The following is a 72089-nucleotide window of genomic DNA, read 5'->3' on the forward strand; positions in this document are numbered from 1 at the left end:
CTAGCAGCAATTCCATGATTCCATCCATTTTCTTGGATTGATCTTGAATCTGAGTTGATTGATCATCAACCCTTTGAGCTTATGCAATCAATCTAACCTCCAACTGTTTAAGATGATCATCCATGGCTTTCCTAGTGGCTGGCGCCAGATTGCTATTACTTATGGATCAAGTCACACAGTTTCGATTGAGTTTGAAGCTCACTTTAATTTTCAATTGAAATTCCAGAATTGTGAAAACTCCCAAATCGATTTCAATTGATGAATTCGAGTTCGCTCTGATACCACTGATGCAGGAAGGTTATCTCCTTCACTGCTTACTAACCTTCGAGGTGAAGATCAGCTTAAAGAATAGACAGAATAGAAGAATAGAAGACAGAATAGAGATCAGAATTAGAAGGAAGGAAGAAGGAAGAAGAAGAAGAAGACTTAGAATTAGAATCAGTTTTAGGAATTAGAGGGATAAGAGATATTTCATTATGTAATTCGATGATTAATACAAATGATCCAATTCCCCTATTTATACAACTGTTAAAAGGTAACTAAAAACAGCAAATAATAACCAAGTGCCACATCAGCAGAAGTAGTTACAACAACCTGTAACAAACTATCTATTTGGCGCCAAAAGTCAACTTCCAAATGTGTTGACTAAAACTTCCTTAACAAGCTGAGTTCGAGCGACAATTTAGGATAAAGATTATATTTATAGTAGAGATTCTAAATGAATTGGTAGAATTAGATTGAATTTCCTTTTCGGATTTTAATTTCTCTTCGTTTTTGGTCTCTTATTTTTCCTTCAATTTTGTCTTGATGCTGAATTGTTCTGTTCGAGTTTAGCAACAGCAGCGTGGAGATTAGAAGATTAGTAGCAACATTCAGGCTAGATTAGGACAACTAGTACTCGAATTCATGGTTTATAATTTCGGATTTTAGGAATCAAACTCGAATTTCAGATTATTTTCTCTCTTTTTTTTGGTTTATTTTGTTCTTCCTTTTATGTTTTTGTGTTCTTCTTTTTGGGCTTCAATTTCAAGTCAACTCATGGTATATTTCTCTCAACTCTTTCTTACTTTCTATAATTGTTTTTGTTCTCTTTGTTTAATTAGTTTATGCTTGGTTTTGGTGATTGAATTTTGTTGGATTTTGGCTTTGAATTCTCATGTTTGATTTAGTTGATTGAATTAGTTCGATTTTCTTAATTAGTTTCATGATTAGAATTCGTTTTAGTTCAATCGTAGTTTTAATCATGCTATTTGAATAGTCATAATTTAGAGAATAGGGGTGAAGCTTGGGATTAATTAGGGATTTTTGAAGGAAATTCATGATGATGTTGTGATTAAACTTTGATTTGATGATTAGGATTCCCATGTCTAGTTAGATTAGTAGTTGCAAATGCTAATCCTAGTTAGTTAATTGGAATGCTTTGTTAGGTTATGATACATATGACAATACATAAATCATGCGGAAACAACCATTAAGCCAGGAATACATATTATTTACACATAATCATATAGCATAATTTAGATGCATACTCTTTGTTGCGTGCCTTCCCTAGCTGCGCCCGAACCGAACAAGAACAAGTCTTTAGGACTCCAAGTGTCGTCCCTCCGTAGATAGTCCACAGCACGTCCGGATTCGCCTTAAGATTGACCAACTAGAATCGCCCTTAAGGTACTAGAATTTTCGGCACTCTTAGGTAAGAAATATGGCTGAATTTTTCTCTCAAAACTCACTTTTAATACTTGAATTAATCTCTGAAAATATGTGACCCTAGGCACGTATTTATAGAGTTATGGAAAGGGAATTGGAATCCTAGTAGGATACGAATTAATTAAACTTAGAATCCTATAAGAACTCTAATTAATTAATTTATCCTTTTAGGAATAGGAATTTAATCATATACTAATTCTAATAGTTTTAGGAATCGTGCATGAACACAAACTCACACACACACACGGCAGCCACGAGGGCCGCCCATGCGTGCGTGCGAGCAGCAGCCCACGCAGCGAGGCCCATGGCCTTAGGCGCGCGCTGGGCCTGCCTTGCGGTGGGTCTGGGCGCTGCCTTGGCTGGGCGCGCGTTTGGCTTGCTGGGCGATGGCCCGACTTCGTGCTGGGCCTTCGTCCGGCAGGCCTCGTCCGATGCTAATTCGTACGATACGCTTCCGATTAAATTCCCGGTTCCGGAATTCATTTCCGATACGAACAATATTTAATATTTCCGATTCCGGAATCAATTTCCGTTTCGATCAAATATTTAATATTTCCGTTTCCGGAATTATTTTCCGATTCCGATAATATTTCCGATTCTGACAATATTTCCGTTTCCGGTAATATTTCCGATTCTGGTAATATTTCCATTTCCGATAATATTTTCCGATACGTACCATGTTTCCGTTTCCGGCAACATCTACGACTTGGATAATATTTATATTTCCGATACGATCCATATTTCCGTTTCCGGCAATATCATCGTTTCCGGAGTATTCATTTCTTGCCTGTGACGATATCAGCTCCCACTGAAACCAAGATCCGTCGATTCCGAATATCCATAGATGGAGTATCTAATGCCATTAAATACTTGATCCGTTTACGTACTATTTGTGTGACCCTACGGGTTCAGTCAAGAGTAAGCTGTGGATTAATATTATTAATTCCACTTGAACTGAAGCGGCCTCTAGCTAGGCATTCAGCTCACTTGATCTCACTGAATTATTAACTTGTTAATTAATACTGAACCGCATTTATTAGACTTAACATAGAATGCATACTTGGACCAAGGGCATTATTTCCTTCATGCTTCATGTTAGTTTGGCAAGAAAATTGTGAATTAGTATGAGCATGTGGTTGAACTAGTTCTAATTGTTAGTTATCTAGTCTAGGGATCATGCGAAAGCTCTCCCTCGGATTAGGCAACTTAATGCATTCTATCCGAGAGGTGGTGAATGCAACATTTTCCGGTTTTCCCCCCTAATTGTCATGTCTTTGCAATATCAAAGTGGTTGAACCTTCGTCTTTCCCTAATGAAACCAAGACTATCCCCAATTCCCTAGTTTATTTCATTTACATTTTGATTTCAATACATAGATACATACTCACATTTCCGTTTGAACTAGCTTGTGAATGCAATTAGTTTGAAAAGTCAAATATATCCATTCTCTTGGGACGATCCCGAACTTGCCACTATAATCAATATAGTTGGTTAGTTAGGTGTTCTTATAAATCTTGTTTGATTAGGTGGTTTTCGTATAACGACGCGAAAATCGTTTGTCAGCATCCAATCTTCTTCACCTTGTTAGCTTGGCATCGTCTTGAACTTCATTCAATATGCTAACTTAAATTTCTAAACTAGAAATACTTGAAATAATTAAAAATTACATAAAAATTTCATTGGTACGCACACCATATTTAAAATTTTACATTCAAAGATAAAACAGTTCGCAGACCGTATTTTACTATCCTAGATCGGCCATACTAGTCACTTGAGTACCTGCATTAAATAAAATATACATTCTATGCATTCATCTATTCGTAACCTAAAACGAATGGCCCAAATAAATATGCAAGTATTTACGTGATTTATTTAAAAATCACGTTCACATAAAACGCGTCCTAAAAGATTAATCAATTCCAAATTATTAATCCTTAACATTTATTCTAATCAAAACTTAATTTAATTAAAATAATAGTTCCCTACGAAAATAATTAAAATAATTATTTCATTTTAATTTCATTAAGCGGCTCCCACTCAAACCAATATTTTATTTCGGATAATTTAATTTTAAATATTTAATTAAACTCACGGCCCGGCCCAAGTTAAAGAAAATAATTAAATAATTATCCACCGTTAGCAATTTCATGCAAATATAAAATTTAAAGCCCAAACGAACAAAATGCCATTTTTTGTCCAATACGGGCTAGGCTTGCGCCCAACCCAACATTTCCAAGTACGTTGTGGCCGTACGAGGCTACGAGGAGAAAATCCCTTCCCTCGCAAGCCCATCGCACACGCACCGCAGCCCACTCGTTGATGCTGGCTTGCTCGGTGTGCTCGTCGCTGCTCGCAAGCCAAGGCATCGATGCCCCTTGCTTGCTCGCTGCTCGCAAGCCAAGGCAGCATCACTGCCTTGCTCTCTGTTGTGGCCAGCGCGCGCTGGCACGCCCAGCTCGCTGATGGCCGCCTCGCGTTGCTGCACCATGCTGCGGGGAGGCAGCGCGCATGTGCTACGACGAGCCACTCGCACCGCACACCCCTCGTCTCGTGCCTTTGGCTCGTGCCATACGAGCCAACTAATTAAAAAAAAATATTAATTTCACGAACCCATATTTGCATGAGTTATTTTTCTGGAAATTAACAAAATTAATCGTTTTTATTTTCAAAAAATAACAAAGTGGGTGATTTAATTAATTTTTACATCAATCCAATTTTGAAAAATTTATTAAATCTTGGCTAACAATATTCAATTTTACGAAAGAACAATGTTAACAAAAATTTGATAATTTTTTATAATCTAATCCAAAATTTTTAAATCGTTCTAAACATTTAAATTTCTGATTTTTACCAATTTGGTTTAAGTGACGATTAAAATTAACGAATGTAATCAAAATTTTAATCCAATAATTTTAAAAAAACTGCCATTTTATATGAAATTATATTATCTTTCCCAATTAACCAAATTTCCAGATCTAAATTATTTTATAAATTCAATTTGCGATCTAAAAATTACAAATTTAGGGAAAATAAAATTAGGGTTTATACTTAACATTTATGGCCAAAAATTTTACCATAATTTTAAATATACCCAAGAACAGTAGGGAAAAATTTCAATCAATTCCGAGTAGTTGAGGTCGTGCAATTAATTGAAATACTTTTCGAAATTGTTAATTTAATTCGTTAATTAACAAAAATGCCCAAAAACTCAAACGTCCAGGCCTATTTTTGCAATTCTGTTCTCATGATTTGATCTTAGAAAATCGTTTTCAATCAGATTAGGGTCTGAAAAATTTGATCAATGGCAAAACTCCAATTCACGTAATTTCACAATATCTAACAAAATTGAATCCATACACTTCAAGAAAACCTCTTAAATTCGACTTAAGATCAAAGAAAACACAGAATTCATGGTCAATTACGATTGTGAGATCATAATACCTTTGAATTGAGATTAATTGACAATTACATTCAATTGAATCCATATTTTTCATTCAACTAAGAGTAAATCACATACCTCTATATAGAATAGTATTCCAAACCGCCTCCAATAAGATCTTCGATACCAGAAAATTAGGGTTGATGTTCTTCCCCAATTTATGCGTCGAAAATCCAAATCAGAATTAATCCCATTTTGAAGTTATTTCATGGATTGTCGGAATTATAATAGAGAATCGGTTGATGGAGAGCGGGAAATTGAGCTCGGTATGAAGTACGCAACAATGGAGTTTTTGGAGCTTGAAGAACACGGTGAAGAAAATGAGGGAAATTGGAGAAAAGATGGGGAAAATCACGTTGTATTGCTATTGTATTCCTGATGTATTCCTAATGATGTACGTATTCTATTTGCCATGTCATGTATAGTCACCTCACTCTTTCTCTTGCCCAGTCATATACTATTGCCTAATAAAAAATTAATTTATTATTATTTTTTAATAAAATAATATTATTATACGGAGTATGCTATATTGGCTACTGTAGCCCAATATGGTATATGGACTAATACTTCCTCCATTTACTCATTTAGTACCTCCCTTAAGTATTTATGCACAATCATAACGTTGGGACCCTTTCCATCCTAATCCTCCCAAAAAACAAATTCTCATGATGTTGAGCTACCTACAGTACCCAAAATTTAGAGAAGACAATCATAATTATGTTCCTTATATTAATATTTAATAATAATAATTAAAATCAAACCTTTTCTTTTTATTTCTTTCCAACACAATTTGGAGGAAAATACTTGGGAAATTGGGGCAAAAAACAGGAATCAAACTTTGTGATTCATTCATTCAAATTCAAAAAACATTTCCCAAATGTCATGGCTTGCTCGCTCCATCGCCAATTCCCTACGCATCGACGATGACGACGAAACTATTCTACAACCTCAATCTCCGCCACACCGCCGTCGTGGAAATCCGCCGGTGTCGGAAAATAATGTGGAGGAGAGAGAACATGGAGAATTAGATAGAGATCTGCGTGGTGTCAAAGATGATCTCAGCGAATTTAAAGAAACCCTAACTCGTCAATTATGGGGTGTCGCGAATTTTCTCGCTCCTCCTCCTAATACGGGTTGTTCTGCTTCTTCACAATCGCATGATCAACGAGTTTTCCCCGTGTTAAATCGGTCGGAATCGACTGATTCTTCGGTTTCGGGTAACGAAGATGATGACGAAGAATCGTCGGTCAATGCTCCTATTTCAAACACAGATAGAAATTATTCAGAATTCGGAAATAAACGAATTGTTATAGAGAATTGTGAATCGTCTTCGAGTTTGCATCGGTTGGGATTGCAAAAGGTTGAGGAGGAGGATGATGATTGGGTTAACGAAGCTGTTGGATTAACTGATGAGGTTTTGACATTTTCTGGGAATATTGCACATCATCCTGAGACTTGGTTAGATTTTCCTGTCGAAGATGATGAAGATTGTGAAGGTAAACTTCGCTTGGCCTTTTGTTAGTTCGTAATTATTGGAGATTTTAAATTGGTTTTGCATTGGTGTAGTTGCAAGGGCATAGTTTAGTACGTAGTATGAGATTTGGTCATAGTTTGTCTATAAACTATTGCATTTGTTTGGTTTTGGAAACATTCTATAGGCTATTGGAATTGCAATGTTTGATTTATTGTAAAATTGGCACCAAGGATTGAAGACTGCCGTTTTTTATTTAAGTTAAAGTATACATTTTGAAGATGAGTATTGACAGGAACTACCATTTTAGAGTATAGTTTATATGGAAAACATTAATTATGGTATAATTGTCATTGAGGAGGAGCGTCTTTCGTACTTGTTCTAAAATTTTGTTAAGAAATTGTGATGCTAGACTGTACTGTGTCTTAGTGAAGGTTTATGAGTGCAACAAGCTATCGCCAAGTAAATGTGAAACGATCTCGCATTCAATTTCATGTACGTTTCTGTTTAAGTGGAGATTGGGGGTGTATTTGGTGTTGTTTCTTGGGCTAATTGCCGTTAAATGTTTTACCATTTCATTAGGACATACTCAATAGTGACTTCTACTGCCTTAGGTTATCATTGATGAGTGGAATATTGGAGTTATTATACTCCTATAGACAATGCTAATGTTTTGTACCATGGGCCGTGGATGTACGCATCTTCTTTGAGCTAATTGCCTTATTCGGTTAAAATGTGTATGTTCTGTGCTATTCCTTATCACTTATGAGTACAAAAACATAAAAGATGTTCACTTCTTATTTTACAGCTTACTAACTTGTGCAGCTGTTTGTCTTGCAGATTTTCCTATGTCAGAGGCTCAGAAGAGGCATGCTCAAGCCATTGAATACCTCACACCAAGGCTTGCAGCACTTAGAATTGAACTTTGTCCTGCCCATATGAGTGTAGGGTTTTTCTGGAAAGTTTATTTTGTTCTTTTGCACTCAAGGCTCAATAAACAGGATGCTGAGCTATTGTCAACGCCTGAGGTAAGTCTTTATGATACTTTTTCTTTTTATTGATGTGCAGCATCATGTTGATATATATATATAATTTTTTTAATGTTTGCCATTAGAGGTGAATTGTCAAACATCAGCAATAGAATAAGTTTATCTTGAATATTGCTTGCGTGTATCAAAATAGCTCTTAGTGCAGTCTTGAATAAAAATAAATTGAAAAGAGAATCTGGACTAAGAGAAATATTGGAGTATGTAAACTTAGTGCCGTTTGACAAGTAAGGGGGGACTAAGCAGGTATAAATTATAAATTTTTGTTGTACACTTATACACTGTCCACAAGATTAGGGAAGCGCCTTTGTTCTCTCTTCAGAGCATTTATCTTAACTGGGAACTCCTGTGTGAGGTTTGGATGAAAGTTCAAGAGGGTTTCTGGGTTGTTCGAAATGTGAACTTTCACCGGTTTCTTTTTATTCTTGGGTAAAATCAGTTTCTGATCCAAGATCTCTTTCAATCTTTGAAAAAAGTCAAACTTCTAAGTTTGGAACTTTGTGACCATCACAACCAATTTGATTATACATTGCATTAATGTACACAGTTCTATATTGACCAGGAGATTCCTTTCCTTGCAGTAGGTGTGTAGGGGTTCAAGACGTTTGGTTGACTGATGGTGCAATATAAGCATTTAGATAGTTATCTGAGTGTAACAAAAATGGTTTTGATATTCCATCCAACTTTGTGAAATTAAGATGTTTGGCCCTTGGTCAGAACTGTTTAGGTGCAGACAGAAGAGAAAGTAGCTTTCCTACCCCAAGCAATACCATTTAATTCAAGAATGTATAGTATATAATTTACAAGTGTTAGCCCAAGTAGAACTAAAAACCTAAGTGGGATGAATTACTGTCATTGTAAATAGAAAAAGAAGGATATAATTTATGAAACAGACACACTAAAGACAAGTCAAAAACCATGTAATTCATTTGAAGGACGACATAATAGACAAAAGAGCAATACAGAAAAATTGCTGATGTACACTTTACCAACTATTAGAAGTCAATAATCTAAATCACCTTTCAAAAACATGGCATTTGGAAAATAGCGTATAACCTGAAGACTTTTTAAAAAAAAAAATTTAATAGCTCTTTCTTGTGGATCATCATGTTTGGTTGGATCAAATCATATTACACAATTTTTCGGAATAGAACCGTAAGTCCATTCAGATATCAGAAAGCCATATGACCATGTAATATCACATCAGATCATCTTATTTCGGACAGGCTGAATGAACCTAGTTTCGAGATACGCAGAGCTTTCAACTTTTTGTGGTGAAAGAGGCCTCAGCTCGTCTCTTAACCTCAGTTGACGTTAAATCTGGGTTTCAGTGTTCATCTGTAAATAGACTGGAATTGTGGGCCTTCATCGCTACATTGAGCTTAAGCCCTCTAAGCTCATGTATGGATGCATTCGGCTCCTTTGTTTGATTTCCAGCACCGTGTCTCCATTCTGAAAAATAATTTCAGTAGAAAATTTCCAATTCCATGTAAGTAATTTCACTGAGTTTCAGCATTGTCTTCCCTGTTATGACTTAAAGTGACCGGAAAAAATATCTTAGTCAACAGACTCAACACTGCAAGGAGAGCACCTCGTCTAGCTTCCAAACAATTCCGTTGTAATATGCTCAGAGTTTATTTGGAATTTGAAGAGGTTTTGGATTGGAATATTTCAAATCAAGCGAATATTGATGTGCCAGCTGTTTTAGGGTATTATCTGTTCCTGTATGAAAGTTGTCATTCTAAGTGGTCTTTACAATGTCTTAACACAAACTGGGATGTTATAATAAGCTCACCTTTCTCCTCAGTTTTTCTTTTTAAGTTGGGCCCCTAATATCTGCATCTTAGAGGTTTGCTACCGTGTATTTGGTCATCGTTCTTAGCGGTGACATCATGAAGAAAAACCCATCCTGAGAATTTTAACTACTTGTCCATCCGCTCTATCGACTGAATCACTTACCTAGTTCCTGCGAAACATGTTGGCCTACGTTGTTTCAAAGATGCTTTTTCTTAGCACATGATTGGTTCTCATATCTTTGTTTTTTGGTGGATTGGCCTCAGTTTCTTCCCTGTCCCAAGTTTTGTAGAGTAGGGTATTTAGGCATATTTATATAAATAAAATTCCTGTGATTTACTTGTCCTTGTTTCCAGTTATAACTTGTAACTTTCCATCTCATTTAATGCATTACCATTTACTGGATTTTCAACTGATCTGAATATTTCGAAGAAATTTTTCAGTGTCAGACTTGGTTACATGGTTTTCAATGGCCACCGTATCCCTATATAGTGGTGTCATTGTTGCTTGAGATTTGCTCTTCGTTTTGGATGGTCCTAGGCAATAACCTATTTTTCTTATGCATGTTGTTTTTATTTTTACCATTTTCATGTTTGCTGCAAGCCTGCAATGGTTTTGCATGTTACCAGCTTAGTTGTAGTTGTGCCAGGTCCTTCACTTTTGGTTGAGACTTCCTTTGCTTTTTGGATCTTGTCTACTATTTTTTTTATAAGTTCTAAAATGTATTATCGACGACTCAACATGATTCCTTTTTTCTATTTTCCTTTGCAAACTTCTCTGTTTTGTTTGTTTTTTTAATACGTTTTAACATCTTTGTGCTTTTTCTTTGGTCCGACCTTGTTTTCGTGTTCCCTTTTTTCTGTGTCTCATTATCCTCACATTCACTTCCACAATAAGCCGACCCCAAATCCTTTTGGGACTAAGGCTTTGTTGCTGTTGTTTAAAATATATTACCAGTCATCAATAAGCAATTTAGGATTCTCAATATGGACATCAAACATACCCGCTAGTCTTTTTGCTGAACTTAGATGAGATGTTAAGTATAACAAAAGGTGTTAGCTTATCATTGTATTGCTTGTTTAATCAGTGGAAATTAATTGTTCAACTGCAAATGAGGAGGTTCTAGTATAAATGATAAAGAAGGTGCTCATTTGTTATAATTTGCTCGGTCATGTGAAATTAGATGTATTGTTCTTAGAAAACACTTTTCCGCTAGCTTCTTTTTAAAATCCAAATTCTGATATCATACTGAATGGATAGTAATAATGCTTTTTAGGTTGTAGAAGCCAGAGCAAAGTGGATGCAGGAGCAACAAAAGCGGACCAAAAAAGATTCAGAATGGTATCACGCTGGGTTGTATTCTAGGTTAAGTGCTGACTTTGATGATGACTGTACTCCAAGATCCGTGCAGAATGAGCATTCAGAGACCTTTTCATCCTGGACGTTTGCTTCTGAGCCTGCCACTTCTTCCACAGTTGATTCGGATGTGGAGAAACATGTAAGCAATGAACTGCAGTTTATGGATAAGTCAATTATTAATGAGAAACAATTGGAAGAGACAGATGATAAGAATATACTTGCTGGACCAATGTCAAAGAGACCTGTTTTGAGGTTTATTATTAATGATGATGATGATGATAGTGATGAGTGGCCTGAAGAAGATTGCTTAGGAATGAGTGGAAGATTTATACCTGTTGGAATCTCAGATGAGGTATCTTTTAGCGATCTTGAGGATGATGATTGCTGTATACCTGTCATATCAAAATCTTAGTATAAGGTGTAATTCAATATGAAAACAAATGTATCATCAGACTGGCTGCCAGATCTTATTGATTGCTGGAAATTCCAATACATGGGATTTCATGGCCGAGGTTGAAGCATATGGTGTCTGTGGCCTTTCCTAGCATGAAAATTCGCCGCCATGTCCCATTGGTGAAGTTCTGTTTGTATGTAACCATTGCGTTAGCACCTGGTGAAAAGGTGCCAGCTTAACCAAACTGGCGGTTCCAGCCTTCTATATCTTATGTTCTTGAGTGTACAGATTTTGTATCTTTTTTTGTACAAGATTGATGGGTCCCTTTATTTGTTGAAATCTGTACATTACCACAAATATCCCAAATTAAGCCATGAAGCGGTTTGTAAGTGTATGCATTACATGCTTCCATTTTTTTCGGTTATGTTTGGAAGATAGAAGTGAAATTGTAAAGTTGTCCGGTCTTTTTCATATAATATACTACCTCCGTTTCAGAAAGTTCTTTACGCTTTGGAAAATGTGTCCAAAGTATGAAAACTTTGACCGTAAATTCCCACTATTATATACATCAAAATGTTACATGTAAGATCATGTTAGATTGGTCTCGTTATTCATTTTGAGAATATTAACTTTTTATAATTTTTTTCCATACAAAATTGGATATATTAACGGTCAAACATTGCACCGGAGTCCGTGCAAATAGTAAGTGTAAAGATCTTTTTGAAACGGAGGAAGTATATGATATTTTTTTTTTCTTTTTCTTTGTCATACAGGAAAGATACATCTCTTTTTCATCTCTTGTTTCGTACTTTTTACTTTTTAGCAACTCTAATCGCAACGTCGTACATTCTTGGATTATCTTTTATCACTATGATTTAGGATGGAATCCAGTTAGGATTAAGATCTCCATTCAACGTTGGGTTCGACTTGGCCTGAAATTTATCATACTTTTTCCGTTTCTTTTTATGATTTGTTTTTCAAACTATTCACATATTAGACTTTGTTTGTTTTTATGATCTATACTTAAAGAAAAATATTTCCATTTGGGATCTTGTTAGATTCGTCTTAATGTATATTGTTCGAATATTAATTAAAAAAAAATTATAATTTTTACTCATTGGTATTTAAAGATATTAATTGTTCAAGTTATTAATTGTTCAAGTTATTAATTGTTCAAGTTACATTGGCAAATATGAATAAAAAAGTTTTGCAAATACAAAGAAACCAGGAATTATTAGTTAGTTTTGACAATTTTTCCTTTATTAAATTAAATTAAAATTATTAAAAGAGGAGGTTAGGTTAATATGCATTACCACTCTCATATTAATTCAGAAAAGTTCAGCAAAATTACTAATCGGTATCAGTTGAATAAACTCCAAAAAAAAAAAAAAAAATACTCCCCCCTTCTCATGATATAGTGCTTGTTTTCCTAATTGGATGTCACAAAATAATGTGCCTGCTTTGACACTTTCCTTTATAATCTGTTAATATTTTGCCCATATAATACCCTCTTCAAGAATTTGTAATACCGCAATTGTCCTAAAAAATTCATATATTTGTGCCATTTTTTGATTTTTTAATCATTGAAATCTTACTTTCTTTTTCATATTCAACGCATGAAGAAAATTCACGAGGCCCATTTATTGTGTTCACACGGAATAAATCATATCTTTCTCCATAACCCCCCCCACCAACCTCTATTCTCTTCCTCTCAAAAAAAAACCTAGTTTTTTCGCTCTCTCTCTCTCTCTCTCTTCAATTCTTAGCGCCTCTTTGGATTTTACGCTCTCTCTCTCTCTCTCTCTCTCTCTCTCTCTTCAATTCTCAGCGCCTTTTGGATTTTGCTTGATCTTTTTTGCGAAATCTTATATGTATCTCTTGTTTTTTGAGGAAAATCTTTATCTCTAAAATAAACAGATCCCAATTTATTTTGAAGAAATTCACTCCAAAAATATTTGTTCATCGTTATTTGTTCATCTTTTCTGGGTTTGAAAATGAGTACGAGTTTCATGGTTTAACTTGTATTGGGGATGATAAAACAAAAATTGGGCCTTATAACAGCTCGGATTTTGGTCATTGTGATGATGTTGATCTATGTGAAGGATACACATTTATAGTTGTGACTATATTCGCTTCAAATGGGGTTGAAATGAATCGTCTGGATCTTCAGAAAAGTCATAACTAGTTGTCGAGGGTAAGCCGCCACCGTCGCCTCCTAAAATCCTAATTGAAGATCATGAAGTTTACCAGTTCTCCGTGTCCCTTTTGTCCCTTGTGTTACTGGAGATCAAGAAGTTCCTTATCTTGGTGCTCCCCTTTGTAATCCCCTGTAAACTTATAAACGTTATTTATATACTTTAACGTATATTCAATATATTTAAATAAGAATTTACGAATTTTAGAAATAAATATAAAATTAACGTATATTTATTTTATTACATTTTAAATATTTCAACGATTTAGGAAATCAAAAATAATTTTAGAATTTGATGTTGAAAAGAATTTGAATTACGAAAACACGATTGAATTTAGAAAACAATCCTAAGCGGTGTTGAATTCAAATACCAAACTTAATCCTACTCCTAGTCCAATTTGGTGAAGCCCAACATAATAAACCCAAATTTCCTTCCTCCCTTCTCTAATCCTATTTCACGTAAAACAAAAGAAACAAAGCCAAAACCTTTCCCTTTTCAATTTCACGTGAAAAATCAAGAAGCAAACCCTCCTCTTGCTCACAACGTTGCTGCCGCTATCACGCCGCCGTGCATTCTGCCGCCACCAACCCTTCACGTCACCCGTTTCACTCACTCTCCGCCGTCGGTAACTCCCTCTCTCTTCCCTCGTGTTTCTCTCTTCTTCTTTCGGTCTTCTTACCTTTCTCCTCCTCACCTTATTTCGGTTTCTCACATAAACCACAGCAACCTCCGTGAGCTTCCCTCGCCGCCAGAGCAACCGCCAGCGCAGACCCTGACCGCCGGCCCGTGCACGATAGTCATCTTTGTTTTCTCTTTCGTTTTAAATTTTCTCTCTCGTTCGTTCTTGTTTTTAGATCTCTTATTGAACGACTCTTTTTGTTCCACAGCCACCGAGCCGCGCAGCCACCTCCGTCGTCCTTGCGCCGCCGTCCAACCACCTTGTTCTTGAAGGAAATAGTCCCCTTGGTCCAAGTATGCATATAATATTAAGTCTAATAAATGCAGTTCAGTATTAATTAACAAGTTAATAATTCAGTGAGATCAAGTGAGCTGAATGCCTAGCTAGAGGCCGCTTCAGTTCAAGTGGAATTAATTATATTAATCCACAACTTACTCTTGACTGAACCCGTAGGGTCACACAAATAGTACGTAAACGGATCAAGTATTTAATGGCATTAAATACTCCATCTATGGATATTCAGAATCGACGGATCTTTGTTTCAGTGGGAGCTGAGATCGTCACAAGCAAAAAATGAATACTCCGGAAACGATGATATTACCGGAAACGGAAATATGGATCGTATCGGAAATATAAATATTATCCAAGTCGTAAATGTTGCCGGAAACGGAAACATGGTACGTATCGGAAAATATTAATGGAAATGGAAATATTGCCGGAATCGGAAATATTGCCGGAAACGAAAATATTGTCAGAATCGGAAATATTATCGGAATCGGAAAATAATTCCGGAAACGGAAATATTAAATATTTGTTCGAAACGGAAATTAATTCCGGAATCGGAAATATTAAATATTGTTCGTATCGGAAATGATTTCCGGAATCGGAAATTTAATCGGAAGCGTATCGTACGAATTAGCATCGGACGAGGCTCGCTAGACGAAGGCCCAGCACGAAGCCAGGCCATCGCCCAGCAAGCCACACGCATCACCAACACACGCCAAGCCTCGACCAGGCCCAGCGCAAGGCCAGGCCCAGCCAAGGCCTTGGGCGCGCGCGCGGACACAGGCAACAGCATGGGCCGAGCGCTGTGCGCTCAGCGTGGGCCGCAAGGCTTGCGCGAGTGTGCGGTGCTCGTGCGATGCTCGTGTACGTGCTATACGAATCCTAGAGCTATCAAGATTCGATATATGATTAAATTCCTAATCCTAAAAGGATAAAATTAATTAGATAAGAGTTCTACTAGGATTCTAATTTAATTAATTCGTATCCTAGTAGGATTCCAATTCTCTTTCCATACCCCTACAAATATGTGGCTTGAGTTCACAATTTAGAACGAGTTTTGAAGTATTCAAAGTGATTTTTGAGAGGAAAAGTTCAGTCACATTCTTGCCCATAATTGCCAAAAATTGTAGCACCTTAAGGGCGATTCTAGTTGGTCAATCTTAAGGCGGATCCGGACTTGCTGTGGACTATCTACGGAGGGACGACACTTGGAGTCCTAAAGACTTGCTCTTGTTCGGTTCGGGCGCAGGTAGGGAGGACACGCTACAAAGTGTATGCACCTAAATTATGCTATATGATTATGTGTAAATAATTTGTTTCCTGGCTTTATGGTTTTTCCGCATGATTTATGTTTTGCCATATGTATCATAACCTAACAGTGGTATCAGAGCCTCTTATTATTTTCATAATCTAAGTTGCATAAACATGGTTAAATGTTACAAATTTGCAAAGAATTAAAAGGGGTGATTAATTTTCGTAATTGTTAATTAATTGCAAATTGCGTTTATTTAATTATATGTACGCAGTTTTTCGGCAGTTTCTTCGTTACTCATCCAAATCGAGTGATTTTTGTGTCAATTCCGCATGTAAAAGGCATTCTAACATTTTGAAAAAAATAGTAGTTTTAGGCCGAACCCATAATTCCCAAATTCGAAGCCTAACTGTGACTTTTCGGAGGTTTTAGTTTTTCGAACGCAAAAGTTTGTAAATTTAATATGTTAAATTAAGTATTTGCGATTCTTGTTGATAAATCTTGAGTTTTTGATTGACCTACTGTATATGTTTAACAATTATGAATGCCTAGACTTGTTAATTATACAACCTAATTTGTAATTATGATTAATTTGTTGAAATTCGAATAATTTAGAATTGATTTGATTTTCATGATTAATTAATAATTTAATTAGGTAACCATGATTAAAATCCACCATAAAAATTGTTAATTTATGTTAAATTTTTAATTTTTATGACCTAGATTTGAATCCATGTTAATCGGAGATTAATTGATTAATAAATGTTCGATTTTTCGCCCAAAAATTATGAAATTAATATGTTTTATTAATTTGTCATTAATTTTGAATTAAAAATTTTAAATTTTTATGAAAACGCTCATTAATGTTGCACGCACAAAGAAATGGAAGCTATGTGTTACCCTTAAGGGGTGTTGTATAGTGCGGGCACGCGACGACGAGCAAGGGAGCTCGTCGCCCGTGCGGTACGAATGCAGCGAGCAACCTAGCGCATGGCGCGCGCACGAGGCAAGGGAGCCTGTGTGTGTGTGCGTGTGTGCTGTGGCGATGGGCGAAGGGCGAAGGGCGAAGGCGTGGCACGAGGAGAGGCAGGCGCGCGCGCGAGGGCGAGAGCTGGTCGCCCAGCGATCGCTGCTCCGCGCACCAACACGCGTGGCCTCGAGGGCTTGCTTGCGCGCGAGCGAGCGATCGCTCCCATCGTAGCTGCTGCGATGCATGCGGGCAAGCAGGCTGCGCGCAAGTGTGGCTTGGCTTGCTGCGTTTGCGCGTGGCTGCTGCTGCGATGAGCCATGGGCCAGCGATAGGTCGTGCACACGACGGGGCTTGGGCGCAAGCCCAAGTGCTCGTCATGTTACGATTGTCGAGTTTTAAATTTTAATTTGAGATTTTCAGTTCATATAATTTTAATTAATTTCAAAATTAATAATTTAAATTGTTTTCTTGGATCTTAATTTTGAATATTATAATTATTATAAATTTTAATTTATTCTAATTATTTTACTAAAATTAAAAACCTTGAATTAATTTAAGTTCGACTGAAAATAAATTAAATAAGTGGATTCAATTATAAATTTATATGAGCTTTAAATTTAAATTAAATTTGTATGTTTCCGGTTAGACTAGAAATACATTTTTATGTTTAAAATTAGTAAAGCATATGAATTTATTGGTTTAAGTGGGAGCATTTTTAGTCATAAACTCTTGATTAGGTCTACAAATCCTTTAAGGTTAAACAACTTGATTAGAATTAATAAGGACTGAATAATTGGTAGATTATTGGTGCCCTTAATTAATTGATGCAAATATTTATGTGATGTATAACGTGTTTTACTAACCAGCTATGTGGGCCATTCATGATAATGAATGGGTGAATGGTATATATTGTATATGTACTATTTTGCAGGTTATGAAGTGACTAGTATGGCCCAAATAGGATAGAAAATATGGTCTGCGTACCATTAATTTGAATGTAATTGGTCTAAAGTACCAAAATTGTTTTTCAATTCAAATATGGTCTGCGTACCATCAAATAGTTGTAATTAGTTTAATTATAGCTTATCCTATTTGAAGAAAATGGCGCCTCCCACGGAGATTTTCAAGACGGACTTTGAAGTTGAAGCTTCAAGATGAAGTCGGGCCATACTACACTAGAGGAAAAACCCTTATAAGTTGCTCATCAAAAGTTGCCCTTATACAACAAGAGCAACTTATAATGGTTACATTAAAAAAAAAAATTAAAAGCTGCCCTTATTTAACAAGAGCATCTTTTAATTGACAAAAAGTAAAAAAAATAAATAAAAAGTAAATGTTTTGTACTCCCCTTCTCTTCTCGCTGCTCCCCTTTTCTTCTCGTTGCTTTGCTGCTTGCCCACACTCAAAATTCTCCCCCCGAACTCTATATCTGCAGAAGCCGTTTATGGCGACGACTGTATCATCCTCAACAAATTTTCTCCAGACCTTCATCTCCACATCAAACCTCGTACCGCCGACGTCGATTCTCAATAGGTCTATTTCCATCTATTTTTGTATTTTAATTCTTTAATATCGTGGATTTAATTTCTCAATTCGCCAATTTATTAGCTAATTCTACACCTTTTGGACGGCTTTTGCTGATGGGGCTGGCGGTGGTGGTGGTTTGTTCAAGGATTTTGGACGAATTTCGCTGATGGGGCTGGCGGTGGTGGTGGTTTTTGTTAGGTTATGATACATATGACAATTCATAAATCATGCGGAAAAACCATAAAGCCAGGAAAACATATTATTTACACATAATCATTTAGCATAGTTTAGATGCATACTCTTTGTTGCGTGCCTTCCCTAGCTACGCCCGAACCGAACAAGAACAAGTCTTTAGGACTCCAAGTGTCGTCCCTCCGTAGATAGTCCACAGCACGTCCGGATCCGCCTTAAGATTGACCAACTAGAATCGCCCTTAAGGTACTATTATTTTCGGCACTTTATAGGCAAATGTGTGACTGAATTTTTCTCTCAAAAACTCACTTTGAATACTTGAATTAACTATGTAAATATGTGACCCTAGGCACCTATTTATAGAGTTATGGAAAAGGATTTTGAATCCTATTAGGATACTAATTTATTTAATTATAACCCTACTAGGACTCTAATTAAATAATCATTATCTAATAGTTTTAGGATTTAATCATATTTCGAATCCCGATTGCTTTAGGATTCCCGCACAAGCATTGCACGAGCACCGTACACCCGCGCAAGCCTTGCGGCCCACGCTAGGCGCACAGCGCTCGGCCCACTGCTGCTGTGCTCTCGCGCGCGCGCCCCAGGCCTTGGCTGGGCCTGGCCTTGCGCTGGGCCTGGTCGAGGCTTGGCACGCGATGGTGCGTGTTGGATCGCTGGGCGATGGCCTGGCTTCGTGTTGGGCCTTCGTCTAGCGGGCCTCGTCCGATGCTAATTCGTACGATACGCTTCCGATTAAATTCCCGATTCCGGAATTCATTTCCGATACGAACAATATTTAATATTTCCGATTCCGGAATCAATTTCCGTTTCGAACAAATATTTAATATTTCCGTTTCCGGAATTATTTTCCGATTCCGATAATATTTCCGATTCTGACAATATTTCCGTTTCCGGCAATATTTCCGATTCCGGCAATATTTCCATTTCCGATAATATCTTCCGATACGTACCATGTTTCCGTTTCCGGCAACATCTACGACTTGGATAATATTTATATTTCCGATACGATCCATATTTCCGTTTCCGGCAATATCATCGTTTCCGGAGTATTCATTTCTTGCCTGTGACGATCTCAGCTCCCACTGAAACCAAGATCCGTCGATTCCGAATATCCATAGATGGAGTATTTAATGCCATTAAATACTTGATCCGTTTACGTACTATTTGTGTGACCCTACGGGTTCAGTCAAGAGTAAGCTGTGGATTAATATCATTAATTCCACTTGAACTGAAGCGGCCTCTAGCTAGGCATTCAGCTCACTTGATCTCACTAAATTATTAACTTGTTAATTAATACTGAACCGCATTTATTAGACTTAACATTGAATGCATACTTGGACCAAGGGCATTATTTCCTTCAGTCTCCCACTTGTCCTTAGGGACAAGTGTGCATTTCCTAATTCCTTTGTCGCTCGATGCTTGCTCTTGAACATAAGGTAAGAGTTGTCATCCTTATTATGTCCAGAGGTGTTCCTCGGTTTCAGAGTTCAACTGATCAAATAAACAGATAATCATAGCCTATGATTCATCCGAGCACGGCCATGCATTTCACAGTTTCTAGCTCTCCGAGTGGCCTTGTACAACTTTTAAGCATCTCATCCCGATTTATGGGAGGACAATCCCAATCTTGCGATCTTGAGATTAGACTTCGTTTGATAGGTGATTACCTGAGCGTTGCCTTTATAGCCTCCTTTTAAGGTGCGACGGTTGGTCAACGTCAAAGCAACCAGTTCTCAAACAAGTAATCTCAAATCACTCAGGTATTGAGGATTTAGTGTCTAATAATATTAATGAAATTTACTTATGACAGATTTTCATCTCTTACAGTAAAGTTTCATATGTCTTGTCCGATACTAGTCTTCCCAAAGTAAGTATCTATGCAAATGATTATGACATTGCCATGTCCACATAGTTCAAGAAACAGAACTACTAGTCATCTTGCATTCTAATCGTCTAATGTTTTCTATGCGTCCAATTTTATAGAAAACTCCGACTAGGGACCATTTTCAACCTTTGACATTCAAGTTCACTTGATAGACATTTCTTAGTCACAGGACTGGTCCTGACAGTCTATCTTGAATATATTGTCAAATTGAAGGGACTCATCATTTAATAAACCACAAATTAAATGGAAAAATGAATTCTTTTCATTTATTGTGAATGATTAACCAATAATGTTTTACAAAGATTTAAACTCTAAAACTTTAAAACATTAAACAGGGTCATCAAAGCCATTCTCCAATATGCTTGATTCCCATAGCTGCAGTGTGCGAGTTGTGCTTCGCCTGCGGCAGAGGTTTAGTCAATGGATCTGATATGTTGTCATCAGTTCCAATTTTTCTTATCTCGACTTCTTTTCTTTCAACGAACTCTCGTAGAAGGTGAAATCTACGAAGTACATGCTTGACTCTCTGGTGGTGTCTAGGCTCCTTTGCCTGTGCAATAGCTCCGTTATTATCACAATACAGGGCTATTGGTCCTTTAATGGAGGGGACTACACCAAGTTCACCTATGAACTTCCTTAGCCATATAGCTTCCTTTGCTGCTTCATGTGCAGCAATGTACTCCGCTTCAGTTGTAGAATCCGCAATGGTGCTTTGCTTAGCACTTTTCCAGCTTACTGCTCCTCCGTTGAGGCAGAAGACAAACCCATACTGTGATCTGAAATCATCTTTGTCGGTTTGGAAACTTGCGTCCGTATAGCCTTTAACAATTAATTCATCATCTCCACCATAGACCAGGAAGTCATCTTTGTGCCTTTTCAGGTACTTCAGAATATTCTTGGCAGCAGTCCAATGCGCCTCTCCTGGGTCTGACTGGTATCTGCTCGTAGCACTGAGTGCATACGCAACATCCGGGCGTGTACATATCATAGCATACATTATTGAACCAATCAATGATGCATATGGAATCCCATTCATTCGTCTACGCTCATCAAGTGTTTTTGGGCAGTGATTCTTGCTTAGAGTCATTCCATGAGACATGGGTAGGTAGCCTCGCTTGGAGTCTGCCATCTTGAACCTATCAAGCACCTTATTGATATAAGTGCTTTGACTAAGTCCAATCATCCTTTTAGATCTATCTCTGTAAATCTTGATGCCCAATATGTACTGTCAGTTTCTGATCTGTTCAACTGCTGATCTTCTGCTGCTGATCTGCAGCTCAACAGATCAGAAACTGATCTGTTCAGCAGCTGATCTGCTGCCAGGCTGACTTCAACAACCATCCCACCCCTTATTTAAAGCTCCAAGCATACCACCCCTTATTTAAAGCTCCAAACATACAACCCCTTATTTAAACCACAAAAATGGCTAACAAACCCCAATTCACCAGTCCTAAAATAGTATTAAAGATTAAAACTAAGCGATTGAGAAACCAGAAACAGATCTACGACACCTCAAGGAGTAGTTCATCACATCTTGATGAACCCAACTGACGTTTTTACACCAGATTATCATTACTCAATAATTTGTTGGACATCAATTCCAACAGATCTTTTCTCAATTACAGTTTAAAGGAAGAAAAGAAAAACAAACACACAACATTTGAAGAAACCCCAGCAAAATTAAACTTGAAATCAACCTAAATGAACCATAGACGTGCATAACGAACTTGAAATGAGTCTTATAATCATATAACTAATCATATGAATCATGAAAAACGTTTAGAATATGGAAATAGGTTCGTTTGTTGGTATTTGGGATCGAAAATGCCATTTTTGGCCATAAATGACCTATATCGACCTAAATGAACCATAGACGTGCATAACGAACTTGAAATGAGTCATATAATCATATAACAAATCATATGAATCATGAAAAACGTTTAGAATATGGAAATAGGTTCGTTTGTTGGTATTTGGGATCGAAAATGCCATTTTTGGCCATAAATGACCTATATCGTCCCAAATGAGCCTTATGTGTGCATAAAGAACTTGAAATGAGTCTTATAAACATATAACTAATCATATGAATCATTAAAAAGATTTAGAAAGTGTCCTTAGGTTCATTTGTTAGTTGTTGGGATCGAAAATGCCATTTTTAACCAAAAATGACCTATATCGACCCAAATGACCCATAGACGTTCATAAATATCATGAAATGAGTCTTATAATAATATAACTAATCATATGAATAATGAAAAACATTTAGAATATCGAAATAGGTTCTTCTGTTGGTAGTTGGGATCGAAAATGTCATTTTTGGCCAAAAATTACATATATCGACCTAAATGAACCATAGACGTGCATAACGAACTTGAAATGAGTCTTATAATCATATAACTAATCATATGAATCATGAAAAACGTTTAGAATATGGAAATAGGTTCGTTTGTTGGTATTTGGGATCGAAAATGCCATTTTTGGCCATAAATGACCTATATCGACCTAAATGAACCATAGACGTGCATAACGAACTTGAAATGAGTCTTATAATCATATAACTAATAATATGAATCATGAAAAACGTTTAGAATATGGAAATAGGTTCGTTTGTTGGTATTTGGGATCGAAAATGCCATTTTTGGCCATAAATGACCTATATCGTCCCAAATGAGCCTTATGTGTGCATAAAGACTTGAAATGAGTCTTATAAACATATAACTAATCATATGAATCATTAAAAAGATTTAGAAAGTATTCTTAGGTTCATTTGTTAGTTGTTGGGATCGAAAATGCCATTTTTAACCAAAAATGACCTATATCGACCCAAATGACCCATAGACGTTCATAAATATAATGAAATGAGTCTTATAATAATATAACTAATCATATGAATAATGAAAAACGTTTAGAATATCGAAATAGGTTCGTTTGTTGGTAGTTGGGATCGAAAATGTCATTTTTGGCCAAAAATTACATATATCGACCTAAATGAACCATAGACGTGCATAACGAACTTGAAATGAGTCTTATAATCATATAACTAATCATATGAATCATGAAAAACGTTTAGAATATGGAAATAGGTTCGTTTGTTGGTATTTGGGATCGAAAATGCCATTTTTGGCCATAAATGACCTATATCGTCCCAAATGAGCCTTATGTGTGCATAAAGAACTTGAAATGAGTCTTATAAACATATAACTAATCATATGAATCATGAAAAAGATTTAGAAAGTGTCCTTAGGTTCATTTGTTAGTTGTTAGGATCGAAAATGCCATTTTTAACCAAAAATGACCTATATCGACCCAAATGACCCATAGACGTTCATAAATATCATGAAATGAGTCTTATAATAATATAACTAATCATATGAATAATGAAAAACGTTTAGAATATCGAAATAGGTTCGTTTGTTGGTAGTTGGGATCGAAAATGTCATTTTTGGCCAAAATTTACATATATCGACCCAAATGAACCATAGACGTGCATAACGAAGTTGAAATGAGTCTTATAATCATATAACTAATCATATGAATCATGAAAAACGTTTAAAATATGGAAATAGGTTCGTTTGTTGGTATTTGGGATCGAAAATGCCATTTTTGGCCATAAATGACCTATATCGTCCCAAATGAGCCTTATGTGTGCATAAAGAACTTGAAATGAGTCTTATAATAATATAATTAATCATAAGAATCATGAAAAACATTTAGAATATGGATATAGGTTTGTTTGTTGGTAATTAGGATCGAAAATGCCATTTTTTACCATAAATGACCTATATCGACCCAAATGAACCATAGACGTGCATAACGAACTTGAAATGAGTCTTATAATCATATAACTAATCATATGTATCATGAAAAACGTTTAGAATATGGAAATAGGTTCGTTTGTTGGTAGTTGGCTTCAAAAATGTCATTTTTGTCCAATATAATTGTTTTCGCAACCAATCTAATTTTTGTTTTCGCATATGAAACTTAATTTAATTTATTGGTTTGCATGTACGGTGTTCTTTTAAAGGTTTTCAAAACTCCAAGGGAGGAGCCCTTTACCAAAAAGGAGTTGGATGAGGTTCGAGACAAGTGGGCTATTTACTTCAACGATTGTGAACTACCCTTAGTGTAATAAATAGAGCAGATTTGTAGTTATTCGTGACTCTTACATTATTTTGTTATTTATCGATTTAATTAATTACATTTGAATTAATTCGGTAATATTATTGGAAATTTGAAATTTATTTCATTTTTGAGAATGTCAAGCTGGTGTTTGATGAAACAGAAATTATATTGCAGAATATTAGGAATTATATTGCAGATTTTTTATTTTTTATTTTTTTTTTAAAAAAAAACTCAAAAGTTGCCCTTGTTTGCAACAAGAGCAACTTATGTGCAGCTTATAAGGTGCCCTTGTTTGCAACAAGGGCACCTTATGTGCAGCTTATAAGGTGTCCTTGTTGCAGCAAGGGAACCTTATAAGTTTCACATAAGGTGCCCTTGTTGCGACAAGGGCACCTTATAAGTTTCACATAAGGTGCCCTTGTTGCAAACAAGGGCACCTTATAAGATTATAAGTTGCCCTTATTAAGGGCAACTTTTGATAATTTTACATAAGTGACCCCCCCATTGGTGGCACTTACGAAGGGCACCTTATAAGCCACTTTTAAGAGCAACTTATAAGGTTTTTTCCTCTAGTGCTAGATCACATTTATCTTATGCATGTTTTAAGTTATTTATTGCTTTTAAATATGTCTTAAATATGCATGAGATCAAAGCTTGATTATGTTGCATGATTAAGGATTTTAGTTCACTTAAAATCTAACCAACATAGTAAGAGCCTTAAGTTCCAAACTTAAAAATTGAGTTAAAAGGTGCCATGCCAAAATAACACTTACTTGGATATCCTTTTTCCATCGATCTTAGTAATAGTTTTCCTCCATAGCGAGGTGTTACTTATCGATACTAAAGGGGTAAGGTACACAAATAATTGTGAGTACATGTTAGTTTTGGTGAAACTCAACGATATAAGTAAGGAGTCCTTTTATGTCGTGGCAAAATCGATAGGTTTACCTAATAAGTTCTTAGACGTACCTATCAACTAAGAGTAGTTTCTAGACTATTAGCAAAAGGCTTTTGCTTACCTAAAAGATTTTAGAATTAAGTCTAAAAACATAATGTGCTTAATTCTTCAATGGTTTTTAGGATCTTGGAATCATTTTATTCACACCTGCCGGAACACATAACTTGAATAAAATGCTTAATGAACATTGAATTATGCATGTATGCTAGAATTTAAGTTTATTAAGAGAAACTCTGAATGGTTATTTATTTGTTTATTCTTTTTCAATTGTAGTTTTAATTATGGAAAACAACAATTCATTCAACATTCGATCAATTCTCGAAAAGGAGAAGTTGAGCCGGAAAAACTTCCTTGACTGGCAAAGGAACTTGCAAATAGTTCTTATGCAGGAAGAAAAGGAGTATGTCCTGGAAGAGGCGATGCCCGAAGCCGCAGGCGAAGGGGTCACTCAGGCATCCCTCAATCGTTGGATTGATGCCAACAAGGATGTGAAATGTCTAATGCTTGCAACCATGAGTGCAGATCTACAGAAAACGTTCATCAACTCAGATGCTTTCACGATCATCAGTGAGTTAAAGAACATGTTCCAAGATCTGGCTCGGGTCGAAAGATTCGAGACTCATAGGCAAATTCTTGAGACCAAGCTTAAGAAAGGCGAGCCCGTAAGTCCACATGTTCTCAAAATGATTGGACTCATTGAGAATATGAATCGGCTGGATCAGCAGTTATCTCAGGTAATGGCTGTAGACACCATCCTCCATTCTCTTCATAACGGGTATGATCAGTTCAAACTGAACTACAGTATGAATAGTCTGGACAAAACTCTCACTGAGCTTCACGGTATGCTGAAGACCGCTGAAAAGACGCTCAAAAGTGATAAGCAAGATGTGCTTATGGTGCGTGGGGGCAAGTTCAAGAAATCTGGAAAGAAGAGGAATGCTAAGAAAGGTGGCAACAAGGCCAGCCCAACTAAGCAAACTGGTGCCAAGTCTGAAAAGAGGAAGGTCAGTCAACCCACTTCTGAATCCGAATGCTTCTACTGCAAGAAGAAGGGGCATTGGAAGAGAGATTGCTTTAAGCTAAAGGAAGATCAGAAGAACGGAACAGTCGTTCCATCTTCAGGTATTTTCGTTATAGACTGTACACTTGTTAATTCAACTTCTTGGGTATTAGATACAGGTTGTGGCTCACACTTATGTTCCAATTCATAGGGACTAAGAAGAAGTAGAAAGTTAAGCAAGGGTGAAGTCGACCTACGAGTGGGAAATGGAGCACGGATTGCTGCATTAGCTGTAGGAACTTATTATTTGTCGTTGCCCTCTGGGCTAGTTTTGGAACTGGAAGAGTGTTTCCATGTTCCAAGTCTTACTAAAAACATCATTTCTGTTTCTTGCTTAGATGCTAAGGGATTTTCCTTTTTAATAAAAGACAATAGTTGTTCGTTTTATTTTAAAGAGATGTTTTATGGATCTGCTAGATTAGTCAATGGACTTTATTTATTAGATCACGACGAACAAGTTTATAACATAAATACCAAAAAGGCCAAAAAGGATGATTCAGATCTCACCTATCCGTGGCATTGTTGATTAGGCCATATTAACTTGAAACGCATGGAAAGACTTCAAAAGGAAGGAATTCTAGAACCATTTGACTTAGAGGATTATGGTAAGTGCGAATCATGTTTACTTGGCAAAATGACAAAGCAACCTTTCTCTAAAGTTGGAGAAAGAGCAACTGAACTATCGGGTTTAATCCATACAGGTGTATGTGGACCAATGAGTACAAATGCTAGAGGTGATTTCAGCTACTTTATCACTTTCACTGATGACTTCAGTAGATATGGTTATGTCTACCTAATGAAGCATAAGTCTGAATCCTTTGACAAATTCAAGGAATTTCAGAGTGAAGTAGAGAATCAATTAGGCAAGAAGATTAAGGCACTGCGGTCTGATAGAGGCGGTGAATATCTGAGCTATGAATTTGATGATCATCTGAAAGAATGTGGAATTCTATCAGAATTGACTCCTCCAGGAACACCACAATGGAACGGTGTGTCGGAACGGAGGAACAGAACCTTGCTGGACATGGTTAGGTCAATGATGGGTCAGGCCGAACTTCCAATAGAATTTTGGGGACATGCACTAAATACAGCTGCACTCACTATAAATAGAGCTCCGTCTAAAGCTGTTGAAAAGACTCCATATGAGTTATGGTTTGGAAAGCCTCCAAAAGAGTATTTTCTTAAGATTTGGGGATGTGAAGTATACGTCAAACGATTAATTTCATACAAACTTCATCCAAAATCTGACAAATGTATCCTTGTGGGCTATCCAAAGGAAACAAAGGGGTATTACTTCTACAATACATCTGAGAACAAGGTGTTTGTTGCTCGAGATGGTATCTTTTTGGAAAAGGATCACATTTCCAAAATGACAAGTGGGAGAAAAGTAGACCTCGAAGAAATTCGAGTCGAACAACAAACTCTAGAGAATGCTCAAGATGACATTCAAGATGAAACTCAGAGATCTTTAGAAGTATCTGGTGAGAATCATGGTCAATCTAGAGATGTAACCCCGCGTAGATCGCAGAGATATAGATCTCAACCGGAAAGGTACTTAGGTATTTTGACGAACGAGTGCTATGATGTTCTATTACTTGAAAGTGATGACCCTGCGACTTACAAACAAGCTATGACGAGCCCTAGCTCCAAGCAATGGCATGAAGCCATGCAATCTGAATTAGACTCCATGTTTGAAAACCAAGTATGGGATTTGGTCGATTTGCCAGATGGCTACCAAGCCATTGGAAGCAAATGGGTTTTCAAACTGAAAAAGGACAAGGATGGGAAACTTGAAGTTTTCAAAGCTAGATTGGTTGCAAAAGGTTACAGGCAAGTCCACAGTGTGGATTACGATGAAACTTTTTCACCAGTTGCAATGCTAAAGTCTATTCGGATAATGTTAGCAATCGCTGCATATTACGATTACGAAATATGGCAGATGGATGTCAAAACCGCTTTCTTAAACGGCGTTTTAACAGAAACTGTGTTTATGACACAGCCTGAAGGTTTTGAGGATCCAAAGAATGCTAAAAAGGTATGCAAGCTAAAGAAATCAATCTATGGATTGAAGCAGGCATCCAGGAGCTGGAATATACGTTTTGATGAAGCAGTCAGTGATTTTGGTTTCATCAAGAACGCAGACGAATCTTGTGTATACAAGAAGGTCAGTGGGAGCAAAATTGCTTTCCTAGTATTATATGTCGACGACATATTACTTATTGGAAATGACATTCCTATGTTAAACTCTGTCAAGATTTGGCTTGGGAAATGTTTTTCGATGAAGGATCTAGGAGAAGCACAGTACATATTGGGCATCAAGATTTACAGAGATAGATCTAAAAGGATGATTGGACTTAGTCAAAGCACTTATATCAATAAGGTGCTTGATAGGTTCAAGATAGCAGACTCCAAGCGAGGCTACCTACCCATGTCTCATGGAATAACTCTAAGCAAGACTCAGTGCCCAAAAACACTTGATGAGCGTAGACGAATGAATGGGATTCCGTATGCATCATTGATTGGTTCAATAATGTATGCTATGATATGTACACGCCCGGATGTTGCGTACGCACTCAGTGCTACGAGCAGATACCAGTCAGACCCAGGAGAGGCACATTGGACTGCTGCCAAGAATATTCTGAAGTACCTGAAAAGGCACAAAGATGACTTCCTGGTCTATGGTGGAGATGATGAATTAATTGTTAAAGGCTATACGGACGCAAGTTTCCAAACCGACAAAGATGATTTCAGATCACAGTCTGGGTTTGTCTTCTGCCTCAACGGAGGTGCAGTAAGCTGGAAAAGTGCTAAGCAAAGCACCATTGCGGATTCTACAACTGAAGCGGAGTACATTGCTGCACATGAAGCAGCAAAGGAAGCTATATGGCTAAGGAAGTTCATAGGTGAACTTGGTGTAGTCCCCTCCATTAAAGGACCAATAGCCCTGTATTGTGATAATAACGGAGCTTTGCACAGGCAAAGGAGCCTAGACACCACCAAAGAGTCAAGCATGTACTTTGTAGATTTCACCTTCTACGAGAGTTCGTTGAAAGAAAAGAAGTCGAGATAAGCAAGATTGGAACTGATGACAACATATCAGATCCATTGACTAAACCTCTACCGCAGGCGAAGCACAACTCGCACACTACAGCTATGGGAATCAAGCATATTGGAGAATGGCTTTGATGTCCTTATTTAATGTTTTAAAGTTTTAGAGTTTAATTCTTTGTAAAACATTATTGGTTAATCATTCACAATAAATGAATAGAATTCATTTTTCCATTTAATTTGTGGTTTATTAAATGATGAGTCCCTTCAATTTGACGAAATATTCAAGATAGACTGTCAGGACCAGTCCTGTGACTAAGAAATGTCTATCAAGTGAACTTGAATGTCAAAAGTTGAAAATGGTCCCTGGTCGGAGTTTTCTATAAAATTGGACGCATAGAAAACGTTAGACGACTAGAATTCAAGATGACTAGTAGTTCTATTTCTTGAACTATGTGGGCATGGCAATGTCATAATCATTTGCATAGATACTTACTTTGGGAAGACTAGTATCGGACAGACCTATGAAACTTTACTGTAAGAGATGAAAATCTGTCATAAGTAAATTTCATTAAAATTATTAGACACTAAATCCTCAATACCTGAGTGATTTGAGATTACTTGTTTGAGAACTGGTTGCTTTGACGTTGACCAACCGTCGCACCGTAAAAGGAGGCTATAAAGGCAACGCTTAGGTAATCACCTATCAAACGAAGTCTAATCTCAGGATCGCAAGATTGGGATTGTCCTCCCATAAATCGGGATGAGATGCTTAAAAGTTGTACAAGGCCACTCGGAGAGCTAGAAACTGTAAAATGCATGGCCGTGCTCGGATGAATCATAGGCTATGATTATCTGTTTATTTGTTCAGTTGAACTCTGAAACCGAGAAACACCTCTGGACATAATAAGGATGACAACTCTTACCTTATGTTCAAGAGCAAGCATCGAGCGACAAAGGAATTAGGTAATGCACACTTGTCCCTAAGGACAAGTGGGAGACTGAAGGAAATAGTGCCCTTGGTCCAAGTATGCATATAATATTAAGTCTAATAAATGGGGTTCAGTATTAATTAACAAGTTAATAATTCAGTGAGATCAAGTGAGCTGAATGCCTAGCTAGAGGCCGCTTCAGTTCAAGTGGAATTAATTATATTAATCCACAACTTACTCTTGACTGAACCCGTAGGGTCACACAAATAGTACGTAAACGGATCAAGTATTTAATGGCATTAAATACTCCATCTATGGATATTCGAAATCGACGGATCTTGGTTTCAGTGGGAGCTGAGATCGTCACAAGCAAGAAATGAATACTCCGGAAACGATGATATTACCGGAAACGGAAATATGGATCGTATCGGAAATATAAATATTATCCAAGTCGTAAATGTTGCTGGAAACGGAAACATGGTACGTATCGGAAAATATTAATGGAAATGGAAATATTGCCGGAATCGGAAATATTGCCGGAAACGGAAATATTGTCAGAATCGGAAATATTATCGGAATCGGAAAATAATTCCGGAAACGGAAATATTAAATATTTGTTCGAAACGGAAATTAATTCCGGAATCGGAAATATTAAATATTGTTCGTATCGGAAATGATTTTCGGAATCGAAAATTTAATCGGAAGCGTATCGTACGAATTAGCATCGGACGAGGCTCGCTAGACGAAGGCCCAGCACGAAGCCAGGCCATCGCCCAGCAAGCCACACGCATCACCAACACACGCCAAGCCTCGACCAGGATTCCAATTCGTATCCTAGTAGGATTCCAATTCTCTTTCCATACCCTTATAAATATGTGGCTTGGGTTCACAATTTAGAACGAGTTTTGAAGTATTCAAAGTGATTTTTGAGAGCAAAAATTCAGTCACATTCTTGCCCATAATTGCCGAAAATTGTAGCAGGGCGATTCTAGTTGGTCAATCTTAAGGCGGATCCGGACGTGCTGTGGACTATCTACGGAGGGACGACACTTGGAGTCCTAAAGACTTGTTCTTGTTCGGTTCGGGCGCAGCTAGGGAGGGCACGCAACAAAGTGTATTCACCTAAATTATGCTATATGATTATGTGTAAATAATTTGTTTCCTGGCTTTATGGTTTTTCCGCATGATTTATGAGTTGTCATATGTATCATAACCTAACAGTTCTCTCTTCCCTTTTTGGTTAATCCTTAAACCCTAAACTAATTAATGAATTTAATTACGTTTTAATAATTTAAATTATGTTCTTGAATTTAAATTATACGTTTTTATGATTTAATTAGAATTTTCGGATTTATATATTATGTTTAAATAGTAAATTTAATTTTCAGATTATATAAATGAATTGAAATAATGATTTTTAATTATTTAAAGCATGAATTTTAAGTCTTTAATGGTTTTGAATCATGGTAGGATGATTAGGGATTATTAAATTTATTGTTTAAATGTTCTAAGCATGTTAAGTTGGTCTTGGTGAAGTTTTTAAACGAGTAATATTGCTGGAAATTTAAAGATGATGTTTTGAGGAGTTTTCAACGAATTTCAATCATTAATTCAATAATTATGATGCTAGGAAATCATATATCCAAGTTTTGATATTGGGGAAGGTTCTAAATATGTTTAGGATGTATTTAGAATGCTTTATTATTATTGCGAATGATTAGAAGTTGATTGGGAATCCTTGTTGGTTGTTTTAGGCGGGTAATTCTCTGTAGGCGACTTTTGAAAGTGCTAAAGTGGCCTATCAATTTGTTTACACAAGGTACGTACATACATGTGTGCTTGTGGATGTGTGCTATTATTGAAACCATGTTGAATATGTCTATGAACTTGGTTGTGTTGAAATTTACATGTTTTATGCCGTTGGATGAACATGTTGAACATAGATTTATTATGAGAATTATAACATGTTAGCATGGATGATTGATGCAAGCATGTCAGTTTGGGAACCTTACATTATTTTGTATATTGGTATAGATCAAGATTGACCGTTGTTCCCGTTGGATGACCTTGTTTAGTAAGTTGATACTTTACACCTATATAAAGATGGTTAACCATTGTTAAAGGAAAGGTTGAATTAATTGGAATGAGTCTTGATTGATAACTTTGTGATCGCTTACTTAATTCCAAGACAAAAATAGTTGTGATTACTTGTTGATTATATTACTTATGTGATTGACGAGTCGTAACCAATTATTAAAAAATTAAATCATGTAAAGTGAAACTGAGTAGCAATAGCTTAAGAATGTGCACGTCTGAAGTGACGGACAATCAGGAGTTGGGGTCATGGGTCGCCTATGGATTTTTCAAGGAACAAATTGATCACCGGTTCTATTTTATTCAAAAGTTCCTCGATATCGCAGGTCATTGGGGTTACGGAGTCGCGCCCGTACCTCGTCTTCCTTAGTGAAGGCTTCTAGTAGACAACTCGGTCCGTTGACTATTTCAATTAAAATAATGTTAATGATACAAAGGTTTAGTCTAGTCAAATATGGTCTTTGAGTTAATATGTTTTGGTTGTCCTTACTTATGTTTTATTATTATCATGTTAGGATTGTTCGTTTAATAGAGTCATGTTATGATTATTATTGATTTAGTATGTAGTACTCAGCTTTGTTGATTACGAGATTATCTTATGAGGTATGATAATTGACCAGATTATGTTAGCAATTTATAGAAGTGATGAATGCAATAAGAAGGTATGCACTTTACAACACAATTGAGGTTGTGTTGCAGTTCTCAGGAACTCACTACTTGTCTTTGATGGATCTCTTTTTAGCTTTATGAAAACCCTTGTTGCTGACTGATAGACCCTGGTTCTTGATTCAATTCCTCTAGAGTAACCTGTTATTATCCTAGAGTCCAAAATTTCCGTGAGCAATGTTTAGGAGATTCAACTATGGGCTAGGCTAAGAATAGGATAAGAAGTACACTGATCGATACGGGTTGTAGTAACAGAATTACACAGTATAGGAGGAGAGAGGATTCAGAATATCAGATGAGTGAGAGTGAATATTGATGATTATTTTGGGGTGCAGAAGAGATATATTTTAGTGTAGAATGGTGTAATCATATGTTCATTAGGATTGCTAGTTCATTGTTACTCCTAACACGGCATATTATTTCTTATTATATGCTATCCCAACAACTGGTGCTTGATGGTCGGTTATGGTTGCTGAGAAATGGGGATTTTAAATTTTTGCCAAGGAATCATTGAAGAACTTTTACTTGCAGTAGAGTGGCATAACCATCATAACAACTTAAGACCTCGATATTGCAGTGAACGAAATATGTACTAGTTAAAAAATGTTTCTTTGTCGATATTGTTTAAATTTTGGTTAAACTCGTTTCCTATTGTATTTTTGTTAAATGGCAGCTGCACTTTTTTGGAAGAAGAAATGACAAGAGTATAGATTGACATTTATTATTTATGTCAAAATTTCCAGTTTTTTCTATATGAAATGTCTATTTTTGGGAAATATGTGATATATTTCCTACAATATCTATTTTGTGTAGCTACAATATTTAATTTTTTATTTTTTTAAAAAAATCAATAACGATTTTGCTACGTTTTTTGGTAAAATATGAGGCAGCTAATGCTATCATTTGCTGCATATTTTATATCATTTTCCACATTTTTTTAATAAAAAGTGGAGCAAATGACTTTTTTTTGCTGCACTTTTTTTGCGCGGCAAATGTTATTTCCTATTTGCCTCCCCCAATGCTGCAGCGACCTAAAAATTGCGGCAAATGAGCCATTTTTATGCGCGGTAATTTCACATTAATATACTAGTGCTACAAGGCTCGAATGACTGTCCAAACAGGAGATGAAGCAACATGGTGCATATTCTTCCCCGCCACTCTCAAAGGAATGGCTCTCTCATGATTCTCTGGGCTATCAAACGACGTCATCACAAGATTCTCAGTGCTCGAAGCTCTCTTCAAATCATAGTTCGTTGTCGGAGCAATGGTCCGAGCACAAAAGAACCAGCTTGCACCTCATGTCTGTCCAACAACACTCAAATTAAAGCCTCAAAGACTACATCAAGAGGTTCAATGACCAGTCCTTGAATATACCCAACTTACAAGATTCTGTTGCATTCACTGCACTTATGTGCGGGCTAAAGATAGGAAACCGAGTTCGTTGGGTCTTGGACGACGAGAAAATATCAACTCCCCCTGGAGCAATGGTCCGAGCACAAAGACACATTCAATCCATAGAGATTTGCTACCCGTCGGTCGAGAATGATCTCAAGAGGAAAAAGGAGGTCGTTGGACGGGAAAAAGAGAAGAAACCAAGAGAAACCGACCATGGAAACGATCCTCGTTACAACAGTAACCGGAGGGAGATATACCTCGACATCAAGGAAAAGTCTCTACTACCAAATCTGACCCTGATCAAGACCCCCACATCCAAAAGAGACAAGAGTCTTTGGTGCGAGTTCCATAAAGAATGCAGTCACACAACTAAGGATTGTCGAGAATTGAAGAGGGCACTAGATAGGCTCGCCGAAGAAGGGAAATTGAACAAATATTTGAAGGGACCACCCTCGGACAAGTAGGAGGATAACAAGGGAATGAAAGTTCATAGAGATCATACCGATGGATATGTCGGGGTGATAGCTGGAGGTCTCGCATTTGGTGGCCTAACCGTCAATGCCAGAAAAAGACACCTGCACGTACTAACTCATCAGATCCTCGACGTTGGAGAACCTTCACAAAATCCCAAGTGTCCGACAATACTGTTTCGAGAGGATCCCACTCGAACAGTCCTCACCCCGCACAATGATCCCTTGGTCGTTGAGATGAAGGTGGCCAACCAAAAAGTAAAGAGGGTATTGGTCGACAGCGGAAGCTCGGTTGACATCCCGACTCTTGAATGTCTTGGGAAACTACGCTTCAAGAAAAGCGACCTCATCGACATTAACCAGCCCCTCGTAAGTTTCCGTGGTCAATCGGTATATCCCGTTGGTATGATCAAGCTTCTCATCAGAATCGGAGAGAAGGGAAAGGGAAGAAGCCTTGCCATAGATTTCATGGTCGTTGACATATCCTTGCCATACAACATGATAGTGGGGCGACCTCTACTAAACAAAATCAAGGCGACTATCTCAATGTAGACACCTAATTCGTGTCTCCCCTAATGGGTTGATGACGAAACCATTATCCTTGCTAGGTGGTTGGTGCAACTCCGTGCGGAAGTTCCAATTGCTAAGATATGTTCCAAAATCCAATATCCAAAGTCCAACTCCCGAGCCCGTTTCCATTTCGGAACTTGGTACAATATTCAATTTCTAAAATTCAAGTTAAAATCCAAACAAAATCTCACCCAATGGACCTCTCCATTGATTTTACAAGGCCATATCCAATCAAAATGCCATTAAGAAATCCAAAAACGGGCGCCGACCCTCAAAACCGAGCATGTCGGGCCCCGTCCCGTAAAACCAAGTCCAAATACAAATTCCGAATTCAAAAGGTGGGTTTTATTCGCAAATTATTACCTTAACCACCAAGAAATTGCTACACTCCAAAATCGTACAAAGGTACGAAGCCTCCGGTACAAGAAGGACGGTGTCATCGTCCTTCTTTTGGTGGCTTCTGCCACATGGCCTCAGTGATGGGCGCAGCCCAGGCGCCAGGCGCCACCCTGCTTTGTCCTTTAGCAGGTTAATCTCCTATATAAACCCTTCATTTTCCCCGTAAAATAGAGGAGGAATTTTTAATACAAGGTCATATTCCAGAAATTTCCTCTCAACACAAATCAATACAAATTAAATACAATTCAATCTTTAAAACTTCAAGAATCCTACAATTTTCCTAATATCAAGAGAAATTGGGAGTTCAAATCGGAGGCATAACCTAACCCTAACAAGGTAATCCGAATCCCTATTCTAAATAATTGTGATCTATTCTAATCTTCTACATTTCTAATCCAAGATACAAACTCCAGTGATGTTTGTGTCTGAGTTCATACTCTTGACAAACAAGGAAAAATATACAAAGGTGCAATCTTCGGGAGAATTTCATTCTCGAAATCTCTCTCAAATGATTTTCCAAGTACAATTTTAATATTCAAATGCAAGTTTCAAGCTTTGTTTTCAAAAATGATTAGTAAAATGAGGAACTTAATTTCACTCTTGAAAGATTTTCTCTTTACAACAATCATCATACAATCTTACAAAATCAAAACATGTTGAAAAGTTCAAGGATGTTTATGAAAAGTGCAATCCCTTTTCTAAACTAGAACACATGGACATTCAAGTTCATAATACAAAATTCAATGTTCAAGTATGTTTAAATGAGAGCAAACTCTCTTTAAAGTAGAACATTTCAAATCATGGATTATGTTAAAGATGAGATTTTTCTAGCACGAAATCTCTTAATATTTTATGATTAACCTCCTTTTTCAAGTTCAAATTCTATTTCAAGTTCTATTTCAAGTTCTATTTCAATGTTAAAAATCAATGATACTTTAAGATGAGCAACTCATCTAAAGTTAAGATTTTTAGTGAATTGAATCTGTGTCGGGCGCACTTATTATTAAGAAGTTGATTGGCGTTCGGATTTCAAATACAATAGTGCTATTTCAATATTCCAATTTCAATAACGCACCTTTATCCGCTTAATTTTCTTAAGTGATGATTGCTATTACTATTTCTCTTATTATTACTATGATTGAAATTTCAATATCCCATCCTTTACTCGCCGTTTTCAAGGCGATGTGGTTCTGCACCTAAACGGTGTTGTACGCAATAACACCTTTTCTACTTGTGATGATGCTTTACTTGTTTATTGTATTCATCACCCAACACGCTAAATACAACAAAATACAAAAGGTTACATCACGCTTAACGAAGATTTTTTTTGGACAAACCGGCCTTAAGTTCCTTAAATTAACTTTAAAGCAAAGTGACCACGTATAAGTAGAAATTTCAATGATTCTAAAATGCATGATTCAACCAACTTAGTGCCATGATTAGGATTTCGCAAAAAAATCCTTGTCTTGTATTCGAATGTATTTCTAAAGCCTACCAAAATAAGCGGTTCATTCTCGTACCCGAATCTCACACATTCGGTTTCAAGATTCAATGCCTTGTCCAAAAAAGGGAGTCAACTTTGGTCCTTCCAAACGGGACCCTTAATATGTTTGGTGGTGACTCCATCACAGTTCAATATTTGAAAGACGTATGGGTCTTTACGTAGACTTTTATATATTGATTTTTGATATTTTAAATGTTCAAAACTGGTAAACTTCACTAGGACAACTCTAGATTTATCCCTTTGATCGGTTTAGGTTGTGAAAAACCAAGTCAAAACTACTAGTTTTCCTCTTCGATAAACCGGGAAAAGTTTACGTCTTTGATGAGTCCTAATCAGGGTTCATCAAATTCCCCTAACTTGCATTTCAAAATTCAAAAATTCAACATATACAATTGTACGAAAAAACCCCCCTACAATCTGGCCACCTTGATGGGGAGTCTTAAACTTCAAATTCGAACAACAAGCAATTTTGAGGAAACTGCCACTGCTACGCTCAAGCGCTGGGCGCTAGCAGGGGCGTTGGGCGCTGTTACAGCACTTGGGTTGCTGTCTACACTTGGCGCAGTGGCTCCTAGTGGCCCTTTGCCCATTCTGCCCAAAGTTTGAATGGAAGTTTATCTCAAATCATAAACTTCGAAAGAGCGCTCCCAAACTTCGAGAAAGAATGCCAAAAGGTAGGGTTTTCAAATAAATTGAAATACAAATGTGATTCTAGGCATCTCATGCATCTTTTCGAAAATACTATTTGTGCAAAAGGAATTTCTACCTTCGCTGATATGGATGTGTTCTACATTCGGGGTTGCCCCGGGGGTAAAGGAGAGGCCACTCTCCATAAAGTTCCCGACCAAAGTGTTTGACCACTTCCGATGCCACCGAACCTTGACATTTGTTTGATGTTCCTGACATCTTACATGGAGGTCGTCCGCAAACAAACACATCCCTTGGCTGGAGGTGCTTTGTTACCGGATCCGCCTCTCAGTCAAAGACCTTTTTTCCTTCTAAGACGACCACTTGCATCATACAAAACTTAGACCGACCATAGGTTGAAAACTTTGCATGTCTCATTTGTAGGGGAATACAGTTAAACATAATAACATGTGCGGAAACAATCCCCAAAGCCAGGAAGCATGTATAAAGCACAGATTAAGCATACTTACATTTGAAGCGTGTTTTCCACAATAATCTGTCAACGAACACGAACTTAGAACTCCACTTGTCATTCCTCTACTTGGTTCACCGACACGATCAGATCCGTCTTGATAATCGCAGCATAGACAATCGATCAAGATAGTTTGCTTTTGGAAAGAACTCACTTTGGAGGCACAGAGAGAATTAGGGTTCTCTGAGTCTCTAGGGTTTGAGTATATGTGAATTGTGTTGTTGGAAAATCGGGTTAGAAGGTTATTAACATAACCTTGCTAACCGGCCAAGCCACAAGGGCCATGACCGGCCAGCAAGCCCACGCAACACACGAGCACACCACGTGCTGGGCCGTGGGCCGCGCGCAGCTGTTGCTGTGTCGTTGCTTTGGCCCGTGCGCACACACGCACAGTTGCTCGGCCATGGGCCAGCACTTCCGTGTTGTTGCCTTGCTTGCGTGCCGAGCACCCATGGGCCTTGAGTGCCTCGCGCACTCGGTTCATGGACCGCTCTTCATATTCGCGACTTAATATCATTCCGGATATTATTTATCGTTTCGTATACAACGAATCACCGTTGTACGATACGATTTATTCGTTTCGCCTAGCTTACGAATATTCGCGATATGATATACGATTTCGATGCAAGGTCGTATCGTGTAATACGTTTTCCAACTAATTCCCGAAAAGCTATTAAATGAATTTCTGATTCATTTAATCCGGTGATCTGTTACGTGTCATTGGTGTGACCATGTAGGTTCAGTCAAGAGTAAGCTGTGAGTTTAATATTCATTAGAACTCACTGATCGGAAGCATTGCTCCAGCTAGCTGTTCCGATCACTTGATCTCACTGAATTAATTGTTCGCAATTAATCTGAACCTTGGTGTTAGACTTAATGCACCTTGGGTGAAGGACATATTTTCTTCAGTCTCCCACTTGTCATTCAGACAAGTGTGCATTCACATTGCTTTGTCACTTAGTGTTACTTACTGAACATAAGGTAAGATCCAAGCCATCCTTATTAGGTCCAGAAGTGTTTCTCGGATTACAGAGCTCAAATGTTAAACTTTTACAGAAGGTTAAGCCTTAACCATTTTGAGCACGGCCATGCATTTTACAGTATCTAACTCTTCGAGAGGCCTTGTTACACAACAACACCATATCCTATCAAAGATAGGAGGACAATCCATTCTTGCAATCTATGAACACTCACTTTGATTCATAGTACGCCCAATAACTCCTTTTATAGCCTCCTTTTACGGTGCGACGTTTAGCGAGCATCAAAGCGAACTAATTCTCAAACTAGCAGACATAATCGCTCATGTTATGAGGAACGGTTTCTAATCACCATTAATGAGAACTACCTATGACATGACTTTAATCTCTTAAAGTGTTCTCATGGTCAATCCGATACAAGATCCAGTAAGAATCTATGCAAAAGATTCTGACATCCAGTCACTCTAGTTCAAGAAACAAAACTAAGTAATCTACCTGCAATCTAATCTTCATTAGTCATTGGTCGTCCAGCTTTCAATGACCTGGATTAGGGATCCTTTATGACTTCAAAATTCAAGTTCACTTATGGGTGTTTCTTTGTCGAAGAATCCATCTTGACATCCAATTTGAATGATTTGAATCACATGGACTTATCATTTAATACTAAACCAAAATTAAATGAATATGAAATAATAAATTTCATAAATATGAAATGGTTAAACCAATTGTTTTAAACATAGATCTAACAGATGTTCTAAAACAATACTTAGAAAATCAAAGCCATTCTCCAACATGCTTGATTCCCATGGTTGCTACATGTGCGTTGTGTTTCACTCGTGGCAACGGTTTAGTCAATGGATCCGCGACGTTGTCGTCAGTTCCAACCTTGCAAATCTCGATTTCTTTTCTTTCAAAGATCTCTCGAAGTATATGAAATCGCCGCAATACGTGCTTAGACTTCTGGTGGCTCCTAGGCTCCTTTTCCTGGGCAATGGCTCCGCTATTGTCGCAATACAAAGCCACTGGTCCGTTAATGGAGGGGACAACCCCAAGTTCTCTGATGAACTTCTGAATCCAAACAGCTTCCTTTGCTGCTTCTGAGGCAGCAATGTTCTCGACTTCAGTTGTAGAATCCGCAATAGTGCTTTGCTTAGCCTTTTTCCAGCTTACTGCTCTGCCGTTGAGGCAGAACACAAACCCAGACTGTGATCTGAAATCATCTCTGTCGGTTTGAAAGCTTGCGTCCGTATAGCCCTTAACAATCAACTCATCTGTACCACCATAAACCAGAAAATGATCCTTAGTCCTTTTTAGGTACTTTAGGATGTTCTTGGCAGCAGTCCAATGTGCCTCACCTGGTTCTGACTGGTACCTGCTCGTTGCACTGAGTGCGAACGAAATATCCGGCCTTGTACAAATCATAGCATACATGATGGATCCAATAGCCGAAGCGTATGGAATTCCACTTATCTTTCTGCGCTCATCAGATGTTTTGAGACACTGATTCTTGCTTAGATATGTGCCATTTGACATGGGTAGATGGGCTCTCTTGGCTTCCATCATATTGAACCTAGCTAGCACTTTGTCAAAGTAAGTGCTTTGGCTTAGTCCAATCATCCTCTTAGATCTATCCCTATAGATCTTGATGCCCAATATGTACTGTGCCTCTCCTAAGTCCTTCATTGAGAAACACTTTCCAAGCCAAGTCTTTACAGACTCCAACATAGGAATGTCGTTTCCATTAAGCAGTATGTCATCAACATACAAGACTAGGAATGCACTTTTACTCCCACTGACCTTCTTGTATACACAAGATTCGTCCTGATTTCTGATGAAGCCAAACTTATTGACTACTTCATCAAATCGTTTATTCCAACTCCTTGATGCCTGCTTTAGTCTGTAGATGGACTTCTTAAGCTTGCATACCTTTCCTTGGTTCTTTTGATCGAAAGAACCCTCCGGCTGCGTCAGAAACATAGTCTCTTCAAGAACACCATTCAAGGAGGCAGTTTTGACATCCATTTGCCATATTTCATAGTCATGAAAAGCGGCAATCGCAAGGATTATCCGAATAGACTTAAGCATTGCGACTGGAGAAAAGGTTTTATCATAGTCAATGCCGTGAACTTGCTTGTAACCTTTTGCTACCAATCTAGCCTTGTATATGTATACAATCCCATCTTTGTCTTTCTTCAACTTGAAGACCCATTTGCATCCGATAGGTGTGAACCCATCCGGCAAATCAACCAAATCCCAGACTTGATTTTCAGACATGGAGTCTATTTCAGATTTCATGGCCTCTAACCATTTAGTGGAGCTTGGGCTCGTCATAGCTTGCTTGTAATTCATAGGTTCATCACTATCCAATATGAGAACCTCTAAGTTTTCAGTCAAGAGGAAGCCTATCCATCTATCCGGCTGAAAAATAGTTCTACTTCACTTACGCGGGGCAACAACGTTTTGAGGAACTATTCCCACTTGCTCTTCTAAAGACCTTGGAGGTTCATCAACCTGAACTACATCTAAAGAGTTCTGAGTTCGTTGTTCGTCTCGAATCCCTTCGAGGTCTATTATTCTCCCACTTGTCAATTTAGAAATATGATTTCTTTCCAAAAAGATGTAGGGGAATACAGTTAAACATAATAACATGTGCGGAAACAATCCCCAAAGCCAGGAAGCATGTATAAAGCACAGATTAAGCACACTTACGTTTGAAGCGTGTTTTCCACAAATTATCAACGAACACGAACTTAGAACTCCACTTGTCGTTCCTCTACTTGGTTCACCGACACGATCAGATCTGTCTTGATAATCGTAGCTTAGACAATCGATCAAGAGTTTTTGCCTTTTGGGATGAACACACTTTGGAGGCACAGAGAGAATTAGAGTTCTCTGTGACTCTAGGGTTAGTGTGTGACTGAATTGTGTTGTGTTGGAAAAGGGGTTAGAAGGTTATTAACATAACCTTACTAACCGACCAAGCCATAAGGCAAGGCCGGCCAGCAAGCCCCGCGCAAGACGAGCACAACGAGTTGGGCCATGGGCCTCGCTGCTGTGGCTGTGTCGCTACTTCGGCCAGCGCGCACACGCGCAGCTCGCTCGGCCATGGGCCAGCGCTGCTGTGTTGCCGTGGCCTTGCTTGCTAGCCCAGCGCGCCCATGGGCCTTCTTGAGTGCTTCGTGCACTCGGCTCGTGGGCCGCTCTTCGTATTCGCGATTAATATACTTCCGATATATTATTTATCGTTTCGTATACGACGAATCACCGTCGTACGATACGATTTATTTGTTTCTCCTAGCTTACGAATATTCGCGATACGATATATGATTCCGATGCAAGGTCGTATCGTATAATACGTTTTCCAACTAATTCCCGAAAAGATATTAAATGAATTTCCGATTCATTTAATCCGGTGATCTGTTACGTGTCGTTGGTGTGACCTTGTTGGTTCAGTCAAGAGTAAGCTGTGAGCTTAATATTCATTAGAACTCACTGATCGGAAGCATTGCTCCAGCTAGCTGTTCCGATCGCTTGATCTCACTGAATTAATTGTTCGCAATTAATCTGAACCTTGGTATTAGACTTAATGCACCTTGGGTGAAGGACATATTTCCTTCAGTCTCCCACTTGTCATTCAGACAAGTGTGCATTCACATTCCTTTGTCACTTAGTGTTACTTACTGAACATAAGGTAAGATCCAAGACATCCTTATTAGGTCCAGAAGTGTTCTCTCGGATTACAGAGCTCAACTGTTAAACTTTTGCAGGAGGTTAAGCCTTAACCATTTTGAGCACGGCTATGCATTTTACAGCATCTAACTATCCGAGAGGCCTTGTTACACAACAACACCATATCCGATCAAAGATAGGAGGACAATCCATTCTTTCAATCTATGAACACTCACTTTGATTCATAGTACGCCCAATAACTCCTTTTATAGCCTCCTTTTACGGTGCGACGTTTAGCGAGCATCAAAGCGAACTAATTCTCAAACGAGCAGACATAATCGCTCATGTTCTGAGGAACGGTTTTTAATCACCATTAATGAGAACTACCTATGACATGACTTTAATCTCTTAAAGTGTTCTCATGGTCAATCCGATACAAGATCCAATAAGCGTCTACGCAAAAGATTTTGACATCCAGTCACTCTAGTTCAAGAAACAAAACTATGTAATCTACTTGCAATCTAATCTTCATTAGTCATTGGTCGTCCAGCTTTCAATGACCTGGATTAGGGATCCTTTATGACTTCAAAATTCAAGTTCACTTATGGGTGTTTCTTTGTCGAAGAATCCATCTTGACATCCCATTTGAATGATTTGAATCACATGGACTTATCATTTAATACTAAACCAAAATTAAATGAATATGAAATAATAAATTTCATAAATATGAAATGGTTAAACCAAATGTTTTAAAAATAGATCTAACAGATGTTCTAAAACAATACTTAGAAAATCAAAGCCATTCTCCAACATGCTTGATTCCCATGGTTGCTACATGTGCGTTGTGTTTCACTCGTGGCAACGGTTTAGTCAATGGATCCGCGACGTTGTCGTCAGTTCCAACCTTGCAAATCTCAATTTCCTTTCTTTCAACTATCTTTTGAAGTATATGAAATCGCCGCAGTACGTGCTTGGACTTCTGGTGGCTCCTAGGCTCCTTTGCCTGGGCAATGGCTCTGCTATTGTCGCAATAAAAAGCCACTGGCCAGTCCTTTAATGGAGGGAACAACCCCAAGTTCTTTGATGAACTTCCGAATCCAAACAGCTCCCTTTGCTGCTTCTTGTTAGGTTATGATACATATGACAAAACATAAATCATGCGGAAAAACCTTAATGCCAGGAAACATATTATTTACACATAATCATTTAGCATAATTTAGGTGCATACACTTTGTAGCGTGCCCTCCCTAGCTGCGCTCGAACCGAACAAGAACAAGTCTTCAGGACTCCAAGTGTCGTCCCTCCGTAGATAGTCCACAATACGTCCGGATCCGCCTCAAGTTTGACCAACTAGAATCGCCCTTAAGGTTACTAGGAATTTTCGGCTATTGTGTAGCAAGTGTATGGCTGAATTTTTCTTTCAAAAACTTACCTTTAGAATACTTCAATTGTATCTATAAATTATAACCCTAGGCTCTTATTTATAGAGGTATGGAAAGGGAATTGGAATCCTACTAGGATACGAATTAATTAAACTAGAATCCTATAAGGACTCTAATTAATTAATTTATCCTTTTAGGATTAGGAATTTAATCATATACCAAATCCTAATAGCTTTAGGAATCGTGCATGAACACAAACACACACACGCACAGCAGCACACGAGGGGCGCCGAGGCGCGCGCGCGCTCAGCCCACGCTACGAGGCCCGCAACGCAGCCATGGCCTTGGCGCGCGCTGGGCCTGCCTTGCGGTGGGCCTGGGCGCTGCCTTGGCTTGGCGTGTGGCGCGCGTTTGGTTTGCTGGGCGATGGCCCGGCTTCGTGCTGGGCCTTCGTCCGGCAGGCCTCGTCCGATGCTTATTCGTAAGATACGCTTCCGATTAAATTCCCGGTTCCGGAATTCATTTCCGATACGAACAATATTTAATATTTCCGATTCCGGAATTAATTTCCGTTTCGAACAAATATTTAATATTTCCGTTTCCGGAATTATTTTCCGATTCCGATAATATTTCCGATTCTGACAATATTTCCGTTTCCGGCAATATTTCCGATTCCGACAATATTTCCATTTCCGATAATATTTTCCAATACGTACCATGTTTCCGTTTCCGGCAACATCTACGACTTGGATAATATTTATATTTCCGATACGATCCATATTTCCGTTTCCGGTAATATCATCGTTTCCGGAGTATTCATTTCTTGCTTGTGACGATCTCAGCTCCCACTGAAACCAAGATCCGTCGATTCCGAATATCCATAGATGGAGTATTTAATGCCATTAAATACTTGATCCGTTTACGTACTATTTGTGTGACCCTACGGGTTCAGTCAAGAGTAAGCTGTGGATTAATATGATTAATTCCACTTGAACTGAAGCGGCCTCTAGCTAGGCATTCAGCTCACTTGATCTCACTGAATTATTAACTTCTTAATTAATATTGAACCGCATTTATTAGACTTATCATTGAATGCATACTTGGACCAAGGGCATTATTTCCTTCAGTCTCCCACTTGTCCTTAGGGACAAGTGTGCATTACCTAATTCCTTTGTCGCTCGATGCTTGCTCTTGAACATAAGGTAAGAGTTGTCATCCTTATTATGTCCAGAGGTGTTTCTCGGTTTCAGAGTTCAACTGATCAAATAAAAAGATAATCATAGCCTATGATTCATCCGAGCACGGCCATGCATTTCACAGTTTCTAGCTCTCCGAGTGGCCTTGTACAACTTTTAGCATCTCATCCCGATTTATGGGAGGACAATCCCAATCTTGCGATCTTGAGATTAGACTTCGTTTGATAGGTGATTACCTGAGCGTTGCCTTTATAGCCTCCTTTTACGGTGCGACGGTTGGTCAACGTCAAAGTAACCAGTTCTCAAACAAGTAATCTCAAATCACTCAGGTATTGAGGATTTAGTGTCTAATAATTTTAATGAAATTTACTTACGACAGATTTTCATCTCTTACAGTAAAGTTTCATAGGTCTGTCCGATACTAGTTTTCCCAAAGTAAGTATCTATGCAAATGATTATGACATTGCCATGTCCACATAGTTCAAGAAACAGAACTACTAGTCATCTTGCATTCTAGTCGTCTAACGTTTTCTATGCGTCCAATTTTATAGAAAACTCCGACCAGGGACCATTTTCAACCTTTGACATTCAAGTTCACTTGATAGACATTTCTTAGTCACAGGACTGGTCCTGACAGTCTATCTTGAATATATCGTCAAATCGAAGGGACTCATCATTTAATACTAAACTAAGATTAAATGGAATATGAAAATACATTTCATATATGATAAATGTTCAACCCTAATGTTTTACAACCATGGGCCTCAAACCCATCTTTAAAACAATTCATGGAATTCAAAGCTATGCTTGATTTCCAGTGCTACAACGTGAGTGTTGCTTCTCACTGGTTGCATAGGTTTAGTTTTCATGCTTTGCCAATCTTAATATCCTTTTCATCTAATGTTCTTCGAGATATGATGATAAGATCTTTTGCGTATGTTTATTTTGTGATCTAGTCTTTCTTGCTACATTAGTGGTTCTAAGCATTTTGCAATGAAGAACCATTAAGTCAACAGACATGTGATCTTCCCAAGTTCAATGAAGAACTCATTAATATAAACAACTCTGTTTTATTGCTTCTTAGGCAATAAGTACTTTTACTTCAACTGTTTAGGTTGCTAGTGATGCTTTGTTTGGATTTATTTATCCAAGCAGTTCACAGATATGTGGAAGACTTTCCATCTGTATCTCAGAACATAGAAATTAATATTTAATTTCCCACGCAACAACTCATGGTCTCCAATCCATGTTGCCATTTCAGAACACGATGCTCTTTAGCTCGTCTTTGTAGATGGTTAACTCCAAAGGAATCTTGCTTGATCCTTTGCCAGTATTTATGCGTGTAGCATCAATATTTAGCATATCTTTATTTCCTTGAATCAAGAACTATTCCTATATACCTTTTCAAGTACCATAAGTATTCTTGATCTCAATCTAGTTGATCTTCACTTAGATCAATAGAGATTGGTATATGTTCGTCATGCCTAAAGTCATACGATACGTTTTTGGCGATCCTCATATTATATCATACATGATAAATTCTTTTGAAGAATAATTCCCAATTGAATTCTATTCATATAACTTTAGCTCATTCAATTTCAGTAGATACTGAATCCAGCTAAATTATTTGACATATAATATAGGTTAAGAATCTTATTCAGACTCTTTGATGTTTAACTTAGTAAATGCTTATTCATAGTTCAAACATTCATTACTTAGATTTATTCACATGGGTCGAATATCTCCAATGGAGTATTTCGTGTTTGATTTAGTAAATGCCATTACTTAATCCAAAACAATATCATAAGATCTTTGTAAATAGATCTTAATGCCCAGTATGTACTAAGTTTCGCCTTGGTCCATCATTGATGAATAATTTCACACCTAAGTTATTAGCATTTGAATGTTATTTCACAATAGAGAGATATGTGTGCGATACACATAGGACCAATTAAGTTTTACGTACTCCCACTAAACTTCTTATATATCCATAAGAATCATGTACATTTTATGAAACTAAAATACTTATTAGGTTCACTAAAATACATTTCCAATCCCCAATTGCTTGCTTAAATCTGTACTTAGATTTCATAAGCTAGCTTTCCTTTTCAAGCATTTATTTGGATCCACAAATCCTATGACATGCCATGTACATAGTTTCTTCCAACATTTGACTGAGGAAGATGTTTTGTCATCCAATTGCCATATGTACCAATATGCAATCATTGCTTGAATTATAGACTTGAGCATTACGATTATGCATGAGGTTTCAACACAATCCATGCCATGAATTTGCTTGTAACCTTTAGCAACTAATTTAGCTTTGTGTTGTGAATACAATTCCATGTTTGATGGTTTTTATCCTTAAAACAAACTTGCAACTAATAGGTGTGAAACTATTCTTGCAAATCAACAAAATTTCAATTTTGTCATCAAAACATTGAGTATGTTTTATGGCCTCTAACCATTTAAAACATTTGAGTCTATATATGGCCTCTAACCATTTTAGGGAATCTGGGTTTCGTCATAGCTTTCTTACAAGTCACAAACTTATTAATCTACATGATAATAGTTTGACTGCAAGTTGTAGGTTTCTTCACTATCTAATAGAAGAATCGCATAGCTTCAGTGACCTGAACTCCATGATTCTTCACTATCTAATAGAAGAATCTCATAGTTTCAGTGACTTGAACTCTATGCCTACTTGGGTATAGAACATCGGTCAAACAATAGAATATCAACAGCCACTTGAAAGTCCTTTGAATATTCTGTTCTCCTTGAAGCACTTGTAAAGTCTTCTAAGAGATGTCTATTCTTTAAAGCCACTTCTAAAGTCCTTAAGAATATGTGTTCGGATTTTCTGAAGAGCTTCGAAAAACCTCCGGAATGTTCGTTTTATGTTTGTTGTTCGCCTCGAAGACTTTCGAGGTCTATTTTCTCCCACTTGTCATTTTGGAAACGAATCTCCAAAAGGACATCATTTCGAGCAAACAAACATTATGTTCTCAAAAATTCGTGGTAGAAACAATACCCTTGTGTCTCATTTGAATAAATCACAATGAAACATATATTTATACGTGGGCCTTAGTTTGTTAAATAACAAACACTAAGCTCCCACTGAGTTTTGCAACTCTTTAGATATATATATTGTTGAAAAGATATTCTAAAATTACTTTTCAAATAGCTTTGACGAATTTGGTTTAGTTTGGTGGTAGTTGAGCATTTTGTTTAGAAATTATAGGAAAAGTCTTTATGATTCATCATTGATCGAATCAAGTACTTAATTAACTTCGATCATTCCAACGTAGATATGCCATATCTTATGGAGCTAGATTGTGAAATTACAACACACAATCATTGATGATCATCTTTGGTCTTAAAGTAATCATCGACATGATCTAACCTAGATCTTTATGATTTCTTACCAAGTGGAATTTATACTTCTGAATCTTTGGACTAGCCAAACAGATTCAAACTTATATCTCATTGAGTAAATAAACCAATATTCACTCAAATCCAGGTGATATAATAAATTCATAAAATATTTCTTTAGCTTTGAATTCTATTGTCTAGGCGTTCTAACAATAGTTCATATATTTTGTTACTTTCAACAAGTAAGACTAGCTTGTCTTGAATGATCTAGAAATCAATCAACTTTCAAAAGTCCATCGAAATAGAGCTTGTGAATGTTAACTTATTGATATGGTCTAAGCAACAATGCCAAAGATTAGTGGAACTCAATTCAAGAGATTGATTTGAACCCAGTAAAGTTTTTTTATTGTTAAAGAGTTGTTTGTTTTAATCAAGCATATTGACTCAACCCGTAATTGACCATTTCATTCAAATAAACAAACAAACATTGTTTTTGTTTTTCTTGAATGTGAGTCTTTCTGTGTTTGAAAACAGAAATTTAGGTATGCTGATTATGGAAAAAAATAACCATTAAGTTCCAGCCTTTGAAAGGACTTAAAACAAACCAGATGACCCTACAACTAATGTAGCATTGCCATGCTTCATTTCCCACTTGTAGGTCATTAGTGTAGCCTAGCTTCCATTGTTTGAGTCATTACCGAAGTAAGAACCTTAAGCGGTATATGATACCAAGGAAGTTTGATTGCTAGGTCATTTCTCTTTAAACATAAACTTATAGGTAGAAACGGAATTGTAAATTCCTTTCATTTGTTCCTTGTTTTCCTATTTCTTGTACCCTTTCTTATAATCTTAAGAATTGTCTTCTTTAGTGTTGACTTTTATACTTTGTTAGACATGTCCAATGTCACTCCGACAAAGTTCTTACCATTTTATTTATGTTGAATATTTGCTTCAACTAGATGATCTTACCAGAAGCTTCTAAAGTTCTCTAAGCATAGATCTATTCGAATATCCAGGGACTAGACTCATTCGAGAAATAAATGGACAAAGATATTAGGTTGTTAACCATTGGTAAAGCTGAGCGTTTAAACTCAATGCTTTATGATCTCAAAACTACATTGTATTATGAATTCACAAGCACCAATTGGTTTGCCATTCGACTTTGATACTCGAAAACAACCATAAAAGTCGCCAAAAGAAACGTACATTTAAATTGCTCATTTTCTCTCATTTCCCTGAATCGTTCTTGGATTCATTACCAATCGAGGAAATTTACTGTTACCTTTTTAAAAGGATTTACTGCAGTGCAAAGATATTTAATTATAAACAATAATTAAAACATACATTGAAGCATGCAAAGTCTAAACATTTATCATGATTAATAACTTGAAAATTAAAGCAATATGCAATTTAAACAAGTCTTTAGCATTTTATTCGATTTTATTGTTCCGGCAGGTGTAAATAAAATGATTCCAAGACCCTAAAAACCATTGAAGAATTAAGCACATTATGTATTTTGACTCAATTCTAAAATCTTTTAGGCAAGCAAAAGCCTTTTGCTAATAGTTTAGAAACCACTCTTGGTTAATAGGTACGTCTAAGAACTTATTAGGTAAACCTATCAATTTTGCCACGACATAAAAGGACTCCTTACTTATATCGTTGAGTTTTACCAAAACTAACATGTACTCACAATTATTTATGTATCTTACCCCTTTAGGATTAATAAGTAACACCTCGCTGAGCGTAAAACTATTACTAGATTGATGTAAAGGTTATCCAAGTAAGTGTTATTTTGGCATGGCACCTTTTAACTCAAATTTTAAAGTTTGGAACTTAAGGCTCTTACTATGTTGGTTAGATTTTAAGTGAACTAAAATCCTTAATCATGCAACATAATCAAGCCATAATCTCATGCATAATTAAGACATATTTAAAGCAATAAATAACTTAAAGCATGCATAAGATAAATGTGATCTAGTATGGCCCGACTTCATCTTGAAGCTTCAACTTCAAAGTCCGTCTTGAAAATGGATTGGAAACTCCGTCTTGAATTTCACCATGGGAGGCGCCATTTTCTTCAAATAGGATAAGCGATAATTAAACTAATTACAACTATTTGATGGTACGAAGACCATATTTGAATTGAAAAACAAATTTGGTGAATTAGACCAATTACATTCAAATTAATGGTACGCAGACCATATTTTCTATCCTATTTGGGCCATACTAGTCACTTCATAACCTGCAAAACAGTACATATACAATATATACCATTTACCCATTCATTATCATGAATGGCCCACATAGTTGGTTAGTAAAACACGTTGTATGCATCACATAAATATTTGCAGCAATTAATCAAGGGCACCAATAATCTTCCAATTATTCAGTCCTTATTAATTCTAATCAAGTTGTTTAATTTTAAAGGATTTGTAGACCTAATCAAGAGTTTATGACTAAAATTGCTCCCACTTAAACCAATAACTTTATATGCTTTACTAATTTTAAACATAAAATTGTATTTCTAGTCTAACCGGAAACATACAAGTTTAATTAAAATTTAAAGCTCATATAAAATTATAATCGAATCCATTTATTTAATTTATTTTTCAGTTGAATTAAATAAATTTAAATTAATTCAAGGTTTAATTTTAGTAAAATAATTAGTATAAATTAAAATTTATAATAATTATAATATTCAAAATTAAAATCCGAGAAAACAATTTAAATTATTAATTTTAAAATTAATTAAAATTATTTCCGAACTGAAAATTTAAAATTAAAACTAAACGCATCAATAGTTTGCAAGACGAGGCACTTGGGCTTGCGCCCAAGCCCCATCGAGCTACGAGGCCCATGCCCCGTGCCATTGGCCGTTGCACATAGCCTGCACAGCCATACGCACGCACGCCCCATGCCACGCACACACGCAGCCTTGCGGGCTACGCTGCGCGCAACTTCGTGTTGCGTCGTGGCTGCTGCCTCTTGGCGAGCTTGGTGCATAGTGGCGCAGCGCACTGTTGCCCACACGCATCATGCTCAGCGCTGTGTGCCCTCTGCCCTCGCCCATCGCCCATCGCCTAGCATGCACGACTAGGCCTAGAGCCTTGCGTGCCGCATAGCTCGTTGATCGCTACATTCGTACCGCACGGGCGACGAGCTCCCTTGCTCGTCGTCGCGTGCCCGCACTATACAACACCCCTTAAGGGTAACACGTAGCTTCCATTGCTTTGTGCGTGCAACATTTATGGGCGTTTTCATAAAAAATTAAATTTAATTTAAAATTAATGACAAATTAATAAAACATATTAATTTCATAATTTTAGGGCTAAAAATGGAAAATTTATTAATCAATTAATTTCCGATTAAATGGATTCAAATTTAGGTCATAAAAATTTAAAATTTAACACAAATTAACAATTTTAATGGTGGATATTTATCATGGATACCTAATTAAATTATTAATTAATTTTGAAAAACAAATCAATTCTAAATTATTCGAATTTCAACAAATTAATCATACTTACAAATTAGGTTGTATAATTAAAAAGTCTTGGCATTCAAATTTATTAAACATATACTGTAGGTCAATAAAAAACTCAAGATTTATCAACAAGAATCGCAAACATTCAATTTAACATCTTTAATTTACAAACTTTTGCGTTCGAAAAACTAAAACCTCCGAAAAGTCATAGTTAGGCTTCGAATTTGGGAATTCTGGGTTTCGGCGGAAAAGAAAAAAATTTGTCAAAATTTTAGAATGCCTTTTACATGCGAAATTGACACAAAAATCACTCGATTTGGTTGAGTAACGAATATTCTGCCGAAAAACTGCGTACATATAATTAAATAAACGCAATTTGCAATTAATTACGAAAAATAATCACCCCTTTTAATTCCTTGCAAATTTGTAAAATTTAACCATGTTCATGCAATTTAGATTATGAAAATAATAAGAGGCTCGTGATACCACTGTTAGGTTATGATACATATGACAAAACATAAATCATGCGGAAAACCTTAATGCCATGAAAACATATTATTTACACATAATCATATAGCATAATTTAGATGCATACACTTTGTAGCGTGCCTTCCCTAGCTGCGCCCGAACCGAACAAGAACAAGTCTTTAGGACTCCAAGTGTCGTCCCTCCGTAGATAGTCCACAGCACGTCCGGATCCGCCTTAAGATTGACCAACTAGAATCGCCCTTAAGGTTCTAAGAATTTCGGCTAAATGGTTGCAAGTGTTTGGCTGATTTTTGCCCCAAAATCTTACCTTTGAATACTTCAATTGTGTATATAAATCTGTGACCCTAGGCACCTATTTATAGAGTTATGGAAAAGGAATTATAATCCTATTAGAATACTAATTTAGTTTAATTAGAATCCTGCTAGGACTCTATTTAAATAAACTTTATCTATTAGGATTAGATTATATCATATGACGAATCCCTGTAGCTTTAGGATTCTATTAACACGCACATACGCAGCGCACAAGCACCGCACGCCCGCACGTAGGCCTTACGGACCACACCGAGCGCACAGCGCGAGGCCCACGCTCGCAGCCTGCCTTATTCGTGCGCGCGCCCAAGCCTTGGCTGGGCCTGGCTTTTGCGCTGGGCCTTGTCGAGGTTTGGCGTGTGGATTGTTGCGCTTTGCCTGCTGGGCGATGGCCCGGCTTCGTGCTGGGCCTTCGTCTGGCGGGCCTCGTCCGATGCTAATTCGTACGATACGCTTCCGATTAAATTCCCGATTCCGGAATTCATTTCCGATACGAACAATATTTAATATTTCAGATTCCGGAATTAATTTCCTTTTCGAACAAATATTTAATATTTCCGTTTCCAGAATTATTTTCTGATTTCGATAATATTTCCGATTCTGACAATATTTCCGTTTCCGGCAATATTTCCGATTCCGGCAATATTTCCATTTCCGATACGTACCATGTTTCCGTTTCCGGCAACATCTACGACTTGGATAATATTTATATTTCCGATACGATCCATATTTCCGTTTCCGGCAATATCATCGTTTCCGGAGTATTCATTTCTTGCCTTTGACGATCTCAGTTCCCACTAAAACCAAGATCCGCCGATTCCGAATATCCATAGATGGAGTATTTAATGCCATTAAATACTTTATCCGTTTACGTACTATTTGTGTGACCCTACGAGTTCAGTCAAGAGTAAGCTGTGGATTAATATCATTAATTCCACTTGAACTGAAGCGACCTCTAGCTAGGCATTCAGCTCACTTGATCTCACTGAATTATTAACTTGTTTAATTAATACTGAACCGCATTTATTAGACTTAACATTAAATGCATACTTGGACCAAGGGCATTATTTCCTTCACTATGCATTCATCCATTCGTATGCTAAAACGAATGGCCCAAATAAATATGCAAGTATTTACGTGAATTAATTAAAATTCACGTTCACATAAACGCGTCCTAAAAGATTAATCAATTTCCAAATTATTAATCCTTAGACTTTATTCTAATTAAAGTTGAATTTAATTAAAATAATGCGACCTACCAAAATAATTAAAATTAGTTATTTCATTTTAATTTCATTTAGTGGCTCCCACTCAAACCAATAATTATTCCGGACAATTAATTATGAAATATTAAATTAAAACTCGCGGCCCGGCCCAAGCAAATAAAATATTAAATTAAATATCCTGTTAGCCCAAATTAATGCAAACATGCGAAGTCCAACGACTTAAACAATTTTTCAACAAAAAAGGTTCAAGTGCGTAGTTGGGCTAGGCTTGCGCCCACCCCATTGCCCTTGCGTGTGGCCTACGAGGCACACGAGCAAGCTCGCACACCCCGCAGCCTGGCGCGCGCGCGTGCGCACAGCTCGTCGCTGCCCTGCGCGCTCGTCGTCGTGCATCGCTGCGCTGGACGTCGCATGGCCTTGCGCCTTGCTTCGTCGTAGCACCCGCAAGCCAATGCTTCCCCTTTCCTCGCCCAGCGCGCACGAGGAACGCAGCACGCTTGCTGCTGCCCCTGTCGCTGCGGCTCGGCTCTCGTGCAGCAGCCCGTATGGCTCGTCGAGCCATACGTTCACCACACATCATGTACGTGCCTACGGACCAACTCAATTATAATAAATTTAATTTCACGAACTTGCATTAATATTATTTTTCAAAAAGTTACGATTTTTATTTTCGAAAAACAACGATTTTTAACGATTTAATAAACTTCGACGACAATCCAATTTCGTAAAATTATTAAATCAAGGCTAACATTATTCAAATTTTTAAGAACGAACGAATCAACGTTAAAATTTTGAACTTTTAAATAATAAAATCCAAAACTTTAAATCGTTCATTAACATTTAAATTTCAGATTTTAATAATTAGGTTTAAGTGCGATTAAAATTAACGAAACCATTCAAAATTTTAATCCAATAATTTTTAAAATTAGCCACTGACCCATGAAATTATATCCCCTTTCCCAATTAACCGAATTATTAATCCAAAATTAATTAAAATTCAATTAGGGTTCCAAATTCTACGAATTGGGAAAGGCAAACTTAGGGTTTATACTTATCGGAAAAATCTGAAACTTTTACCAAAGATCAAGAATATACCCAGAAATATTGTGTCAAAATTTAAAGCAATTCCGAGTAGTTTAGATTTACCTTTTAATTGAATTACTTTCCGACACTTTTAATTTTTATTCAAAAATTAACAAAAACGCCTAAAAAACGACACTTCGAGGCCTATTTTTGCAATTCCGTTCTCATGAGTTGATCTTAGACAATCGTTTTCAATTAGATTAGGGTTTTAAAATTCGAAAAAACGAATATTTTTGATTTCAGAACAACTTATTACGCAATTCATCCAACAATTCGTAAAAATTCCTAAAATTCAACAAAAAATTCAAAATTTTCGACAGATGCAAAAACAAATAAATCATGCTAAAATATTCTTTGAATACATAAGGCTCATGATACCACTGTAGGGGAATACAGTTAAACATAATAACATGTGCGGAAACAATCCCCAAAGCCAGGAAGCATGCATGTATAAAGTACAGGTTAAGCACACTTACGTTTGAAGCGTGTTTTCCACAAATTGTCAACGAACACGAACTTAGAACTCCACTTTTCGTTCCTCTACTTGGTTCACCGACACGATCAGATCTGTCTTGATTATCGTAGCTTAGACAATCGATCAAGAGTTTTTGCCTTTTGGGATGAACACACTTTGGAGGCACAGAAAGAATTAGGGTTCTCTGTGACTCTAGGGTTCTCTGTGACTGAATTGTGTTGTGTTGGAAAAGGGGTTAGAAGTTTTTTAACATAACCTTACTAACTGACCAAGCCATAAGGCAAGGCCGGCCAGCAAGCCCCGCGCAAGACGAGCACAGCGAGCTGGGCCATGGGCCTCGCTGCCGTGGCTGTGTTGCTGCTTCGGCCTGCGCGCACACGCGCAGCTCGCTCGGCCATGGACCAGCGCTGCCGTGTTGTCGTGGCCTTGCTTGCTTGCCCAGCGCGCCCATGGGCCTTGAGTGCTTCGTGCACTCGGCTCGTGGGCCGCTCTTCGTATTCGCGATTAATGTATTTCTGATATATTATTTATCGTTTCGTATATGACGAATCACTGTTGTACGATACGATTTATTCGTTTCGCCTAACTTACGAATATTCGCGATACGATATACGATTCCGATGCAAGGTCGTATCGTATAATACAATTTCCAACTAATTCCCGAAAAGCTATTAAATGAATTTCCGATTCATTTAATCCGGTGATTTGTTACGTGTCATTGGTGTGACCTTGTAGGTTCAGTCAAGAGTAAGCTGTGAGCTTAATATTCATTAGAACTCACTGATCGGAAGCATTGCTCCAGCTAGCTGTTCTGATCGCTTGATCTCACTGAATTAATTATTCGCAATTAATCTGAACCTTGGTATTAGACTTAATACACCTTGGGTGAAGGACATATTTCCTTCAAAAGACACCGTCACGGGCAACGAAAACCTTGTTGTCTGACTTGTTGTAGAAATAATATCCCTTTGTTTCTTTTGGATACCCAATGAAGAAACACTTGTCAGATTTTGGTTCGAGCTTGTCCGAAATTAATCGCTTGACATATGCCTCGCAACCCCAAATCTTCAGAAAAGACAACTTTGGAAGTTTTCCAGTCCATAATTCGTATGGAGTCTTTTCAACAACTTTTGACGGAGCACGATTCAGTGTGACTGCTACAGTTTGCAACGCATGTCCCAAAAATTGTAAAGGAAGTTCGGCCTGACCCATCATTGACCAAACCATATCGAGTAAGGTCCTGTTTCTCCGTTCCGACACTCCATTCCATTTAGGTGTCCCCGGAGCAGTCAATTCGGAAAGAATACCGCATTCTTTTAGATGGTCATCAAACTCGTGGCTAAGATATTCACCTCCTCGATCCGATCTTATAGCTTTGATTTTCTTTCCATGTTGATTCTCTACTTCATTTTGAAATTCTCGGAATTTCTCAAACGATTCAGACTTGTGTTTCATTCAGTAAGTATAGCCATATCTATTGAAATCGTCCGTAAACGTTATGAAATAGCTGAACTCACCTCTAGCTTTCGTACTCATAGGCCCACATACGTCCGTATGTATTAGCCCTAGTAGTTCGCTTACTCTTTCTCCCACTTTTGAGAAAGGTTGCTTTGTCATTTTGCCAAGTAAACAAGATTCGCATTGATCAATCTTCTCTAAGTCGAATGATTTTAGAATTCCTTTCCGTTGAAGTAATTCGATGCGCTTTGTGTTTATATGGCCTAATCGACAATGCCACAGAAACGTGAGATCCGAATCACGTGTTTTAGCCTTTTTGGTATTTGTGTTATAAATGTGTTTGCCCCTTTCCTTACCCAGCGCGCGCGCGACACGCAGCTCGCTTGATGCTGCCCGCGTCGCTGCGGCTCGGCACTCGTACAGCAGCCCGCATGGCTCATCGAGCCACACGTCCACCATACTCGTATGTTCGTGCCTTTGGTTCGTGCCTACGGACCAACTCAATTAAAAAAAAAATTAATTTCACGAAGTTGCATTAATGTTATTTTTCATAAAAACTTAAGATTTTATTATCGAAAAACAACGATATTTACCGATTTAATAAAATTTTAACGACAATCCAATTTCGTAAAATATTAAATCAAGGCTAACATTATTCAAAATTTTAAGAACGAACGAATCAACTTGAAAAATTTGAACTTTTAAATAATAAAATCTAAAACTTTAAATCGTTCTTTAACATTTAAATTTCAGATTTTAATAATTAGGTTTAAGTGCGATTTAAATTAACGAAACCATTCAAATATTTAATCCAATAATTTTAAAATTAGCCACTGACCCATGAAATTATATTCCCTTTCCCAATTAACCGAATTATTAGACCTAAATTATTTTAAAAAAAATTAGGTTCTAAATTCTACGAATTGGGGAAAATCAAAATTAGGGATTATACTTATCGGAAAAATCTGAAATTTTTACCATGGATCAAGAATATCCCCAGTGACATCGTGTCAAAATTTCAATTACTTTCCGACACTTTTAATTTTTAAAAAAAAATTAACAAAAACGCCCAAAAACGACACTTCGAGGCCTGTTTTTGCAATTCCGTTCTCATGGTTTGATCTTAGAAAATCGTTTTCAATCAGATTAGGCTTTGAAAAGTCGAAAAAGAGAATCTTTTTGAAATCAGACCTTATTACACAATTCATCCAAAAATTCATAATAAATCCGAAAAATTAACAAAAAATTCCAAAATTTCGACAGATGAAAAAACAAATAAAACATGCTAAAATATGCTTTGAATACATTAGGCTCATGATACTACTGTAGGGGAATACAGTTAAACATAATAACATGTGCGGAAACAATCCCCAAAGCCAGGAAGCTAGCATGTATAAAGCACAGATTAAGCATACTTACATTTGAAGCGTGTTTTCCACAATAATATGTCAACGAACACGAACTTAGAACTCCACTTATCGTTCCTCTACTTGGTTCACCGACACAATCAGATCCGTCTTGATAATCGTAGCTTAGACAATAGATCAAGATATTTTGCTTTTGGGAAGAACTCACTTTGGAGGCACAGAGAGAATTAGGGTTCTCTGAGTCTCTAGGGTTTGAGTATATGTGAATTGTGTTGTTGGAAAATCGGGTTAGAAGGTTATTAACATAACCTTGCTAACCGGCCAATCCACAAGGGCCATCAACGGCCAGCAAGCTCGCGCAACACACGAGCACACAGCGTGCTGGGCGTGGGCCGCGCGCAGCTGTTGCTGTGTCGTTGCTTTGGCCCGCGCGCACACACGCGCAGTTGCTCGGCCATGGGCCAGCGCTGTCGTGTTGTTGCCTTGCTTGTGTGCCGAGCGCCCATGGGCCTTGAGTGCCTCGCGCACTCGGCTCGTGGGCCGCTCTTCGTATTCGCGACTTCATATCGTTCCGGATATTATTTATCGTTTCGTATACGACGAATCACCGTCGTACGATACGATTTATTCGTTTCTCCTAGCTTACGAATATTCGCGATACGATATACGATTGCGATGCAAGGTCGTATCGTATAATACGTTTTCCAACTAATTCCCGAAAAGCTATTAAATGAAATTCCGATTCATTGAATCCGGTGATCTGTTACGTGTCATTGGTGTGACCTTGTAGGTTCAGTCAAAAGTAAGCTGTGAGTTTAATATTCATTAGAACTCACTGATCGGAAGCATTGCTCCAGCTAGCTGTTCCGATCACTTGATCTCATTGAATTAATTGTTCGCAATAAATCTGAACCTTGGTGTTAGACTTAATGCACCTTGGGTGAAGGACATATTTCCTTCATCATTCATATTCATGCTAGTGTGACAACGTGCTATTTGTGCATCGTGTGGGCGTCTTTGCACGCGTGAATGACTAACCCCGAGTTCTAGCTTTGCCAAAACCATTAGCCTCCAACTAGGAAACCTAACCCTTAGGAGCATCATTCAAACCTCATTCATCTAAAATCGCCGATTTAGGGTCTTCTAGGAGTGCCACTCCATTTGATTCAAAACCCCTAAACACGCCACACGCACAAATGCCAAATTCAAAAATCCAATCCAACGGCGTCATAATGCCGGATTTACGAGTCAAATTCCAAAAAAATCCAACAGCTTCATAATGCAGGATTTCCGAGCCAAATTTCCAAATCCAAGTTTCAAAAAAATCCAAACGGCGTCGTAATGCCGGATTTTCAAGTCAAGCTTTCAAGTCCAAGTCCTATGTTCAAAATCCCAAGTTCAAATGTCCAAATCCATGATGGCGTAATGCCGGATTTTCAAATTCCAAATTCCTATTCAAAACCCTTCAAAAATCAAGCTCCAATCCCAATTTCAAATGCCCTAAACCCATTGCGGCATAATGCCGGGTTTCAAGTTCAAAAATTCCAAAACCTTCAAATTTCAAATACAAATCTTCAAGGTCTCATTTTCTATACAAAAGAACTTTCCTTTTCTCGAATTCCAAATTTAATTTCCAAATCAAACTCAAGTTTCAAATTCAATTTCAAGTTACAAAGATCCTTGCCTACCATGACTCTTAAATACAAAATCCAAAAACATTGCCAATGGGTTGAAAATCCCTAGAAATAATACAAAATCCAAAAATATTTCCAATGGGTTGAAATCCCTAAAAATAATACAAAATCCAAAAACACTTCCAATGGGTTGTAAATCCCTACAAATAATACAAAATCCAAAAACACTTCCAATGGGTTGAAAATCCCTACAAATAATACAAAATCCAAAAACATTTCCAATGGGTTGAAAATCCCTTGAAATAACCCAAACCCCATAAAAATTCCAAAAATATTTCCAATGGGTTGAAAGTGCCTAGATTTAAATACAAATCTAATGCCAAATTTCGAAAATAATTCCTATGGGTTTAAAATCCCTAGAAATAATACAAATTCAATTTCCCCATGGGTTGAAATCCCCCTAAAATATTCCAATTTCTATTGTTGGGTTGAAATCCCCCTAAAATATTCCAAGTTCTATTGATGGGTTGAAATCTCCCTAAAATATTTCAAGTTCTATTGTCTGGTTGAAATCCCCCTAAAATATTCCAAGTTCTATTGTTAGGTTGAAATCCCCCTAAAATATTCCAAGTTCCATTGTCGGGTTGAAATCCGCCTAAAATATTCAAAGGTCTATTGTTGGGTTGAAATTCCCATGAAATATTCCAAATTCTATTGTTGGGTGGAAATCTCCCTAAAATATTCCAAGTTCTATTGTTGGGTTGAAATCCCCTAAAATATTCCAAGTTCTATTGTCGGGTTTAAATCCCCCTAAAATATTCCAAGTTCTATTGATGGGTTGAAATTCCCCTGAAATATTCCAAGTTCTATTATTGGGTTGAAATTCCCCTGAAATATCCCAAGTTCTATTGTCGGGTTGATATTCCCCTAAAATATTCCAATTCCAAATGTCGGGTTGGAACTCCCTATTTAATATTTCAAATTCTTATGTAGCCTTCACATAATACAAAAGAATAAAGCTCCTCTACAAACATTTCCAACGGGTTGCAAATCCGGATACAAGTACAAAGTCGAATGGGTTGAAATTCCTCTGAAATATTTCCAACGGGTTGCATATCCCGATACAAGTTCAAATTCGAAAGGGTTGGAACTCCCCATAGCAATACAAGTACAATGTTTAAAATCCCGAATCTTCGGAGTGGCACTTAGAGTCAGTCTAGGTCTCATTCATCTGCATGCATACCGGCCATGTCATGTGTCGGGAAGTCCAAGTTTTAAATTCAAGTCATGTATCTCATAGGTGCTCGGACTCATCCTCTCAAAATACAATTCCAGATGGCTTCACTTGCAACATTTATTTCTGAGCCCTATGACCGTGTTGATGAATCTGAAGCTCGCATAAGGGATCTCGAAGACAATCAAGAAACTCTTTTCAATGCTGCAGCCCTGTTGAGGTTGAGGAAATTTCTCATACCCCTGTGAAATATTTTGGCAACTTGGAGCCAACATTTGATCCTATGCAACTTATTGTGGCATACGAAGATCCTGAGTCTGTCTTTCAATTTTCAAATCCTAGTGACGAGTAAAAGAGTCTAGGGTTAGAGTCTTGCATCAATCAAGTTCCCTTAGAGGCCGAACTTTTAAGTCAAACCTGTCGATGTATTGATTGCTAATTTCAATAATACTTCAATTTCATCCTACTCTTCAAGTACAACTTCAAAACACATTCCTAATTCAAAAAAATTTGCTTCTCAAGAAACTGACCTTGAAATCTTAAAACCTATTGAAAATCATGAAAGCAAGACGCCCATAATTGAGGAAACAGAAAAAGTTAACCTTTCTAACAATAGTGATCCAAAACTAGTTCAGGTTGGTTTAATTCTATCTCAAGCAGAGCGGGATGATCTGGTCAAGCTACTTTCAGAGTACATAGACATCTTCGCATGGTCCTATCATGACATGCCAGGGGTTGATCCAAGCATTGGTCAGCATACGCTTCCCCTCATTCCAGGTACAAAGCCCATTAAGCAGAAACTCTGTCGCATGAAACCAGAAGTTTCACTCAAAATTCAAGAAGAGGTCTCTAAGAAGCTAGAGGCTGAGTTTTTTTCGAGAGTCCAAGTGTCCAAAATGGATTGCAAATGTCGTCCCGGTTACAAAAAAGGATGGCAAAGTTATAATGTGTGTCGATTACAGAGATCTTAACAGGACCAGCCCTAAAGACGGTTTTCCACTTCCACATATCAACATTTTCGTCGACAACACAACAAATCATGCCTTACTCTCTTTTACGGACGGGTATGCAGGCTACAATCAAATTCCCATGGCACAGAAAGACATGGAGAAAACAACCTTCATCACTCAGTAGGGTACATATTGCTACACAATTATGTCGTTCGGACTGAAGAACTCGGAGGCAACTTATCAAAGAACAGCCACAACCATCATGAGTGACATGATTCACAGGGAAATTGAGGTGTATGTTGATGACATGATCGTCAAATCCAAAGATCACCATGGATCCAAAGGGAAAATTCAGGCCCAACTGGACCGGGGCATACATTGTCAAGAAAAACCTCTCCGAGGGAGCAGTTGAATTAACAAACATCGATGGGATCGAGTTCCGTTCTTTGACGAACATGGATTAACTCAAGAAGTTCTATGTATAAATTCAAATTCAAGTTCAATTTTCAAAATTTTTGTAAGTTAGAACTACGTTCGGCCTGATTCCTTAACGGGACACGTAGGCAACCTCATTCTGAGGCCCAACCACCTTAATATTAAAAAAAATCCAAGTTTCCTCAATTAAGGGCATCCTAAAAATCAAATCAAGTTCGAAAATCAAAGTTCAAAAATTAAAGTTCAATTGTGTTGTTGTCATTCCAAATGTGCAAATAAAAAGCATGTTCAAGAGAAATTTGGCACGATTTTCAAATGACACTTATTCAAAAGGCTATAATGCCTTAATTTAAGCTAATTCCATTACAAGGTCGGAATCATGTTAAGGAAAGTCATTTCAAGCCTTTTCACTTCCACCAAACATATTTCTAAACACACACCTAAACACATTTCCTACAAATACAATTTTCAAACACTTCAAGCCTACAAAGTTCTGGGGTTGGGCGACTATGCTTTAAAGCCTTAACGCCTTGAGTACTATCCCCTTGCCCTTCTTGCAATCATTCGTCCATCTTCCCCTTGCTCAAGCGGCGGGAGAAGGAACTAGAAACTTTCCAAGGCGAGATGATGATGAACCTCCTCTGGATCCGGAACGGTCAAGCACCGAATGGGTCACGCTCTCATCACTCTCCTCATAAGCAATTGATGCAGGATGTCTAGCCTTCGAACCTCTGGCTCCCACAGACTCGGAGAAAGAAGCGTCTCTATGGCTTGGACCTTTCATCCATACAACATACCCCGCAGACAGAGTACCAGGCTCGGGCGGGAATCAAATATTCAAAAAAGGATCAAATACTTCCTCCACAGTACAAGACGGTCAGTATTCAGTAAAACAGGCTTCAGATGCTCCATAGCACAATCTGGAATATTTTGCCTTAAGCCATATTGTCTCATCACTCGAGCAGGAGAGTTGAAGACTAATACAGATAGGCTAGGCACCCTTAAAACAGAAGAACAAGGTGCATGCCTCATGGAAGCAATTCCCCACCACGGAATTATCCACCTGATGGAGGATCCAATCTCCGAGAGTGCACATCGCTACTCATTCAAAGAAAGTCGACCATACACCATGGGTCGCACAGTGAAACCTTTTATATTATAGCTTGCCATGTCTTTTGGTGGTGCCGCCAAAATGAGCCTCTCCATAAGCCACATCTTGGGGAAGATACAAAAAATAAAAAGCAGTTCAATATTTAATGTTCTAAATACAAGTACAAATTTCAATATACAAAAAATGTTCAGATACTTACTTGAAGTAGCATCGGGCTTCCTGACAGCATGGAAGATGGGTCTGATTTAAGCATATCAAGGCCTATCAGTGTCTCGCCAATTACAAGCGGCATTGGGTCTCTGCCACAAACAAACTGCAATACAATCTCTATTATGCCGGCATTGCCATTGCCAAGCCCATGTTTCGAAAAGAGGAAACGAGCAAAAATACAAAAATTCAAGGCCCTCAAACGACAAACCTTGGGGATGTCTATTTTAGCAAAATGAGCAACAAAGAGGGAATAATCCGCCCCTCGCCCATATACAATGTCACTCAAGAGTGGGGGCTCAAGACCCAAATACCCTTCAAAAGTTGAAAAGAAGTGTTCTTGAACACTGGGCAAGCAAAGCTCTACCATAAGGGGCCATCCAACTATAGCATTAAACTCTTCAGGGAGGGGACATACCTCGTTGGTCCCAAAGCGGAAAACATGGTTCACTGGATCCCAAGCATCCAAAGCATCATGAAGAAAGTGCTAATCAAGCTTTACAAACAAGAAAGAGACAAGAACTCCGAGATGCATAGCCTCAAGCTCTTCTCCAACTTTCCTAACGAACCAAGCCATGTGTTCAAGGCATTTTCAAAATAAACAGCCATTTTCTTTTCAAAGAATAAGAAGGCGAATCTGAACAAGAAGTAGACGTGCAAAGAACTGATTTGCAAAGCCCTCTATTTATACAAAAGCCAGCATTTACAGTGCAGGGTGCAAGGCAGGCGCCAGGCGCAAGAACTACCGGAAGGCCAACATTAACCTCCAACTTTATGGCATCAATCACGCTTCTCTTCAATGCATAGTACAAAGGAATCAGCTCAATGATTTGGGCCGGATATTCCAAAAATCCGCAAGTCGCACAAATTCAAGCAGTTCAAATTAGCACACAGGTCAATTTCGGGTTATTTATCCTAAATTCAAGCATTGTAGTCCTAGATCGTCGTCCTAAGTCGAGTCATCATATGCATAAGAAAAAGTTGAATGTACTTTGACTTGCGCTTTTTTCTAACCAAAAACCTCAGTCAAAGTGGGGGCTTATAGTGGGTATATATACCCCAAAAAATGTGCAATTTTTTGCTTTTTTGCATGCATACATGTAGCCACCAATTTCAAAAATGCACACACAACGCATAACGATTCAATTCAAACCATGCAAAAAACACGCAACAACAAGTCCAAAAACCTGCAAAATTTCAAAACCATACCACGGCCAAGCTGCAACTGAGCTTCTATGCCACGGTCTGGCTGTGGCCCTAGCTGTCCGAGACACTGCACACCACCTGCACCATCATACTCCACACCCTGCAACACCTGCAACATCGTACGCACCAACAACCCCCACGACAATTGTAACACCCTAATAATTCCTTGCTTTTATAAAATCATTTTCCAACTTAAAATAAAGGAATTACTAAAGTATTACCACCACCGTGATAACGGTTAAGGCTATTACCAGAATTACGCAGCGGAATTTAATGTCAACTAACTTTAAAAACATAATTAATGTAATATTGAGGCCTCCTACAATTTGGAACCATAACGGCCCAAAAACCAAAACATAAATAGTTCAAACATTTCAAACATAATTAAAGTATAATTAAATAGTTTCAAAGTACGAAAATATGCAACTCTCTCAATCATCCCAAGCCACATGATTCCGATCTACCAACTTGCTATATTATTCTCTTCCCCATCAATGCAAGTGCAAATGATAGATCATCATAGGGTCATTAAGGCAAAGGCCATGACCAAAACACACAAAGCACGTAGTCAGCAAAAGCTGAGTACTTACAAGAATAGAGTGAATGAAACTAAAACATGAATCACTCACTAAGTACTAATCAACATGCAAAAGCCACATAATAATAAACAATCAATTATGAATACAAGACTCGACTCTTGACTCGACTCTTGACTCACAATTCAATTAGAATAAGCTTCGAACGGGCCAAAAGAAAGTTCCATAAAGGAAAAGGTGATGGGAGCCAACCATACACCAAATAATAAATAATAAAATCGGGCCATACCGAGTGTCGGGCCATACCGACGGAATTCCTGCGCATATTATAAATGAAACAACGTCTTGTATCATTAGTAGGAGTACGAGCTTTCCGGCAAGACTACCCCCATTGTTCATACTCAAGGTATATACGTTCCAAGAGTTTTGAAGCTTGTTCCGGTTGCACTTTACGTTTATTAGTATTTTATTTGAAGGTGAACTCAAGACTCAACAATGTACATTCATACAATTAATAAACAAGAACCAAAACAACCTTATTTTAATGCTTTAAGACTTGTGATCAACCAAGCAAGACTCTTGTGAAATTACTACCATGTTCCTCCTCACCAAAGTGAGACTCTACATCATGCACATTAACATGAGGGTTGTGCCCTTGCACGATAAATCCTAATTCATTTCATACATAATATTCCCAACTGAACCCTATATGTGCGGTGGCTTACACGAGCTAACCCTTCACATGTGGTAAAATAAATAGTACAACGAGGTACGAATAATTGGCTCAAAGTATGCTAGACATCCCGTACGATAGCATACAATTAAATGATCATCCCTTGCATGTGAAATAAACCATACATGCATAAATATTGAACAACATGATTGACAATGAAATCCATACTCATAATAATTTCAACATGCTTGTTCAACCAACAATTCAATAATTCCAATAATATTAATCCACATGATCGTTCACCAAAGCATATATGAATCCACATAATATAATTCACATCATCAACAATCATGTAATGTCATTGACAAAAGGTGTGGTCGCCCTAGACTTGTACGTACCTTGAATACCTAAGCGTAGGGGCCACTTTGCAATAACGAGCACTCAACTAGAAATCACCTCCTATCATCAAAATAATGAAAGTTAAATTATTTCCATGTTCATTAAATTTCCAGCAACTTTATAAAATCTAAAACCTTATTTAAACTTTAGAATTCATCGTTTTTCAACAATATAAACGTCTCAATTTGCAAAACCAATCCCTAGTACGAAAACATACTTTTTCCGCCTTTAAAATCAATAAAAATCAACACTTTAAGCCTTTATTCAAATCTGAAAATATAATTGATTATCATAATTAAAATCATCACCTAATTATGCTAATCAATTGACTCATTAGGTCTAGGTTAAAACCCTAACTTGAAAATCCCAATAACACTAATTTATTATCATAAAAATCAATCCTTTATTAAATAAACGAATCTGAAAATTCATGCTTTAATAATTAAAATAAGCCTAATGAATCTCAACACGCAAATCCTCAAAACACGGTGTTCATAACCGATTCCCAGCATTTTAATCATTCAAAACAATATTAATATTATAATTTATAATACGGAATTGAAATAGAATATGTAAGGAAGGAGAGAATTATACCAATCCGGCCTATAGCACGGAACAATCGCCAATTAAGGTGATTGGGCGAAAAAGAATTGAATTACGAACACGAACAACACACACACACACGTCCGTGTGTGTGCGCGCGCGGGATTGAGGGCGACGAGCAGGGCTGCGCGCAGGGGCTGGCGCGAGGGCGCGAGGGCTGGCGAAAGGGGCTGGCGCGAGGGCACACAAGAGAGAGACGTGAGCAGGGGTGTGCGGTGCACACGAAGCAACAACAACACAGCAGCACGACACCAGCAGCGATGCGTGCTGGCTGGGCGGGCTGCGAGAGAAAGGGAGGGCGAGAGTGTGTGTGTGGGCGACGGGCGAGCACACGGCACAAGGCACGCAGCACTCGAGGAGCAGGGGCGATGGCACGACAGCACGAAGGCACGAGCACGAGGCTGTGCGGGCGTGCGTGCGGACGAGAGAGAGAAGAGGGAGTTGGAGTGAGGGGCAAGCAAAGCAAAAATAGGGTTTATGAATTTTAGGGGCTCATTTAATGATGAGGAGTCCTATTTATAGGCTCCTTATTTTTAATGGGCTAGGCTTAGGAAAATAGAATTGGGCTTACCAACTAATGATTGGGCTAGCCAAGAGCTTGGAATTAAATTCTTTTGATTGGGCTCGTTTAATAAAACGAATTGGAATTTTCATTTAAAACCCGAAGCCTTTAAAATCATTTGCAACCCAGTAAATTTTCCGGCTCAAGAATTAAATTCGTTTCGTGATTATTTAAAATAATAAATATTCTAATTAATTAAAATACATTTAAATAAAATACATTTAAATACTATTTAAATGCGAATTAATCGTAAAATGCTTTATAAATATAATAAAATATACTTATAAATATTATAAAAATACGAGGTATTGCAACAACAGCCTGCAATCCTTCAACGACGTACGCAACAGCCGGCACCAGAACCAAATACCGCGCTACCACCGCAAACCGCCCACCGGAACCGAAGGCCTAAGAACGATTTCCCTTATTATTATTTGTAGACACCTAATTTGTGTCTCCCCTTTGGGATGATGACGATACCATTATCCTTGTTAGGCGATTGGAGTAACTCCAGGAGGAAATCCCAATTGCTAAGAACACCTCCAAAATTCAAGGTCTAAAATCCAATCCCCGAGGCCGTTCCCCTCTCGGAACTCGGTACAAAATACAACTTCCAAAATACAATTTCAAAATCCAAGTACAATCTCAACTAGTAGACCATCCCATTGGTTTTACTAGGACTTTTCCACTCAAAATCATATAAGGCAAGTCAAATTCAGGCGCCGACCCACAAAACCGAGCATGCCGGGTCCCGTCCCATAAAACTGGAATTCAAAAACCCGAGAAAGGCTTGTTTTTAGACGCTAAACAATGCCTTAACCTCCAAGCAAATACAAAACGCCAAACCTAGTACGATTCGCACAACGGGTACAACATTACAAGACAAAACAAGGACGATTCCCCGTCCTTGCTTTGGCGGCATTCAAGCCACGTCAGCAGCGCACAACGCTGGCCTAGCACCAGGCGCTGGCGTGTGCTGGCGTTCTGCACCATTCCCTCCTATAAATACCCCTCATTTCCATCGAAAAAAAGAGGAGCACAACACATACAACGTCGAAATTTCGACATTACTCCTCACAATACAAACTCAAAAACTCCTCAAAAACACATACAAAATTCCTAAATTCAAAAGCAATTGGGAGCTCGTGCCTAAGCCTAACTAGGTAAATCCGAATCCCATTTCAATCAATCATGCTATTTTGATTTCAAATGATTAGCAAGTTGGTGTTTTTTGCCATAAAAAACACCACTTGCAACAATCATACATGCTTTTTCAAAAATACAAACTTTTTCAAAAATACAAAATACAAACTTTCAAGATTCAAGGATGTTCAAAGTTGCTTACATTCATCTCTTTGAACTAGAATCACCTTCAAGTGTGGAGTAATCAAAGATGACACCTTTTTAGCATTTAAAGGTTTAGTCTTTTGAGATTCAAGACTCTATTTTTCAATATACAAGTTCAAGTTTTCAAATTTCAAGATCCCACCATGTTTAGGGTTGTTCATAACTACCTCTCTAAACTAGGATCATTTCAAGTTCAAATTTCAATCATTTCAAGTTCAAACATTTCAATATTCAAGCTTTCAATTTCAAGTTTATTATGCAAAATCTAGGATATTTGGGTTGAGCAACCTCTCCGAAGTTGAGATTTTTGGCTTTGAATTCGTGTCGGGCGCACTTATTTTTAAGGAGTCGCTTGGCGTTCGAATCTCATGTGCCCAAGTACAAATTTCAATTATGCACCTTTCAATATCGCAATTTCAATATCGCACCTTTCAATATCACACTTTCAATACCGCAATTTCAATACCGCAATTTCAATTTCGTACTTTCAATTCCGCACCTTTACTTGCCTAGTCCATTTCTAGGCAATGTGGACCTACTCCCTAGTCCTTTTCTAGGGGGTCTTGTATTTACTAATTCCGAACTTTATTTAGTATTGTGATGTTGCTTTATGTGCTTTATCGCTTTCATCACCAACATGCTAAATACCACAAAATACAAAGGTTACATCACGCTTAACGAAGATATTTTTGGACAAACCCGCCCTTAGGTTCCTTAAATCAATCTTTAAAGCAAAGTGACCACCGTACAATTAGAAACTCTATTTTGCTCTAAATTTCAAACCCACATAGTCTAATCTTAGGGTTTATTTTTGAAATAATGTTGTGCCAACGTACTTGAATATTTCTAAAGCTCGCCGAATAAGCATTTTCGTTCCCAAGCCCGGATCTCACCCATCCGTTTCAAGGATTCAAGGCCTTATCCAAAAATAGAGTCATTTTGCGGTCTTCCCTAACGGGACCTAAAATAAAGTTTGGTGGCGACTCCTTCGAGGTGAAAAAAACAATTCAACGGTTCTCGAAACGAACCGCCGCGTGCCAACCCCCCTTGTAGGAAAAGGGGGAAAAAAAAAAAAAACCTACAATTCTGGCGACTCCAATGGGGATTTTTCTAATTTCAATTTCGAAAATGAGAGCAGATTTCGAGCGACCAGCCACTGATTTTCCGAAGTACTGGATTCCAGCATTGGCGCTAAGCGCAGCCCCTGCGCCCAACGCCACTGCCTGCATCCAGGACAGTGGCTCATAGTGGCTTGTCGCCCACTTTTGCTCAACTTTTCGTGTTGGGAGTTAGTCTGTTTTTTTGCATCTGGAAGGACGCTCCCAAACCTCGTGAACGAGTGCCGAAAAACGAGCTTTACAAATACAAATTCAAGTACGATTTCAATTTCAATTTCTAGGCATTTCATGCATTTTTCGAAATCCATATTGCGCAAAATGAATTTCTACCTTTGCCCAAACGGATGTGTTCTACATTCGGGCTAGCCCCCGGGGCAACGAAATGGTGATTCTCCATACGGTTCCCGACCAAATTGTATGACCATTTCCGCGCCTACCGAAACTTGGCACTTGGTTGACATTCCCGATGTCAAGTATGGAGGCCGTCTGCCGACACACACTTCCCTTAGGCGGATGTGAAAGCTTGTCGCCGGATCCGTCTCTTAGCCAAGTACCTTTTTTGACACCCAAAGCCGACCACTTGCATCATACAAAAACGTAGACCGACCTTAGGTTGAGAACTTTGCATGTCGCATTCATATTCATGATTAGTGTGACAACGTGCTACTTGTGCATTGTGTGGGCATCTTTGCACGCGTGAATGGCTAACCTCGAGTTCTAGCTTGCCAAAACCAATTAGCCTCCAACTAGGAAACCAAACCCCTAGGAGCATCATTCAACCTCATGCATCTAAATCGCCTATTTTTAGGGTCTTTAGGAGTGCCACTCCGTTTGATTCAAAACCCTCAAACACGCCTCACGCACAAATCAATCCAACGGCGTCTTAATGCCGGATTTTCAAGTCCAAATTCCAAGCTTCAAATTCAAAATCAATCCAACGGCGTTATAATGCCGGATTTTCAAGTCCAAATTCCAAGCTACAAAT

General features: G+C 37.8%; 1 protein-coding gene across 1 annotated transcript; it reads left to right on the forward strand.

The window, feature by feature from the left end:
• The first annotated feature begins 5779 nt into the window (after nt 1-5779).
• LOC110796540 (uncharacterized) lies at nt 5780-11686 on the forward strand. Its single transcript, XM_022001600.2, has 3 exons — nt 5780-6642; nt 7458-7645; nt 10734-11686. The coding sequence occupies exons 1-3, from the start codon at nt 6024-6026 to the stop codon at nt 11226-11228; spliced, it is 1302 nt and encodes a 433-aa protein (XP_021857292.2). The 5' UTR covers nt 5780-6023; the 3' UTR covers nt 11229-11686.
• The last annotated feature ends 60403 nt before the right edge of the window (nt 11687-72089 follow it).

The sequence above is a fragment of the Spinacia oleracea genome, chromosome 3, assembly GCF_020520425.1.
Source record: "Spinacia oleracea cultivar Varoflay chromosome 3, BTI_SOV_V1, whole genome shotgun sequence".
Lineage (NCBI taxonomy): Eukaryota > Viridiplantae > Streptophyta > Magnoliopsida > Caryophyllales > Amaranthaceae > Spinacia > Spinacia oleracea.

Bases quoted from the DNA above. Each gene is read 5' to 3' on its own strand.
- LOC110796540 (XM_022001600.2), top strand. From the start codon at position 6,024: ATGTCATGGCTTGCTCGCTCCATCGCCAATTCCCTACGCATCGACGAT. The intron at 6,643-7,457 runs GTAAACTTCGCT...TTTGTCTTGCAG, and splicing joins AGATGATGAAGATTGTGAAG to ATTTTCCTATGTCAGAGGCT. The intron at 7,646-10,733 runs GTAAGTCTTTAT...AATGCTTTTTAG, and splicing joins AGCTATTGTCAACGCCTGAG to GTTGTAGAAGCCAGAGCAAA.